General features: G+C 39.1%; 1 protein-coding gene and 1 pseudogene across 1 annotated transcript; one reads left to right on the top strand and one right to left on the bottom strand.

Annotated features, from left to right (window-relative positions):
- Positions 1-37,750: 37,750 nt before the first annotated feature.
- LOC113715438 (large ribosomal subunit protein uL23-like) lies at positions 37,751-38,465 on the bottom strand (annotated as a pseudogene).
- A 4,397-nt stretch (positions 38,466-42,862) lies between these two features.
- On the top strand, positions 42,863-65,675 carry LOC140016472 (uncharacterized). The gene is made up of 7 exons (XM_072069995.1): positions 42,863-43,525; positions 43,786-44,351; positions 44,778-45,225; positions 46,454-46,835; positions 65,121-65,302; positions 65,399-65,462; positions 65,563-65,675. Exons 1-7 carry the CDS (start codon positions 42,863-42,865, stop codon positions 65,673-65,675), a joined length of 2,418 nt encoding a protein of 805 aa, XP_071926096.1.
- Positions 65,676-72,089: the final 6,414 nt, after the last annotated feature.

Genomic DNA, 72,089 nt, shown 5'->3' with positions numbered 1-72,089 from the left:
GCTATAGTTCTATAGGTAATAATTTGATAGAAAATAGAATCATTAAGATAAGATTAGCTGTTTGTTAAAGCAATATCATTAAGATAAGATTAGTTATTTTTTAAAGTTATTTTAAAATTAGAGATAATTTTTAGAATTATTAAGTTATTTCAGCGTTGGATGAATATACACTGTCAGTGTATATTCATTGACAACTATACAAAATTTGAATTTAAAATTCAAATTTTGCACACATGTCATAAATCAAACGGTGATAGTGCATACACTGTCAGTGTATATAAAATTCATTCTAATTTTTAAACATAAAATATAATCCAAATAGGATTCAATATGGGTCAAATCCAAGTGATCCATAACTATTAATTCTATTTAATTAGATTTGCCACGTATGAGTGCGAAACAGCTCTAATTAAAATAGATACTTTCATATATATATATATATATATATTAGCATCAAATAAGGCAGTATATTAAATGTATATGCATATATAATTAGCTTTGTTTATCAATAATTAGCATGAAGAAACCAATTGGATGAAATATTTTTCAATCGTATTGATAGATACAATACGTGCATACTAATTAGCCTTGTGCATAATCAGTATCAACTAATGACCCCACAATTCACTTATGTAGCATGGTTTTCTAGAAACTAAAGAAATTGAAAAGTTTAGGAAAGGAAATAAAAAATGGCTTAAGGCACGGGTCAAATGGCTTAAGGACGGGGACAAAAATTCTAAGTACTTCCACTCGATAGTGGCGGAGAGAAGAGCAAAGTCTATCATACACCGAATTAAGAATGACCAGGGGGAGTGAATATCAGATGAAGGTCAGGTTTCTGCTATTGGGGTTGAGTTCTTCAAATCCTTACTTTCGGAGGAGCCTGCCGGCAGGTCATGGAGTATTTTGGACGTAATTCCTAAGGTTGTTTCCGATGTTCAAAATACTGATCTGGAGCGGTTTCCATCTCACGAGGAGGTAAGGGAGGTGGTGTTGAAAATGGATGGGGAGAGTGCGGGTGGGCCAGATGGATTTACAGGCACCTTTTTTACATTTGCGTGGGAGGTGGTGGGCAATGATTTGTGTGAAGCAGTGCTTAGTTTCTTTTGTGGTCATGAGTTGCTGAGAAGCGTTTCTTCGACGTGGATAATGCTGCTTCCCAAGGTAACTTCCCCGCAAGATTTTAGTCAATTTCGGCCGATAAGTCTTTGTAACTTTGTCAATAAAGTCATTTCGAAATTGTTGGCCAACCGTTTGTCGAAGGTGCTGCCGAGTATTATCTCTCCGCAACAAAGTGGGTTTGTTCAGGGAAGGCAGATTTTTGAGAATTTTTTGTTGGTCCAGGAGTTGATATCTGATATTCGGAAATCTAATAGAGGGGGCAATGTAGTGTTGAAGTTGGATATGGCCAAGGCCTACGACAGAGTCTCTTGGCCTTTTTTGTTACAGGTTTTGCGTAAGTTTGAGTTTGGAGAGAGATGGATTGATATGATTTGGAGGTTGATTTCGAATGTTTGGTTTTCGGTTTTGATTAATGGTGTCCCACAAGGTTTCTTTAAATCTAGTCGTGGGCTACGGCAGGGGGACCCTATTTCTCCAACTCTTTTTGTGATCGGTGCCGAGGTTCTCTCTTGCCTGTTAAATTCGTTGCTTTCCTCCCCGCTCTTCTCACCGTTTAGTGTATCTCAAGGATGCCCGAAGGTTACGCATCTAGCTTATGCCGATGATGTCGTTATCTTTTCTAGCGGGCTGAAGAGGTCAGTTCGTTTGGTGTTGAAAGCTCTGGAAGATTACTCTTCGGTATCAGGTCAGCAGGTGAACCATCAAAAGAGTTGTTTTTTGTCCCATAGCAACTTTCCCAGGGCGAGGAAACGTATGCTTGGAGAACTCACGGGGTTTTCCTCGAGGGAGTTTCCAGTTAAATACTTGGGTTGTCCCTTATATGTCGGGCGGAGGAAGAAAGTTTATTTTTCGGCAATTTGTGATTCCATACTGGGTAGGGTGCTATCGTGGAAGGGGAGGTTATTGTCACATGGTGGTAGGCTGGTCCTGATCAAGAGTGTGCTATCTTCTATGCCTCTTCATATTCTTGCGGCATCGACTCCTCCCAAAGCTATTTTTGGGATACTGGAGAAGACGTTTGCTAATTTCCTTTGGGGCTCCTCTGAGGGGGGGCTGCGTTTCCACTGGATCAAATGGGAACAGTTGTGTCAGCCATATGATAGGAGAGGTGCTGGTTTGAGGTCATTGAGGCATGTTTTCGACTGATCAAGAGTGTGCTATCTTCTATGCCTCTTCATATTCTTGCGGCATCGACTCCTCCCAAAGCTATTTTTGGGATGCTGGAGAAGACGTTTGCTAATTTCCTTTGGGGCTCCTCTGAGGGGCTCTGCGTTTCCACTGGATCAAATGGGAACAGTTGTGTCAGCCATATGACAGGGGAGGTGCTGGTTTGAGGTCGTTGAGGCATGTTTTCGACGCTTTCTCAATGAAACTGTGGTGGCAGTTTAGGTTGCGGAAGTCTTTATGGGCTGAGTTTTTGCATTGTAAATATTGCCCGAACTCTCACCCTTGTTTTGCTGAAGTCTTGCCGGGGAGTTCTTGGACTTCGAAGAGATTGGTATCTATTCAGGGGGTTGCTGAGAAACATATTCGCTGGATCTTGTCCAACGGTTCAACAAGCTTTTGGCATGATGATTGGTTAGGACAAGGTCCGTTATGCCGCCAAGTGGATACTTTCCAGGAATATGCAGTTTCCGAATTCGTGGAGCACGGTCGGTGGAATGAGCAGAGGCTATGCTCTGTCTTGCCCAGTTGGTGGGTGGGGCAGATCTTGAGTGTTGTACTTCCCGCTGAGGCGCACTCGGACAGAATGGTCTGGTCTCCCAGTACCTCAGGGAATTTTTCCCTATTGTCGGCCTACCAAATTGCTCGAGGGGTTGGTAACAGGTCTTGTCTGTATTCCTCGATCTGGAGTCAGGATTTGCCTAGTAACGTTTCATTTTTTATGCTGCGTCTGCTGGGAGGCAGACTGCCAGTGATGGATATTTTGCACAAGTTTGGGGTTGTCGGGCCGTCTCGGTGTTTTTGTTGCTCCTTCCCATGCCAGGAGTCTCTGGACCATATTTTCTGTACTGGGGAGGTTGCACGGCGAATCTGGGCTAACTTTGAAGTGGTGGTGGGAGGGTTTGGTGATTCCTCGACGATACGACATAAGGTGATTAGCTGGTGGTTGAAACCTACTCGAAACCCGTTTCTTCAGGTTCTCTTTCGTTTGTTGCCTTCTTTGATATGTTGGAATTTGTGGAAAATGTGGAATAAATTTGTGTTCGAAGGTCAGCTTTTGCCTGTTACTATAGTCTGTGATAGAATTTTTTGTGATCTACGAGACCTATTTCGGATTAGGTTTAAAAATTCTGTAACCTCTTGTCGAGGGTGGCCGAGTTTTTTTGAGTTTGTAGCTGGTTTGGCACGGCGTTACCATGTGCAAATTGTTCGATGGCAGTGTCTGGTGCAGTCGGTGGTGAAGCTAAACTCTGACGAATGCTCTAGGGGTAATCCTGGCAAGAGTGGAGGAGGAGGCGTCATTCGTAACTGTGCGGGAAGGTTTCTGTTAGGGTTCTCATGTTTTTTTGGGGAGCTGACGAGTCTGCAGGCGGATTTGAAGGCGCTTCTTCATGGGATTAGGTTGGCCTTGGATCGGGGGTATCGTGAGTTGCACATCGAATCAGATTCTTTGGTGCTAGTTCAGATTGTTAGGGGTACAGTGAGGTGTCCATGGCAGTTGCAAAGTGGTTTATGTGAGAGCCCGTAAATTTTCTTATTTTCTAGGCGTTACTTTATTTAATTGCACGCCTTTTTTGCATTTTCTTTATTAGAAAAATTTTCTAGATAATTTTTATGAGTAAATAGAGTTTTCAAGTTATTTTTCTAGTATAAATGAGTTCATGAGAATTTTGGAGTGTATACCGGACGTGGGACCCACTAGGGCAAAAGTTCGAAAAAATTCGGCCAATTAGATTAAGTGTTGAATACCGGGTTTCTTTTAGCAGGTGTTAAGGGATAATTAGAAGTTATCTAGATGAATTATTATTGGAGAGACAAAAGGATAGAGATGTATTAAATGAAGTGACAAGTGTCACTTGAAGATTCATTCTTACCTTTTGACCTTTTGGACCACTATTCATGCCTTTACCATTTAATTAAAATTGGCCAAAAATCTCTTCATTTCAAGCTTCACTTGGCCGAATTCTCTTGCTCAAAGAAGGAAAAAAATCTTCCAACTTCCTACTTCATAATCTTGCTCCAATCTTCAAATCCAACCGATAAAACTCCAAATCATTCCATAAAATCTCGTTGCTAAGTGGTCTTGAGGTGATTGGTGAAGTTGTTTGGGAAGCTAAAGTGGTTAATTGCTCTCTCTCTTGTTTTACCAAGGTGAGTGGTAAAGGACTCCTTTCCTCCCTCTAATAATGTTTAATTCATGCTTGGTGATAGTATGAGATGCAAGTTTATGGATTAATCTTGATTTTTGGTTGAATTGGTGAAGTTTTATAATTATTGGTGATTTTTCTGTTTTAATATGAATATGATTATGTGGGCATGTATGATGATTGGAATTGGTATGTAATGAAGCTAGGAGGTGGGAAAAGTGATTAATTACAAGCAATTTCTGTTTTGGAAGAAAATTGAAAAACTAGGGTTTCATTGTTCTTCATTCTGCCCGGTTTTGTAGCTCATAGTTAGAAGCCGAATTGGCTTTGGGTTAAAACATGAAAGTTGTAGGGAATGACATTTTAGGGGTGCCTACAAAATTTCAGGTCAATCGGAGTAGCGTAGCTTGAGAAAAATCGGAATTACCCTTGCTGCCTCGGTTTTACCCGAATTTGAGAGTTGCGTCTGTAATTGGTGAATGTGGTTGGGATTTCTTCTGATTTAGTTATTGAGGTCTTCTGATGAATTGTAGCTATGGTTCTTAGCTTTCGTATGGCTTTGGAATTACTGGATTTGGACTTAGGTAGCCTGATTTATGATGTTTGCACCAGATTGCGATTTGTGAACCTGTTTTTGGGGTTCTAGTGTAGTATCTTACATTTTTTACCTGTTTGCACTCAAAACTGGATAGAGTTGCCTTCAGGAACATTGTAGCCCTGTTTCTTAGATTCGAAACGGTGGGTCTTGTACCTTCATCCGATAATCATAGTGCCTTTAGTGCCATTACCGTAAAATGATGTCAAAAACTGTTTTTCTGGTTTTAAGCTTAACTTTCATTTCCGGACTTTTTCCTAGCCTGAATTGTACTTGTATTACTTGGAGCTTACTGAATGGCTATTGAATGAACTTATTTTGTGTGTGCCTTTGGGAGTGATTGAGGAAAACAAAGAAGCCTTGATGGCTGGAAAAGTAAAGTGAGACAAGGGGAAGTGCTGTCCAAATGTTTGTAGGAGCTTCGGTGCAGTCTCAGGGGATTTGCTATATCTTGATGTAGAAATGTCAGAATTGAGTTCCGTTTGTTGCGTTTTAAACTAGATTCATAGGGCTATAAACCGTGTGAATTTCAGATCCTGTTTCTATTTGTCCAATTTATGGTGATTTTTCAAATTTGACTGAAATCTTGTACCTGTTCTGTCCTCCACTGGATAAAGCAGCAACTTGCGACTTGAATTCGACTGACTTACGTTCTGAATCTTACAATAGTGTTTTCTGGAAAGTTATAGCCCTTTAAATGTATTTTTCAACGGTATAACTTTTATTAATTTTGGACTTACAAAACTTGAGATATGATTTTTCATATAAGGTCGCGTGGAACTGGAAAAATTCTGTTTTCCTAGTATTGATCTTGCTTTCATTATCTACTTCAAATTTGGATTTGGTCAGTCATTGTAGGAAGGGCTTTGAGGTTGTTCATGCTTTTAAAACTAATTGTTACCTTTTCACTTCGAGGTCACCTCTTTGCTTTGCATTAATGGTTCTTTTGACTAGGCATATGGCTCGTAACCGAGTCTCACTTGCGAATTCCATACTCGATCTTGGAGTCGAGTCTTAAGTGTTTGCCTTGATTGTTCTACGAGGTAACGACGAGTGAAGCCACACTTGGGAAGGAAACTTTTGAAATTATCCTTGTTTGATCAGGTGAGTGTACCACTCCCCTGAGTTATTGCTAAACTAGTTTTCTGTACTTGCAACTTGCTATTTGAATATCTTTCCTGACTGTTTATCTTGTTTGAGATGAGGGTGTACTTTATCACACTCGTTCCCTTGCCTGTACTAAACAAACTGGGATCTATTACTTGTACTTGTTTTGTACTTGAACTTGTTACTTGCACTTGTTATGCGATCGTTTGGAAGTGTGTCCACGATCGTCCTATTAAACTTGATCGTCCTGTTAAACCTGATCTCAACCTCATGGGGAGTTAATTAAATCATGCCATGCAAGGGCTTGGTCGAGAAAATTGACAATCCTTGGGTGCCTGTTTTATGGAATCTTTGAGTATTGAAACTCTTGATTCCGGTATACTCGAGTATTACCATTCCTGTTTCTATTTGGCGTTCGGGCCCGGTAAGGGGTATGAATGGTGAACGGGATTCGGCGTTAAAGCGGTGTTCTACTGGATTGGTTTTCTTTAGTTGGAAGTTGACGGAGGGTCAACGTAGTCAGATCAAGTACTGCAACGGGAAATTGGCTCCTGAGAGCCATCTGTATCCTTTCTGTCTAAATTGTTTATATATCTCCTTATTTGGTACACCTATGTGATTAATTGAGCATGAAGTTCCTTGGTTCTTGACTGTTATTATTTTTGATACCTCATTGAGCTTATAGCTCACCCCGTTTTGTTATCCTTGTTTTCCTTACAGGAAAATCTTTTGGGAACAATGATGTTTGGAAGCATGAGTTGAGCTAGATATATATTCTTTTGTATAGCTCCTCAATAGATAGAAACCTTGAATGTATTTCGATCCAACAACTCCCTTTTGATTTGTAAATTTGCAATCATGTATTTATATATATATATATAAGTGTTTAATCATGTACATGGGTTACCCTGATCGAACGTGTTCGTTCTTTATGGCTACATGGAGTTTAATGAAATTACTGCGATTTCGGACGAGTATAGTATCCAAGTGTGAAAAGAAAAAAAATCTAGCAGGGATTTCGACAATATTATGGGTTAGTAAGTTACATTTAACTTGGAGGTTTCCCAATCGTTCGTTTTCTTTGGTTTCTATCACGCGTGCTACAGAGTTGGGAGTGATTTGACCCCGTAGTCCCGGCGAGAGTTGGCCAGGCGGTCCGCCGAACCCTTTGGTTCGCCTTAGGGGGAGGTGGGGCTGTCACAATTTACAAGAGCTGATGGAAGCTAGACGGTATATTAGAGAGATTTCCCATTGTTTTCGGGAAGCAAATAGGCCTGCGGATAGATTGGCCAATGTGGGGGTGGACTCTAGGATTAATTCAACGTATGGTTCGTTCTCTGACTTGCCTCGCCTGGTGAGAGGTGATATTACTCTGGATCGGTTAGGCGTTCCGAGCCTTCGTAGGAGTAAAGTTTCGTTAGCTTGTTAGGTAGCAGTTTGCTTTTTGTTTCTTTTTCTCTCATTGCAATTGATTAATAAAGAGATTGTTTAAAAAAAAACTGTTACTCATCCGATATTACATATTCAGTACATGCATTAAGCAGGTTTATGCATGCACCTTGGAAACCCATTTGAAGTTTGCTTTACGCGTATTACATTACTTGAAAATAATTCAGGACAAGGTTTGTTTTTCCCCCTTCAGAATGATCTATTTTTTAGAGCATTTTTTGATTAAAAAAATCATACCTTAACCAACAAACTTGCCCAATCTTAGTCTTGTAAATTCAGGGGAAACAGCGGACACGAAGCTGATGGAGATGCTGCCAAAATCTAAAATTGAACAATCCCCTTCTATGGTTATCATATTAGTCAAAAGAAGTGAAAAGATTATGAAAATGAACAGGAAAATTAGTTGAATATAAATCCCTAAACTTGAGAAATTGGAGGATGCTCTTGGTACAAAAGAATAAAGACAGTGGATCAAAAACTTACCATATAAAACAAAATAAAAAAGAAAGGATGGTGGAAGAGGTAGTAATCGGCGGGTTGTGGCTGGAATTTAATTTTCTAAGAAAAAGGGAAATAGAGGAATAAAACCCATCCCATGGTTCTTAGTACTTGACGGTTTCTAGTAAATTGCAAGAGAGAAATTTTAAGGAAGAATATCAATGCCTTTTTTTTTATCAATCACATGTACTTGCATTCATTTTCAATTAATCCTATTTGATTCGTGTTCAACTCCTTGTGGGGAAGCTCTCCCAAAGTTAAAGAGTATCAATGCTTGAGTACAGGTGAAATTGAGAGAAAGGAGGAAAGTCTTTTGAGAGGAAAGTAGAAAAAATTGCTGAAATTAGGGTCTTTAGCCCTAAGGCGCTTTATTAGTGCCATTTATTAGTACCAAAATTATTAATTTTTTTTACAACATCACCAAACGAATATGTTTGGATATCTCATTATTTCAAATAATATTTCAATTGCATCATAAATACATTTTTCAACCCACATTTTTATATTCCCATGTACTTTTATATCTTACATACATCATATCACAATAAGTGTTATAGTAATTATCTCAAATAATATTTCAAATATTACTCTATCCAAACAATTGTTTCTTTTTTCTTTTTAATTACTAATTATATAATGAATGACTTTTTGATGGCATTTGTACCAAACGCATTATAAGTGACTTCTCGAAACATTTCTTCCATTTTCCTCCGTAATATAACATAGACTACTCCATCTCCTCCAAGGCCGATGATCTTTCTCGTCTAAGTCACCCTAGAAAAGACTTGATAGAATACTTTCCATTTTATACAGCAGACATTTCCTAGGCTCCATAATAGAAAAAATATATTTAGAAATTGCTAACAAGACATGCTTCATCAAGATCATTCGATCACCTGTAGATAATAACTTCTTCCAACTAGAAAATTTAGCTTGCATCTTGTCAACAAGGTGTTGAAAGTGAACTTTCTTCCTTCTATCTTTGAAGAATGTAGAGGGAAAAACCCTCCGTCCAATGCCTATAAGATGAGATAGCAGCCGCATCCTAGCAGGTGAAAAAATTAGGAAGAAATAACGTAGAAACTTTTGTCCTTATTTATATTTTGGATAGAACCTCTCTAATACAAATCTAAGAAATCCATCAAAGTTCTCAATGGTCTTTGCTGCCCCCTATATAATATCAGCTGTAAAACTTAGATGTGAGACTGAGATACATCCTCTTGGCAATGCAAATGATGAAATTTTCCTTGCAGAAAGAAGACCATTCAAACAATGACTAAAAGCTTCCGAAGCCAAAATAACCAAAAAAGCACTAAGAAGATCCCCATGTTTTAAGCCATGGCTAGCTTTAAAAAAGCCATTTGGTTTGCTATTCACTAAGATTGAAAACCAAATCAGAGATATATATAAACTAATGATGAAGGCCAAATTTGGAGAGCAATCGAGAAAGAAAATTCCAGGATATGCCATTCAAATGCCTACATCATATCTAGCTTGAGTATTGTTGTTTCTTTAGAATTTGATATGCACGATCAACTTGCAAAACAAAGGTTAAAGAAAGAGAAATAAAGTAATTTTGGTTAGGTGAGGCGTGGACTAGGTCGCTTTCTTAAGACGATTCGCTCCCATCTTGGGATTATGTCAGGTATAGAACGTTAATGGCACGTCGTCTCTGGGATACAACAGCCCCACCTTTCCTGTTACTTCTACTAAATCTACACAATTTAGAGAAGCTAAAGCTCTTCTCAACAGCTAACTAATATCCAATAGAAATGGGAAGAAGATAGTTTTTTGAGATAGCAAGAAAGAGTATCAAACTTAGTTGATAGTGGCCTCTATTTATAGGCTAAAACTTTAGGAGTATTAGAATACTAATATTAAATGGAATAAATATGTCATATCTTTAGTTACAAAATTTGAAAAAGTCTAGGTTCATTGTATAATAGTCAAATTCACTAAATAAATTCATAAAAGCTAATCATTAGATAGGTTACAAATATAAGACATAAATCTCATAAGTTACCCTTTTGAATAATTGATTTTATAATTGAAAATTCATTAAAGAATTTGTAACTCAATGTATTTGAATTCAAAATAAACATGTGGATGAATTCAAAATAATATGATATTTTTATTAAAATATCCAACAATCCCTCACTTATTTTAATAAAAATAACTCGGGCATATAGTGAGAACATCATGCCTTATGAAAGTGGCAATGCCTTTAAACTTCCACTTAGTGTTTTAGTTTTCTCGTATTAGAATCATAGTGGACTTCAGGATACATAGAAAACTTAACACACATGACATTCAAGGTGATCTTAAACAAGCTTTTCAAATCAGTCCATTATGGCCATGTACTTTACCCCAGTTTTCATGAGTGCTCTAGAGAACTAATCCAAATTCTCATAACGGCGGCCAAACCCTTACACTCATATAGGTGAGTCTGTCAAGGATGTTTCTGTGACTAAAACATCCCACCCATAAGAGCTATAGAATTCATTAAGAGATTAGTTCTCAACCTCTCATATTTGTCATAGAATTACATGCATAGCATGTGATGGCCCCACCTCTCCCTAGGGCGTACGTACCCCAGGGTTTAGCGGACTGCCTATCCAGTTTTTGCCGGGACTCACTCACACAACTTCAAGAAAATAAATTATAACTTCAAAAATAAATGAAACGCCAGTTCCCAAACTTAGGATGTACATCTATACACATGTCTATCTCAAATGTTCATACAAACCCAATTGTAACAAAAGATTCAAGTTCTAGTTGAACTTCTAATCCTAATCGAGCACTAGCGCTAGTACAAAGACAAAAGTCAAAAAGTCTTGACAAAACCAATCTGTTTCCGCCTCACGCCTATGCTTGCACCCCCTGTAAGGAAAACAAAACTAATGGGATGAGTTAAATCTCAGTGAGGTTCCAAATTTTCATGCAAAACAAGTAGCATGTTTGCCATTATAGAAAACTTGAAATCTCAAAGTGAGCGAGCACAAATTCATGAAAGTAAGCAATAACACTACAAGTAACCAATTAATCAGGGATTCAACATTTTCAAATATAAGGATATAGGTCGCTCTTGCGAGCTAACTCGGCCGCAACTTGCCAAGAAGCAGTTGACCCTCCGTCAACTTTCAAAGTAGTATAACAAGTCCAGTAGAGCACCACTTAACTCCAATCACCATCCACCAATTGATCGGATGAAATTGATGATTTATTAAAAAATTTGATTAGATTGTCCTAAAAATGAACGAATGGATTGAGTTATTGATTTATTGAAAAATGACTAAATTGTTCTAAGAGTGAATGAATTGCTCAAATAGATGAAATGGAGTTAATGATTTATTCAAAAATGAATGAATTGATAAAATAGGTTGGATGAAATTGATGAACAAATTGGTCAAATGGATTAAATGGAATTGATGATTTATTCAAAAATCGATTGAATTGTCTACCCATTGGTAGTTTCAAAAAATTCATTGCGATGTATTAGTCTATGAGTCTTCTAAAATCAAGATTTGGCCTCAATATATTTACCATCTCAACAATGACAAATTATTTGTGAATTTCTTCAACTTAATGTCCTTTATGCCAGGGATTTTTGTGAGATCCCGATTTGTCCTTAATTTTGAATAAGGATTATTAGTGCTAAATTTTGCTATAAAATTTGATTTTAAGGATGATAGTAATTCTTTACATGTGTTTTTGCTTTTAGAATCGAAAAACCTTAATTTGGAATTTTATTAAAACCCTAATTTTGCCAATGTTATAAAGGTTGTTGTTTTATTGTTTTTATTATGAAGAAAGTATGATTAAGTATGGGAGGTTAAGATGGGAAGGTGATTAGTGAAATGATTAAGTGTGACTAAGTATTTTAGACTAGATTAAGTGTATGATCTATGGAGTTAATTGAAAGCTTTTATTATAATTGTGGGCCATGGTGTAAATTTTGGAGTAAATTGGTAGGATTGTGAATTTAATTGGGCCATAGTGTGGCTTTTGGTTAAAAATAATTGCTAGACTTCCTAAAGGTTCCATGAGATTCCTAAGCTTAATTGTGATTGGCTAATCAAAAAGTTAGTTGGACTTTGACCAAGTGGCTTAGTATTAATCTTCTTAGCAAGACCAAAGCCAAGCAAACAAGGACAACATTCGGCCAGCTCTTGGAAGAAATGAAGCAAGGAAAACCGAGAGGAAATAAAAGGAGAAACAAGGAAAGAAATCTGGTTGTGTACAACTCATCCAACAAGCTTGAGAGTTAGAGCAAAAGAAAGCTAAGGAACTTGGTTCTTGAAGTGTAACCTTGTGAACCAACCTTTGGAAGGTAAAGCAGCCTTGAACTTTTGTAAAAGCTTGTAGCAATTGAGTAGAAATGTTGATTTTGTTGTTGTAAGATGCTAATAAGGGTTAATGATGATTTATATATCACTTTTGTGGGTTTTTATGGAAGATTTTGTGGTTTGAGGTAGAATTAGTTAAATTTCAGATTTTATTGGGGATTTTTCTGAATTTATATGATCATTAGTGGTTGGCCCTGAATAATGGTTTGATATGGTGTAAAATGAGTCTTTTATATGTTAGTTGTAGTTGGATGTGGAAAATTTCAGCTTTGTGCGGAAATTCCCGGTTTAGGGTTTACAATTGCCCTGTTCTGACCGGATTTATTTGGGCATGTTAGAGGCTGAATCAGGATTAGATTAAAACATGAAAGTTGTAGCTTCTTAAGTCCTTGATGTGCCTTCAAAATTTCAGGTCAAACAGATCAGTGTAGCCCGAGTTATAGCCAAAACACTTGCACCTGTTTTGTATACTGGATTGTGTTACGTTTTTGAATTTTGCTTCTGACCATGCTCTGTCCGTTTTGATAACGTGCGAAATGGGTGTTGACTCCTTCATAAGAAATGTATATCTTATTATTAGCTTCGAAATGGTATAAAGTGCATCCAAATCCGAGTTCCGTAGCTTCAGTTATGACCAGAACAAGATTGGTTGTTAGAACTGCCTTCGAATTTGGACAGTTCTGACAGGAACTTTGAACCCCTTTTTCCCTATGCTCTGTATTGATTCAGTTTTTGGTCAAAATAGAAAAGTTATAGCCTTATGTCTTAGCTTTCCAACACCTTTGGAATTTCTTGATGTGGATTTGTGAGCTGTGAGCTATGGTCCAGCAAATAAACCCTGTCCGTCACCCTAAAATGAAAATTTCTGGTACAGTTTTCCATAATTTTGACCTGCTTTCATTCAGATTTAGATTAAGGTGTCTCATAAAAATTGTAGTCTTTCTTCTTATCTTCGCAACGGTACCTCATGCACTTCGATCCGATAACTGTAGCCTGAAATTTGATCAAAACGGTTCTAGGTGCCAAATCTGCTGTTTCCGTTGCCGGCCGTTTACATTTTCGTTTGCCGTTTCCGCACATGCATGTGCCAATTTTGCCGTTCTGCATAATTTACGCACTTTAGTAGTTGTTTGTGTGATAATATGGCTCAACCTTCTGCTACAGGCAGCGATGGGCTAGACGGAGACGGTGGGGCCCACTAGCTGGCAACTTGAATTCATTTCCATACTTTCTCTCGTTATACTTGCTCTGTAGGTGAGTAATCAGGGTTTCTGTGTAACTCAATACTAATATGAGTTTACTATGAAAAATGGGCACTTAGACGAGGGTGTATTTTATCGCACTCGATCTAAAGCACATTAGTTGCTCTTGATACCTGTGAAATATGATTTTGTGATTTGTTATGGAGCATTTATTGCTTGTGAAACATTTGCGGAGCATTTATTGCTTGTGACGCAATTTGAGAGCATTTATTGCTTGAACTACGATTTTAGAGCATTTATTGCTTGAAAAATATTTTGGAGCATTTATTGCTCATGGTCTGTGATGCCCCAACTTTTAGGATCATCTTTGTTTAGTCTCAAAGAGGATATTACGGTTTCTTTAGTTTATTTTATTTTAGAACATTATTTTGTTTTAAAGAAGATACTAAAGTTATTTCTTTGGGTTTGATTTAAAACCTTGTTTTGTGTTAAAAGACTAGAAACCCTAAAAGTCTAATCAAAACCCTAGTTTCACTTGTGACTGACCGTTTTCTCAAATTTCTCATATTTTAACCGAAACCCTAAATTCAATTTATGGAATTGTAAAACCCTCACGTTTTTCTTAAAAATCCCCTTTTATTTGGAAATTATTCATTTATAATAGCCTTACTACTCAATCACCCCACAATAAGTGCAAATAAACCTAGAAAGTAGGGTTTCACTTTTCGATTTCAAGTTAGAGCGAATTAGGGTTTTCACGTTTTTTCGTAGTATGATTATTCGGTACCGAGTGAGAATCAAATTTGATAGGTAAGAGTGAGTTTTGGATGAGGAAATATTATACGATTAGAGTGATAATAATAAGTTAGTGATTAGAAGTTAAAAACCCTAGTATACTCGATTTAAGAAAAATCAGTTCACACCGACGTGTACCGTGCACTACCGATTGAACGCACCACTTGACCACCACTTTCTTACCATACAAGCTCATTAATATTTGAGCAAAATATCTCCTTATTTCCAGCTGGCTTTGACCGAAATTTAGGGCTAAAAATGCAAGGAAAGAAAAAGAAATTTTTGTTGGCTTTGGTGGTGACAAGTGTCACACCCTTATGGCTCCTTGACCAAGCCAAGTCCAACCTTCTTATCATCTTGTTGGATTCATTTTCACTCCATTTTTCTGGTGGTTGGCCGAGACAAGAGAGAGGGAAAGAGAGAGCAAGAGTTTCACCATTTCATCTTGATTTGCACCATCCAAGTGAGGAACCAAAATTCTAAACCGATTAAATTGTGAGTTGTGACTTTGGGAAGTTAGGGGAACCAAAAATTTCAAGAGGAGGTGAAGTATTACTCTTGCAAGCTTCTTTTGTTGAGGTATAAGGTCTAACCCATAGCTTTGGTTCTTTTATTGTTGATTAAGATGTTATATAATTCATGTTTTGGTTAGATTAGTTGTGATACAAGTTGTTGTGATGATTTTTAAGGTGATATATGTAAGTTAGGGTTTGATGATTTCTGCCTATACTTGCTATATGGAGGATATATGTTGTATCTAAGCTTATATAGGAGGTTGTGGTGGTGGATTGAGGCAAGAAATGAAGAAAGTTTCATTGAATCCCAAAAATGTCCAGATTTCTGGAAAATTTCAGCCTTGTTCTGTCCGGTTTTATTGCATCATGTTAGAGGCCAAATTAGACTTAGTATAAAACATGAAAGTTGTAGAGAATAATATGTTATAGGTGTCTACAAAATTTCAGTTCATTCAGAGTAACGTAGCCTGTGAAAAGACCAAAACACCCTCACTACCCTAGGATATTTCCAGTGACCCATTTTAGATAGTTCATCTAGTTGACTGCATCTGTTCACTATGATCCGTGCTGATTTAGCTATTTGCCAAAACATGAAAGTTTTAGTAATCTGTCTTATCTTTTAAACACTTCAAAGAACGCCTTAAACGGACTTTGGTAGCCTGAGATATGACCATTTAAATGTAGTACGGTTAATTAGTCGATTTGTTGGAACCTGGTTCGGTGAACTGGGAATTTGACTGCGTTACACTGGAAATTTGATTAAGTGATCTTCATGAAAGTTGTAGCCCTTCATCTTAGCTTCGAAATGGTATAATTTTCACACCAATTTGATAAGCATAGCCTCAGATGTGTCCTTTCCGCAAAACCCTATCAAATATGTCTTTTACTAAAGCTCATTTCCGCACTTGTTATTAACTTGAATTTTGTACTCGTATTGTCTTGAGCCTATTGAATGGCTATTGAGATGGATTTGTGTTGTGTGTAATTTTGGATTTGAATGAGAAAAATAATGAGGCCAAAATGGCTAGAAAATTTGGTAAACACAAAGGGCATGCTGCTCGAATTTACGCTCGAGGACTAGAGAAATATACTTGCGACTTGAGTAAGGGTTAAGAGCGATTACTACTTGAACTATCTAGAATATTTGCATCTTCTTTTATCAAGGTATATCAGTGAGGATTTGACCAAACTTGTACCCTTGAGAATTACAATCATGACTACTAGGAATACGTTTTCCTTGTACTTTCGACTCAAAAGCTATTTCCAAGTATATATCTTACAAAACTTTTCAGTTTGAAAAGCGAACAACCGTTTCACGACTATTCTCCAAGTGAATTTCTATTTCTTGATTCTTATTGAACGAAACGTTTAAGTTTCGAATCTTAGTCATGTTTCAAAGTTCTCAAACTGAGTTTTATCGCAGATTTGGACTCCGAACCCGGAGTACAACCTGAAAGTGACCAGTAAAGGTACTATATCTTTTGGTGAGTGTTTTCAAATACCGAAGTGAACTTGATACTTGTATTTGATACGTGACCAATATGATTACATGTTATATACGTGAATTGTTAGGGCGAGAATGTACTTTATCGCACTTGCCCTTACGTGATATATACTTGTTTATTGTTGCAATTGATTTGATATACTTGTTTATGAGGTGCGCACTTCCTGGAATTCCAGAAACTCTGTGGCGAGTTACTCAAATCGAGCCGGCAAAGGCTTGGTCGACTGGGCAACGAACCCTGGGTCTCTTGTTTTGTCGAGTGGAGTGATATCTCCTCGACTAATCGGTATACTCGAGTATTGCCACCCGTGTTTATTGAGGATTTTGGGCCCAGTAGGGGGTGTGAATGGTGGACGGAGAGTAGTGTAAGTGGTGCTTTACTAGATTGGTTACTTACTTGAAGGTTGACGGGGTGTCAACTATTCCTTGATCAAGATTTGGTGATGCACTGGGAATTTGGCTCCTGAGAGCTTTCCGTATCCTTATACTTTGGAACGGCTATTGCTTATTGGATTAATGTTTCTTCTGGAAAACTTTCACACTCGCTCACTTTGAAATTTACTACTTGAAGTGTTATTGTTCACTCTTATGAACTTTTGATGCCCATTAACTTGCTACGTTGATATTCGTACTTTTAAAATGGTCAATTTGTTATTTGGAACCTCACTGGGCTTTTAGCTCATTCCACGCCATTTGTTTTCCTTACAGGGGGTACGAGCGAGGTATGAGACATGTACAGACTAGCGTAGTCTAGTTGTTTTGAGTTTTGTTTTTGTACTCACACTAGTACCCAACTAGGGTTGAATGTACTCGAAATGTAAACAGTTTGAAGTTTTTTTTTTTTTTGTGTGTAGAAACTTTGTATCTGGATTTGAGCATCAATGTATATATTAAGTTGAAGTGGATATGTTATTCAATTTCTATGGATGCACGTTATTTTGCTTGAGTTATGAGTGAGTCCTGGCGAGAGTTGGGCAGGCGGTCCGTCGAACCCTTTGGTTCGCCTTAGGGAAAGGTGGGGCTTTCACATGGTCTCTCTATGTGGGATCCTTTAAGAGAAGCGAGCTGCGTGGTTCAGGTTCTCAAGGGTCAACCAGTGATCAAGCTCGACAAATGAGGTGGCTTGGGAGCCACCCGTATCCTTACCATGTGGTGTAACTTTTCTGCTTTTGCTTTGCTCTCATTGTGCAAATGTTGACATGTAAAAAAATTACATTTTTACCCCTGGTTAGTCACTAAGCTTCTAGCTTACCCCTTTTCTTTTGTTTTCCTTAGCAGGGCCGACGCGGGGAAATTTTGGCACCATCACTAGTATAGTTAGGTTTCGTTTGTAATCTCCGAATAGTAAAAATATTTTTCCCTATTATAGTGATCCGTGTAAGGACTTTGATTATAATCATAAGGATGTAATGGTATGAATAGTTACTTTTGGGGATGTAAATAGAACTCTTTTGTCGATGTATATAATGTGAATAGTACTTTTTTGCCGTGTGAATAGCTTTTATTTGCTTTTGCCTCTGTGTCCCGGCGAGAGTTGGGCAGGCGGTCCACCGAACCCTTTGGTACGCCTTAGGAGGAGGTGGGGCTGTCACAGTTAGTATCAGAGCTTAGGCTTTCGATTTTTGTAGTGCATCCGAGGTTTCAACGTTTAGGATACCGGACTGTGGGGTACTTGGCTATTAAGATAAATATTGAATGCTAGGATTTTGATATTGGACTTTTGTAATTTTCCATAAGGCAAAGTGGGGATTGAGTTGATTGCACTTGGAGATGGCCAGTTCTAGTGTGAATCAACTTGGTTCTTACTTAATATTGCAGTTAGCTATTTGGACCTATTCTTTAGGTTTGCACCCTAGGGCCGCCGGGGCGGTGCTGGTGGATTAGGTGGGCCCCACAGGGGAGTTGCGTTAGGGCTGTTGACTTGAATTACTTTATTGTCCTGTTGATTTGTTTTGAAATCGATGTGTTCAGTGTTTTGGTACTAACTGCATTTTGGCTAATTTGTGCATATCTTTGGCGTAAACCTGTATATGCATGTTCAAAAATTTTGATCATTTAGTGTGTTTTATATGGTAAAGTTTTCAAAACAAATGGAAGCCGGTGGCCGAGGTGGAGGTAGGGGACGAGGCCGAGGCCGAGGAAAAGGTAGGGGACGGAGACCAGAACCTAAAAGGGTAGAAAATGAAAATGCGAACCACCAAGCTGATAACCAAGTAGCTACAGCCATACAATGGATGGCAGATTTGCCGGCACGCATGGTGGACCAACAAGGTCAGGGTCATGGGAATAATGCCAGAAACCCTAGAAATAATCCGGGCAATCACGAGGGAGTGGACCGTGCCTTAGAACGGTTCCAAAAATTTGCACCCCTGAAATTCATAGGTGGACCTAGCCCTGACTTAGCTGAGGGATGGATGGACCGCATGATGGATATATTCGCTGCGCTCGGGTATCCAGAGGAACAGCAAGTATCTTTTGCTGTCTTCCAATTTGAGAGATCAGCCCGAGTATAGTGGAATGTAATAAAGGCTAAGTGGGAACGAGAGCAGACCTCCTGGACTTGGGTCAATTTCACCCGTGAGTTTAACGAGAAGTATTTGCCACCGATTGTTCAAGAAATACAGGAAGATGACTTTATCCGCCTGCGTCAAGGGCCGTTAAGTGTGGCAGAGTACGAGACACAATTTACCAAGCTCTCCCATTTTGCTCCAGAGTTAGTACTAACAGATCGAAAGAGAATTCGTCGGTTTGTCCAAGGGTTAAACGTCGAAATACAAGAGGCACTGGCGGCTGCCCAGTTGGATACATTCAGCCAGACCCTGGAAAAGGCACAGCGAATAAAGACGGCAAGGAGTCAGGTGAAAGCTTTCCGTGACAAGAAGAGAACACCATCTGACACCTATACCTAGACTGGTGGGCAAAGCTCGGGAGGCGAGCCACCTAGTAAGAGGAGTAAGGAAGCCGATGGTACACGACCAGTGGGGACTCCGAATCAAGGTAAAATAAGGGAAGATCAGGCAGGAAAAGGGCCCCAAAGTGGTGTCTCACATGGGGAATCGATGTTCGGAACCAGAAGAGTATGTGATGTCTGTGGGGCCACTAACCATACGGAAGATACCTATTGGAAGAAAGAGAAAAATCGGTGATGTTTCCGATGTGGTAGCAATAAACACCTAGTTGCTTAGTGCCCTCAGAAGTCGAGGGGAGGAAATAAATCAGGGACGAAGGGAACCATTTCTAGGCCGATCAGTGACACCAAAGGTACGAATTTCAAGGACGAAATTCTTCTAAGAGGGGGAGGTTGTGAGATCCCGATTAGTCCTTAATTTTGAATAAGGATTATTAGTGCTAAATTTTGCTATAAAATTTGATTTTAAGAATGATGGTAATTCTTTACATGTGATTTTGCTTAATCCAAAAACCTTAATTTGGAATTTTATTAAAACCCTAATTTTGCCAATGTTATAAAGGTTGTTGTTTTATTATTTTTATTATGGAGAAAGTATGATTAAGTATGGGAGGTTAAGATAGGAAGGTGATTAGTAAAATGATTAAGTGTGACTAAGTATTTTAGACTAGATTAAGTGTATGATCTATGGAGTTAATTAAAAGCTTTTATTATAATTGTGGGCCATGGTGTAAATTTTGGAGTAAATTGGTAGGATTGTGAATTTAATTGGGCCACAGTGTGGCTTTTGGTTAAAAATAATTGCTAGACTTCCTAAAGGTTCCATGAGATTCCTAAGATTAATTGTGATTGGCTAATCAAAAATTTAGTTGGACTTTGACCAAGTGGCTTAGTATTAATCTTCTTAGCAACCAAAGCCAAGCAAACAAGGAAAACATTCGACCAGCTCTTGGAAGAAAAGAAGCAAGGAAAACCGAGAGGAAATAAGAGGAGAAACAAGGAAAGAAATCTGGTTGTGTACAACTCATCCAACAAGCTTGAGAGTTAGAGCAAAAGAAAGCTAAGGAACTTGGTTCTTGAAGTGCAACCTTCTGAACCAACCTTTGGAAGGTAAAGCAGCCTTGAACTTTTGTAAAAGTTTGTAGAAATTGAGTAGAAATGTTGATTTTGTTGTTGTAAGATGCTAATAAGGGTTAATGATGATTTATATATCACTTTTGTGGGTTTTTATGGAAGATTTTGTGGTTTGAGGTAGAATTAGTTAAATTTCAGATTTTATTGGGGATTTTTCTGAATTTATATGATCATTAGTGGTTGGCCCTAAATAATGGTTTGATATGGTGTAAAATGAGTCTTTTATATGTTAGTTGTAGTTGGATGCAGAAAATTTCAGCTTTGTGCGGAAATTCCCGGTTTAGGGTTTACAATCGCCCTGTTCTGACTGGATTTATTTGGGCATGTTAGAGGCTGAATCAGGCTTAGGTTAAAACATGAAAGTTGTAGCTTCTTAAGTCCTTGATGTGCCTACAAAATTTCAGGTTAAACAAATCCGTGCAGCCAGAGTTATAGCCAAAAAACTTGCACCTATTTTGTACACTGGATTGTGTTATGTTTTTGAATTTTGCTTCTAACCATGCTCTGTCCGTTTTGATAACATGTGAAATGGGTGTTGATACCTTCATAAGAAATGTATATCTTGGTCTTAGCTTCAAAACGGTATAAAGTGCATCCAAATCCGAGTTCCGTAGCTTCAGTTATGACCAGAACAAGATCAGTTGTCAGAACTGCCGTCGAATTTGGACAGTTCTGACAGGAAATTTGAACCCCTTTTTCCCTATGCTCTGTACTGATTCAGTTTTTGGTCAAAATACAAAAGTTATACCCTTATGTCTTAGATTTCCAACACATTTGGAATTTCTTGATTTGGATTTGTGAGCTGTGAGCTATGGTCCAGCAAACAAACCCTGTCTGTCACCCTAAAATGCAAATTTCTGGTACAGTTTTCCATAATTTCAAACTGCTTCCATTCAGATCTAGATTAAGGTGTCTTCATGAAAATTGTAGCCTTTCTTCTTAGCTTCGCAACGGTACCTCATGTACTTCGATCTGATAACTGTAGCCTGAAATTTGATCAAAACGGTTCTAGGTGCCAAATCTGCTGTTTCCGTTGCCAGCCGTTTACATTTTCGTTTGCCGTTTCCGCACATCCATGTGCCAATTTTGCCGTTCTGCATAATTTACGCACTTTAGTAGTTGTTTGTGTGATAATACGGCTCAACTTTCTGCTACAGGCGGCGACGGGCTAAACGGAACCGGTGGGGCCCACTAGCTGGCAACTTGAATTCATTTCCGTACTTTCTCTCGTTATACTTGCTCTTTAGGTGAGTAATCGGGGTTTCTGTGTAATTCAATACTAATATGAGTTTACTATGAAAAATGGGCACTTAAGCGAGGGTGTACTTTATCGCACTCGATCTAAAACACATTAGTTGCTCTTGATACCTGTGAAATATGATTTTGTGATTTGTTAAGGAGCATTTATTGCTTGTGAAACATTTGCGGAGCATTTATTGCTTGTGACGCAATTTGAGAGCATTTATTGCTTGAACTACGATTTTAGAGCATTTATTGCTTGAAAAATATTTTGGAGCATTTATTGCTCGTGACTTGAGCTGAGGCTCATGGTCTCTCCATGTGGGATCCTTTAAGAGAAGCGAGCTGTGTGGCTCAGGTTCTCAAGGGTCAACCAGTGATCAAACTCAACAAATGAGTTGGCTTGGGAGCCACCCGTATTCTTACCATGTGGTGTAACTTTTCTATTTTTTCTTTGCTCTCATTGTGCAAATGTTGACATGTAAAAAAATTACATTTTTACCCCTGGTTAGTCACTAAGCTTCTAGCTTACCCCTTTTCTTTTGTTCTCCTTAGCAAGGCTGACGCGGGGAAATTTTGGCACCATCACTAGTATAGTCAGGTTTCGTTTGTAATTTCCGAATAGTAAAAATATTTTTCCCTATTATAGTGATCCGTGTAAGGACTCTTCTTAGGGTCCACTCTTTGGTTTTGATTATAATCATAAGGATGTAATGGTATGAATAGTTACTTTTGGGGATGTAAATAGAACTCTTTTGCCGATGTATATAATGTGAATAGTACTTTTTTCCTGTGTGAATAGCTTTTATTTGCTTTTGCCTCTGAGTCCCGGCGAGAGCTGGACAGGCGGTACGTCGAACCCTTTGGTACGCCTTAGGGGGAGGTGGGGCTGTCACAATTTTTACCGATTCTGATAAAATAGCTAAAAGATGATTATTAGATGCTCATATTCTAATGTGCAAAAGTTGCTCTATTAACATGGGAAAGATCAGATCCTACCTTACCTTGTGCACTACCCCTTTGAATGGTACAAGAAATATAAATGTGCAAGTCTCATTGGATTACATATCCGAGACATAAGGTGGTTTATTCCTATCGTGGGATCCTCTACATGGCATTCCCTCTAAAGTTTATGCATGATGCCAATTTATTAAAACAATTAAATATGCAATTTGAAATGAAAAATATGACCTAAGGGACCCCTTGTATGCCAGGGTAGGCCTAAAATGATGTGCTGTTATTACCCTACGAATGCAATACATCGAAATTTTAAACGTGCAATAACCTATCTAAGATGGTAGGTTTTAAAAGAGTATCATGCTAGAACTCTTATTTCTAAGGCTTATGAATGCAATAGAATAAGAAACAAAGAAAGGTTAGTTCAATTGATATATGACACATAACACATTGGAGCAAACAAAAATAATATGAAAAATAGAAAGCAATTAAAGGAAGAAGGGTGTAATCCGTCCCCTCCTGCCTAATGTTCCTAATTGGGATAAGGTTGAGTCTATCCTAGGTAATTTCTCGTATGGATGCATGAGGTTTGACTTACTAATGCATCTAGATTCGATAAGGTTTCAAGCTCCCAAACCTTCAGACCAAGAGGCGAATGGTCATCAATCCCAAGGCCTTCGATCGGTGCCTTGAGTGATCCCTTAGGCATTGTTAAAGGCGCAGATGTGACAACCCCACCGCACCCAGAGGCGTACCAAATGGCTTAGCGGACCGTCTGCCTAGCTCGCGTCAGGACTCGAAAACACAAAGCAATAAAAGCTATATGAACTGAAAGAGTACTATTCACAATATATACATAAGCAAAAGAGTTTTAGTTACGCCCTCAAAAGTAGATATCCAGGTCACTACTTCACCTTATGATAATAAACAAAATCAGAAAGTAGACCCGAAGAAGGGTCCTTACACGGATCACTATAACAAGAAGAACCATCTTAATTGTCTGGCTATTACAAACTAAACCTAGCTATAAGCGTAGTAAGTAAACAGGGTAAAAGCGTATATGGCACATCAAGACGAACAATTACATCACAAAGATGCCAAGTCAATGGCAAAAGAAATAACAGTACAAGTTAAGGATACAGGTTGGTTCCAAAGCCAAGTCATTTGTCACGTATGACCTCCTGTCGACACTCCGTCGACCACAAATAAGGGTCCATAAAACTCCACTTGTACTCCCACCGTACCCCTTATCACCCTCACTGGCCAGTCAACTGCACAAAATGGCTCGAGCAATCAAAACGAAATCGAACTGGATTCACCAACTTGGTGACCTCAAGACTAGGTTGGACTGACTTCGACCAAACCCTGACCGGCTCGAATAGTCCCTCTAGGTCTTGAGATCGGGCCCCAACCTCATCATATTTCACAATTCACAAAAGTCACCCCGAGCTACAAGCTCAAGGGGTTTAGTCCCACAACAATTCATATACACATGTCATGTACAAATACATGTGCAAATTAGGGTTTAGGTCGAGTGTGATAAAGTATACTCTCGCCTAAGTACCCTCTCATCCACACCAAATCACATAAGCAATTTAGACATAGAAACGGCCCGAATACTTACGTAAAGAACAAGTATAGCAAAAGTGCAAAAATCACGTCGCGTGCAACAACTAGTAGGTCCCACTGGCTCCTCCTAGCCCGCCGCCGTCTGTAATAGAAGATTGTACCACATTATTCCACAAATAGCTACTAAAATAAATGAATCAAGCAAAATGGCAAAATGGCAAAACGGACAAACGTACGCACGGAAACGGCAAACGGAGACGGAAACGGAAACGGTAGACTTGCCACCCCAAACCGTTTTGACCATAAGTTAGTCTATGAATGTCAGATTAAGGTGTATGAGACACCATTTCGAAGCTAAGAGAACGAGTCACAACTTTCATGGACATCAAGAGCTAAAATAGGCCTCTTGATCATCAAAATAGGCAGAAACAATAGCCAACAGAAACTGTCTTAGGCAATTCAGACAGTTTAGAGTGTTTGGATCGTTTTGTCTGCTACCCAGATCCAAACGCTCTGAAATTTAGCAGTTAGACAGATTACTCAAAGCTCTACAACGTTCATGAAGGTCCTGTAACCCAGAGCGCAACGGAACTAGGGAAAAAATGCACGAAGCAGTCCTAGCAGTTTATGTTCAAGTTGTCGGACAGGTCCTGTTTGAATGACCATAACTTAGGACTCGTAGATCTGAATCAAGAAATTCCAAAGGCATTGGAAAGCTCAGTTATAAGGCTATGACTTTTGTGTTCTGGCCAAAAGCTGAATCAGCACGGATCCCAATGAAAATGGAACCAAAGAAGCAGGATCACACTGTCCTGTTTTTCTGGTTTAGTATATTTTCGTGGCGCAAACGCGTGGTCCAAATGCAAGCATCACATACAAGTTTTCTAACCATTTCCACACCAATAAAACACACATCAACCACCTCCTAATTGTTGTACAAGAAACCCGAAAGTCCTTCCTCACCTTAACCTCAAAACCTAGCAAACATTAACCATATTCTATACTCTAATCTTAGAAGCCCTAACTAACTTTGTCTATCCATACACTAATCCAACCCTAACCACCTAAGCCCTAGCTAGGCCAAACTAACTTCTCTTAAACTAGGGTTTCATGACCAAATTGGACTTTGCAAAGGACCAACCATACAAGTGAGATTAATACACCAAAATTTCCATTGGCAAGCCAAATAACCAACCAAACCACTAAGGAATCATGAAGCAAGAAACCCTAATTCCTCCTAGCTTTGGCCGAAATTCATGCAACAAAATACCACCAAAATAAATCATTAAACTACTCTACAATCACCATGTATACCATAAGAGTTCACAACCACAACAAGAACATCACTTTCATGGCTTCAAGACTCAATCACCAAAATTTAACTTTCAAGTGAGATGTTTTACCTCCAACCAAGCTTTGCAAGTGATGGAATCCCAACAATCAAGTGCCAATGTTGCTTCCCTAAGCTCCAAGATCAAGATGGATGGCTAGAAGTGGATGAACTTGGAAGAAATTTCTCTCCTCTCTTGCCGAATGCTCTCGGCCCTCTCTCTCTCAACTCCCTTTGATGTTTGTTTGCTTTATGTCTTATGTTTATCTTGTATTTCCCTATGATACAATATAAGTCAAAGCCATAAGAGATATTTTCCACCTCAACCAATCACACAAAAGCTTGCATTTTGCTTCTTAGCCCTTACAACTGCACTTTGTCTTTCTTACTCTCTTGCCCACAAACATATGGAAGTCTTTCAATTAACTCCATAGGATACATACTTAATTTAGTCTAACACACCTAATCACACGTAATTGCTTCACTAATCACCCTCCTATCTTAACCACCCATTCGTAATCATACCTTATCCGACATAAAAGCAACTAAACAACAACCTTTTTGGCATTGGCAAAATTACGGGTTTTAATCCCAACATAGGGTTTCTAATCTATTAAAACACTAGAGGTTTTAGAAATAACCCAAATTAGGGTTTTCTAATTATTTAGAACAAACTAACAGTTAAAGGATTACCACCAATCCTAAAACCAAATTTTTGCAGCAAAGAAAAAAAAAGACGCTAATGCTTTTTAATTCACATAATATCAAAATTAAGAACTAACCGGGGTCTCACAGCAGAGCACACCATCCGCCTACCTAAGAAAATTGATCCTAATCCTACAAGGAAATGTGGGAGGCGCCCACGAAAAACAAAGAAAAAAATAGGGTAAAAGTAATGCATGCACGTATGAGGTGCTTTCTTTTGAGGGGAGGGATTATAATACCATCAAATGCGGTTGAAGGTTTTAGGGTAGCTACCCTCCCCAAGATGCAAGCGCGATATATAAACATAAGGAAATAAAAGAAAATAAACAGATAACTCATCACATATATGGATATTGAGACAATTGCGTGTGTGAATATGCAAAAAACCCTAAAATGGAAAAAAAATGCAATCTAAAATCTCCAAATGTGATATATAAGAAGGTTAGAAAAAGAAAAAGATTGACTAAATCAAATGCTCGAATCCTCTAAAGTCCCCAATAGAGTCGCCAAACTGTCGCGCCGCATTTTTAAAGAAAAATAAAATAAAATTACAGGTTTTAAAAGGAATTTTGATCAATTTTAAGTAAAAATGAGTTTTTGATTTGTAGAGAATAAATAAAGAAAATGGGACTTAAAAATGCAACGATTTTGGCAGAAAAATAATAGTTTAAAAAGGATTTTTAATGAAAAATAGGAGTCACCACTTGGTATTGAGTTAAGGTGTACCAAGTCACCTAAAATGAATTTTTAAAGAAAAAGTGGAGAAAACCCTTTTTAAACGACTCCAAATCTACGAAAATCAAGAGAAAAGGGTTCAGAAGTCACATTTGAAGAAAGGGAAGACAAGGATAAAGTCCAAAGCACCCTTTCAACCTAGCCAAGGTTAGTTGTGTGATTTAGTCAAAAAAATTTCTTATTTTAATCTTAAAATTTATTACATTTGGATGTCACTATATGAATGCAAAACCTAAACCTAGGAGGATATCGGGAGGTCGGAATATCTCTTCAAAACTTAATTAGTGCAAATCACATTAATTGTGATGCCCAAGAGTGACTTTTTGAAGAGGCCACGAATATAGAAAAATATGATACTCGAAGAAAAGAAAAGAAAATAATAATTATACAAATATACATGATCTAAAGGAATGCATCATAACGAGTGCGGGGGGCTAAGATTCGTGCCAAGATTTCTCTTTTTATAGAGGGAATACGAGCGTACTAAGGCTAAAAAAATCATACTCGTCCATATCCCATATTCGAGGGGTTATTTCCTTAGTTTAATCAAGCAAATGTACTAATTTACTCCGAATTTTCCTTAAATGAGATGCAAATCTAAATGTTATGTTTTATACATAGGTAAATATCATGCAAAAGTGACAAGGATCCTAAAAAGTGGGAAAATATGCATGAAATGCAGTGATTTGTCACACAAACATGATCTAACGTGTGGATGGTCCCTCAGCGTTTAGCGTTGGACTAGCCCATGCCTATAAGTTCTCACTAGCATTGGACTAGTGAGAAATTGAAAAAGTGGGCACAACTAGCGTTGAACTAGTGTGGAATCAGAGAAAGTGCCACAACTAGCGTTGGATTAGTGTGGTGACGTCATTCATTTATTATAATCAAATAAATCATATAAAGCAAATACACACATAAATCACATAAAACACATAGCACATAAGCATGATATCTAGATGCAAGACCCTAAGAAAGAGAGTAACAAGTAAACACACAAGCATGCAAAACACACAAATTAAATAAAAATGAATAAAGACCTAATTATTACACTTGGGGGACCCTAACTAAAATTTAAAAGGAGAAAGAATGAAATAAAATAAAATAAAATAAAACCTAACTATTACAATTTGGCATTTAAATGCCTCTCAAATAACAAAAATTAAATTAAAATAAATATATAAAATTAAAATAAATATAGTGAATAAAGAAATAAATGAAATAAAAAAAACATTCAGCATGCAATTACACACATAAAATCACATAGTAGCACATAAGATCAAGTAAAATCAAAATAAATGAGTAAAGTGTACCTTCCTTGAATTGGTGACCTAATGAAATGAAATTTTTCTTATTTACCCTCTAAAACAAAGAAAAGGGTCAAGGCATCACTTTTAATTAACAAATAATCACAAGAAATGGAAATAAACAAGAAATTGAATCAAACAAAACATTCAAATGAAAGTAAACAACTGATATTCAACAAATTAAAACAAGCAAGGACCCAATTGAAAGAATTAGAGAATTTGAGGGGTCAAATCATTATTATTACAAATATTAAGGGTCTAAATTAAAATAAAAGAAAATTAAGGGCGTAAGGATGAAGCATACCAAAACCAAATGCTAAATTTCACAAAAAGAATGAAAACTCGTTTGCTATAATTAAACAACAAAATTACCGAAAGTTTTACTAAAATCCAAATCAAAACTATAAATCTATCAAAAATTATTAAACTTTCAATTTCTCTCCCAAGACTTATGAATAATCTGTCCAAAAACACATTAAGACATATCAAAGAAAAATAACATGTTAAAGGGGCAAAATTGATTAATTTTTCCTATTTTGTGGGCCATAGTAGCATAAGGGGAAACTTTAGGGGTAAAAATGTAATTTTTCTGAAAATTCCATGCAAGCTTACGAAGAAGCTTTCTTCTTCACTGCTGGTTTCTGGGTTTCTGCAAACGCAGTTCTCAAACGCAGTTTCAAATCTCAACCAACACAATTTGAACCCAAGCAACAGGATCACCAACTATTCTTCTCACTCTTCAACATAAAACCCTTGGATTTACACAAGAAAAAATTCTGAATAAAGAGCATGCAAAGCTTGAAACTGTCTTGTTCCCACAACTTAAAAGAAAGCTTCTGCAAGCTCTGAAGTTTTGAGTTTTCAGCAACCTCAAACGGTAAGTACATACTAAGCCATTGTCCAACACAAAAGACAGTAAAAATGAAAAGAATCAACTCCAAAATTCCTTGGTTTCTTTCCCCCTCCCCAACTGGTGAACGCACAGGTTCTGGCCAGCTTTGAACTGGCCAGGATTCCTCTTGAACTCGCACAGAAAATGCATGAGATTTGTTCTTTTGGTTCAAGATTGTCTTTTGGTTCTTGAACTGATTCATTAATTTGCACAGTAGCAAAACACAAAATTTACAGCAAGCAACCCAATCAACTTTCTTACAAACAACAGAAATTACAGCTCCACATGAATGCATAACAATCAGAAAGAGATAAGAAATTTTCATACATTCCTGTGCGAAGGGGAGAAGCAAGCAGGCAGGTCAACAACTCTCATTTTCATACATTCGCTAGCAACAATTAAAAGTAAGAAAGGAGAAAGAAAGCCTTACAGTGCTTTTCCGGTGAAGTTTGATGGCAACGGTGGCAGCTGCTTCCTGCGAGTGACGGCAGCTCCTCCTCCTCCTCTGTTCCTTGATTTTCTGGTCTCTGGTTCCTCTTTTCTCTTAGTTTTTTCCCTGCCCAAGCTCTTTTTCCTCCACAGCCTTTTTTTCTTGTTTCTTGTTCCTTGTTTTTTCCAGATTTTTCCGTCTCTCGTTCCCCCATCTCCCTCTGTATTCTCCCCCTACCTCTCTTGTCTCTCCCTCTCTTCCTCTTCTTGTTTTTCTCTTTTTTTTTTCTCTTCTTTTTTTCCTTTTTCTTTTCCTTCTCTGATCTCTCTTTGATTTTTCCTTTATTGTCTACTGCCTCTCTATTTTACCCTTAGACTCTCCCAGATCCTCTCTTCCTTTCCTTCCCTACTTTTCTTTCTTTTCCCGAAACCCTTTTTTCGTTCTTCCTTTCCTGGTTTTCCTCCTCGTTTTCTTCCTTTCTCTCTGCAATCTCCCTCCCTTCCTTGCTTCTAGATTCTCTCCTTCTTTTTCTCTCTTTCTCTTTCTTTGCTTCCTGCCTAAAACCCCATTCCTTTCTTCCCTTGTTCTGTAGCTTTTTCCTTTGTTTCCTTTTTCTTTTTCCTTTTTCCAGTTTCCTTCTTCTTCCTCCATCTCTCTTTCTTTCTTTGCTGTTGTTTCCCCTCCCTCAGACTCTCCTCAGGTTTTCCATGCTTTCTTTCTCTCCCCCAGCCCCGAAACTCTTCCCCCTCTCCTCTTAGTCTCCTTTCCTTGCTTCCTTTCTTGCTCCTTTTTCTGTTCAGCCCATAACCTTTCTTTTTCCTTACTTGGTTTCTCTCTTGATTCCCGTAGCTTCCCTTGTTTTCCTTTTTTCTTTTGTTTGTTTTTTTTCTAGACTTCCAAGTGTCCTAACCACCTATCCTCTAGATGTTGTGGTGTCAAAAGAAAAATAGACACTTGTCTCATTTGTATGCACTCCACCTAACTATTGTGTATGGCCTCCACCTATCTTCTTTTTATTTATTTAGTTTTTGTTTTTCAAAATCAATTTAAGCAAACAAAAATATTAATTCCTAATTGAAATTGCATTGCAAAAATTTTCATTTATTTTAAAGAAATTGAATCTTAAAGGATTAAAAACAAATTTTTTGAATTTTTGTGAAAATTTTCCTTTTCAAAAATTTAATGCAAAAATATTTTAAAAGAAAAATTATGAACCTAATTTATAAAACCAAGCAAAAATAAACACTAACTATCATTTTGCAAACTTAATCAACTAAAATAAAATAAACACAAGAATAAATAATAATAATAATAATAATAAAGCGAAAATTGAATTAAATAAAATTAAAATTTTGGTGCTTACAACTTGCCTCTCTTTATCTGAGTTTCAAAGAAATTCGAGACAAAAACGTAGACACCAAATACTCACCTGTAGTTATTCTGCCATAAACTGAAACATGTAAACATAAAAAAGGTCAGCGGGATAAGATCCGATTCTGCCGTAGCATTGGTCAGTGGGATAAGACCCGAGCCTGCCATAACATCGGCCAATGGGAGAATACCCGAGCCTGCCATACCATCGGTCAGTGGGATAATACCCGAGCCTTCCAGACCATTGGTCAGTGGGATAATACCCAAACCTGCCATATCATTGGTCAGTGAGATAATACTCGAGCCTGCCATTTCAGTGGTCAAGAATGGGGGTAGAAGGGTGAGCGGTGGACGCTGAGACTCGCCAACAAGAAATTAAATTTGATTTGTCAAGAAGGGGGTAGAAGGGTGCGTGGTGGACGCTGAGACTCACCAACATGGAATTAAATTTGATTGCGCGGTGGACGCTGAGACTCACGTCAAGAAGGGGGGATAGAAGGGTGCACGGTGGGCGCTGAGACTCACGAACATGGAATTAAATTTGATTTGTCAACAAGGGGGGTAGATGGGTGTGTGGTGGACGTTGAGACTCGCCAACAGGAAATTAAATTGCGAACTCACTTAGAGAATCTTTTCCAAAAAATATGCCCCAGTTTCAACCAATTATTGTGCAACCGATCATTTGCTTTGTATTATGGCATTGTTACTCCTCCTTGTGACGACTCGTAAAATTCTTTATATTTTTCTTAAAATTTCCTTTAATTTGGAGTTTATTACTTTACAATAATTTTAATACACATTCACTTCCCCAATAGCTACAAATAATCATAGAAACAAGGGTTTCCTTTTTACTTTCATTGTTATGATAAATTAGGGTTTTTATGCATTTTCATAGTGTGACTATTCGGTACGGAGTGTGTATCAAATTTGGTGATTAAGAGTGAGTTTTAGATGATATGAAGTGTGTGATTAGAAGTGATAATAATAAGTTAGTGAATTATAAGTTAAAATCCTAGTATATGCGATTTAAGGAAAATCGGCTTGAACCGACGGGTATCGTTCACTACCGATTGAACACACCACTTGACCACTACTTTCTTACCATAAAATATCATTGATATTGGTGCAAAATATCAGCCCGTTATCAGCTCACTATGGCCGAAATTTTGGACCAATAAAACCAAGGAAAAGAAGAAAAATTCAAGATGAAATCTTGTGGTGACAAGTGGAAGCAATCCAATCATCTTTGACCAAATGCAAGACTAAGCTTCTTAACCTTTCTTGGCCTTCATTCTTCTTCATTTTTCCAGCATGGTGGCCGAACCATGAGGGAGGAAAACAAGAGAAGAAAGCTTCAATTCCATCTTGAGTTTTAGCCTAGTTTGAAAGAAAATCAAGAAACTAAATCGATTAACTTCTCAATTAGGAGCTTTGGAAGTTTGGGGAGCTAAATTTTTCAAGGAGAGGTGAAGGATATCTCTTGCAAGCCTTTTATTGAGGTATTATGGCTGTTCATCTTCCTCCTTTCCCTTGGTCTTGTTTAAGTTATGGAGCAACTTATATTCTTGCTTTGTGATGCCTAATCTAAGTGATTTAGATGATTGTAGTGGTGAATTTTGAGTCAGGGTTTTGAATGGTTCACTTGTAATTCTTATTTTTTGGATGGTATATGGTGTATATAATCTTGTATAGGAGGTTGTGGTAGTGGTTTGAACTAGAAATGTGAAGTGTACCCTTTGAATTCACCAAATTCCAGATTGGGGTATTCATGTGACCCTGTTCTGACCGGTTCTGTTTGACCATGATGGGGGCCGACTTAGGCTCAGTACAAAATATGAAAGTTGTAGGGAATAATGTTTTATAGTTGCCTGTAAAATTTCAGCTCAATCCGAGCACTGTAGTATGTGAAAAGACAAAAATACCCCTGACTGCCATAGATAGAGCTCTGTAGACAGTTTTGACATTTCACCAATCTGACCGCGTTTTTTCACCCTGATCCGTACTGAATTTGTGACGGACCCACCTCCCCCTAAGGCGAACCAAAGGATTTAGCAGACCGCCAGCCTCGCTCTCGCCAGGACCACTACAAGAAAAAAGGTCATTAGTGACAACATTTCTTTGTGACGACAAAAAGTCGTCACAAAATGAGGTTTTTTAGTCACGACTTTGAAGGTTGTCACAATTGACTCAAAGCAACTGAGTTTTCAGTGACAACCTTTAATTGTCATCACAAAACTACTTCGCGCCATGGGACTTGGAAGGCGCGAGTTTTGCGATAGTGACGACTTGATAAAAGTTGTCAGTAATTCTACCACTTTCTTTGACAACTTTTCATTGTTGTCACTGTTTATGTTTATTGACGACCAATTTTTCTCAGTAAAACTATAGTGTAGTTAGTGACAACATAAGTATCATCACTAACTTGAACATCTCTAATGCATTTATTTAATTGTGAGCCTCAATATTAATTTAATTTTTTAAAAAATTTGATGATTTATTAAACTAGTCTTAGTTACTTAAATATTAATTTAATTTTTTTAAAATTTGATAATTTATTAAACTAGTCATAGTTACTCAATAAGTTTTTAACTGAAAAAAATTAATGAAAGTTTTTAGTTAGAACAACTATATAAACTATTACAATTAGAACTCAAGGCCTCTAAATTCAAATACCTTAATTTTGGGTACTGTAAATGCCTCCTTGACATCTAATTGGTCGAATGTTGAAACTCATTAAGTACAAATTCATTTTGATGAAAAACGGAATTAGTTGTGTTATATAAGTTAGTTAATGAAATCAGGACTACTAATTACTGCAATTCCTTCAAATTTAATGTTGATTTGCTAAAAGTCAAAACGAATACATAATTTTCTTACAAATCAATACGTATACTATATTTTCGTGCAAGTTTACATTCATGATTCTTCAATATGAAACATCTAAAAAAATATAGTACTATTAGACAAAACTAACAAAATTTTCTAGAAACTGATAGAAAGTTCTTAACACATAATTAAGATTTTTCTTTCTTCATGTTTAAAAATAATGAATTATTTCTTAAAATAATATGAAAGTAGATTCCCGATCTAGTATACTTAATTGAAATGTTTAATTTATTACAAAGAAAATAACCTTTCTTTGAGAATCTAAATAAAAAGATAAAACTAAAAATTGGATCAAATTTTTCGTTCAAAATGAAAAAGAAACAGCGGGAATTGAAAATTGGTGGAGGCATTCTTTAAAAAGAAAATTTCAAAATGAAAGAGTACAAGTCTACCACTTTTGGGCTAAGTCTGATACACTTCTAATTCTCACATTTTCACTCGCTGGCCTTCTCACTGTCTCTCTCGGTCTCTCTCTCACTTCGACCCCTCTCAATTTCTTTCTCACTAATGCTCGAGCATTCCTCCTTATTGGGCTACTGATTTTGATATGTTTCCTCAGAGCATGTGCTGTAAAAAGGCAAGTTTCACTCTTCTTGCTTAGTAATCAATTTCCCCCAATTTTTATTGACCCGCTTTTGTGTTCCCAACATTCAATTTTTGGGTAAATTCTCTTCTTCTCTATCATTTGTCTAGTTTCCCCAAAGTTTCTTACCCTAATTAGCAATCACCATCATTTGCAATCACCTTTTCTACCCTACTTAAATGATCAATTGTTTCAATTTCTCCCCAAATTTTATTGCCCTAATTTTTTTTTTAAAAAAATTTCTGCCCAGGACAAGGAGGGCATCCCCCGGACCAGCAGCACCTCATCTTCACTGGCAAGCAGCTCGAGGACAACCGCACCCTAGTTGACTACAACATCCAGAAGGAGTCAGCCCTCCACCTCGTCGTCCACCTCGACTGTGGCGCCAAGAAGCGCAAGAAGAACACCTGCACCAAGCCGGCGGTAACTGAGGGAAATTCTCCCCCCTTTTTTATAAACTTTATTGTTACTAGTCTAATTAAACATTAGCAGCATGTTCTTATTTTGAAGATTTTGTTCTTTATTGGGTTTGATGTATTATTCTCTGACACCGTTGGATTTTGCTTTCTAAAAAAATTTAGATTGTATGTTTCTTTAAGATTTTATCAAATTCTTGGTTATTCTATTTTCAAGCGCTTGGTTTATTTTATTTTTTGGTTTTAATTTCACATTAAACTGCAAAGCGTCCCCTTTTCAGCAATTCCTGGTATGTGTTCAAAGCGTCCCCTTTTCAGTTTTACTTAAAGCGTCTACAAATCATCATTGTGGTGTTGTTTGTAGAGCTAAATGCATTACAATTAAGGTAGTATTGTGGTGTTGTTTGTAGAGCTAAGTGCATTACAATTAAGGTAGTAAGAGTAAATTCTACAGATTTGAATGCTTTTCAAAAGCAACATTTTTTTCACTTCAAAATTCAACTCGTTTAGATCCATGCACTTAGTCTGGTTCAAAAGCAGCCTTGAATGTTTCTTGAATTGAGGTGATTGAAATATGTCTGTCAAGACTTCAAGCTCTTTCCTAATGTTTTCCTGTTGGAAGTGCTCTATCTTTGTGTAAATGTGCACACTCACAAATCGACTCTCATTTCCTTTGTTTCCATTTATTTATTTTTTTAGAAACCTGGACAAGTTGCTCCAAATCATTGCATTTGTACTTTGCCTTAAAAGCTGTATATTAGCTATGGATGTAGTCCTACAAGTTGAGATACTGTAGACTTTTTTTTTCTACTAACTTATAAATTCATTCTAGAGCACAAACCTCTAAGGTTGCATCTCAAGTCTAAGGTGTTGCATCTAGTGACTGAGAAATCTGGTGATAGAGTTCTAAGGCTGCATCTCAAGTCTACTTAAGGACTTGTACTAGTATCACTTTGGAAGAGCTTGATAAGAGGACCAAAACTCATCAATTAGTTTTGATGTGAAAAAAGATCTTCCTCCGTAAAAATTCATGAACTAGGAATGTTATTAGAACAGCTTGGACAGCTTCTTATGGTATGTTTTGAGAGTCCATGATTCTCCAGAATATACTTGTTAGCCTTACTTGTGCTGAATTTCACATGTTTCACTATTTTTTAAGGGCAAAGGTGCTTTGGCCAAAATGTTTTGCTTGCAAATGTGTTGACCGCATTTACTTCTCTGCCTAGTATGTTCCTTTTGTTAAGTTTACAAGGGAGAGGTCAAACCTCTTAAACAGAAACAAAACATAGGGTCGCAGCCCCTAAAATATTTGCACCACGCAATTCACTAAGTTCTTGTGGCAGTTCTGTTATAATCTGCATCCCACATTCTTTGTTGACACTACTTTTAGCTAGCTAGTCTGCACACTTACTTCTTTCTCCAAACATGTTGTAGCCAGGATTCCCGATCCCTGCTTAAAACATTCCTGATCTGACATATTAGATTGTATAGTGGTGAGTCCTGTCCTGCTCCTTGTATTAGTTCCAAAGCTGCCTTGCAATTCGTGTCCAAAATCACTCTTCTTTCTCCAGAGTTCCAAGCCATTTTTATCCTTTTGAGTACTCCCCACAGCTCTGCTAAGTGCTATCATATTATCTATTAGCCCAATATTCACTATAAAACCTGCTTTCCATCTCCCCCAGCTATCTATATGTCCCTTTTCAAATTAATATGGCTTTGCCTCTTCTACTTGGAATAATGCTAAATGGAGAAGTGTACATCTTGCCACAGTTAATTGCTAATCATTGATAGTTTCATGTCTTACATGGTAGTTTGTTCTCCATATAGCATTATTTTATACTGTATAATCACAAACTTTTTACTGAATGTAGGTTGGATTTTCTGTTAACGGAGTAATAATACTAACTTTTATGTGGGTTTTGAAGGCATTCCTTGAGGTAATACCTTTTCTTTTCACATGAATGGTTCCTATTTTTGGTGCCATTCTTGAAGTAAATTTCACTGTGAATGTTTTGCAATGTCCCGCCACTTGCCTAACTCACTAGTTTGATTGGAATACAATATTAAGGGGTGCTGGTTTTCTATGGAATTAATACCTTTTCTTTTCACATGAATGGTTCCTATTTTTGGTGCCATTCTTGAAGTAAATTTCACTGTGAATGTTTTGCAATGTCCCGCCACTTGCCTAACTCACTAGTTTGATTGGAATACAATATCAAGGGGTGCTGGTTTTCTATGGAATTAATACACCATGACAAACAGCAAAAGTAATTTCAGAGATCTATAACAAGAAAGTTGTTATTTGCTTTTAAATGGCAAAGAAACATTCTAGTTATGTTGGTACACATTGCTGCTACTTGACACCTTATATCATGATCGACATTACTTTGGTTATCATTCTTGACACCTTGTATCCTCTGTGGTGCATTAGTTTGGATTGTTTTGGTTTATTTTAGTTTAGTTTATTTGAATGTTTTAGCTAAGCAAGTGAACTGAAGTTGCTTTTCCTTTAGTGTTGTGCTTATCGTCTTATCTACTGGTTATATTGTTCATAGCAGTACTTATATCAGTACTTGTTATAGTAGTGCTTGTTGCCTTATCAACTTGTTATATTATTCCTTTGAGGCTGAAGTTTAATAGCAGTACTTATTTCTTGAGCTAATTTGGTGCATTAGTTTGGGGCTGATTTTGATTTTCTTTGGGGCTGATTTTGAATGTCCAGCTTTAATTATTGAGGTTCTTATTGGATTGCAAATTTTAGCTAAGCAACCGAACTACAAGAGATATAGTGAAATTGGGAAATGGCAAGGTTTAGTGAAATTTTGTCTGATGTTAAAAATTCCCCCTTGTGTTGAAATTTGGTTTTTTTTTTTCACAACAAAACAGCCTAGCAAATTGTCACACTTAAAAAACAGTATCTTTGATCGGAACAAAACAATGACTAAATTCGTTTATATTATTCCAACCTTGTTTGCCACATCCAAAGCATCGCAGTTTGGAGTCAACCGAACATATGCTTTCTTTGTTACATCAGGCCTTATCAAAGTGTTCACTTTCTTGGTCTGCATGTCATACATCTTCTTCACTGCATCTTTGATTTTCTTCTTATCAGCACGGATGTCAACTATGAATACCATGGTATTGTTATCTTCAATCTTTTTCATGGCAGATTCAGTAGTCAAAGGATATTTGAGAATTTGATAATGGTCCAACTTATTCCTAAGAGAAGCACTGATGCGTGGGTACTTCGGGTTCCCGTCCTTTTTCAATGTCTTAGGACAATGGAAGGTAACTTTGGTCCGGATCTTCTTGGATTTCTTCTTAAAAGTTGTCCCAGATTTGACAAATTTGGCAACCTTGGCTGCCTGAGCCTTTGTATCAAGCTTTTTTTGTGGTGTCAGCTTTAGGAGCCATTGCTGGAAACTGCATTACAAATCTTTTACCTGAGGGGAGGAGCCGAGTGTTGAGGGGAGGAGCTGAGTGTTGATGAAGCGGCTCTGTGTTGAAATTTGGGACTTGGATTTGTTTTGTAAAGCTACCTCGAGTTATATGTGAAATTTAGGCCAAATACCACTTATCAAACTATCTATAGGGTGTTGTTGAACTTCATTATGATATTTGAATGCTTATATGATATTTTGACATTTCGTAATGCAATGGATGAATTCATTTGCTAATTATAAATCATTGTCATTTTTTTCCATTTATAGATATAATTGTTGTAGGAAAATTTTCAATTTTCATGGTGATAAAGAGTTATCATTGAATCAGAATTTTCCATTAATAACAATCTGCGGTCATAGAATTAAAAAGTGTTTAGTGGCAACAAAAGTCGTCAGTAATTAGTCTATATCAATGACAATTACATATCACTTTTAGTGACGACATTTATTTATATATCATTGACAAGATACTATGTCATCACTAAAATTACAATAATTATTGACGATATCAGTTGTCACAAAACAGTTCCATTCACTGACGACTTTTATTGTCGTCACTATATACTTTTACCGACAGGCCTTCAGTGACGACTCTGTCACAACTACAAAGTTGTCAATAAAAGTTATCAGTGACGACTTTTTATTTTTTTGTGACAAAAATGGCTTGTCACTGAAGACCAAATTTCTTGTAGTGGACTACGGAGTCGAATCTCACAAACCCTAAAGTACGCGCGAGAACCCAACGAAAACGAACAATTGGAGACCACCGAAAGTTAAAACAAAGCTTACCAAACAATACGGAAGTACGGGACGTCGATTAAACACTTATACATATATTTACATCGAAATCTTGAACAAATGAACCAAAATACAAGCCAAAGTATTCACGCTACACAAAATTACAATTAGGGTTTCAGTTACAGAGGAGCATAAACAAGAGAAGTCCTACAACTAGCTCAACTCTTTTTTTTCAAAAATCCCTTGGTTTCAAAACATGGAACCCTATCAGGAAAACAAAAATAACGAGAAAGAGGTGAGCTTACGCCCAATGAGGTACCAGACATATAGCAGTAAAACCATAGCATTTCACGCTTAACAAATCAAGTATATATGCCAGATATAAAGTAAAGTAGTTAGACACAATGATTCAAATAGAAAGGATACAGGTGGCTCTCAGGAGCTAGATTCCCATTTGCAGTACTTGATCCGAACCCGTTGACTCTCCGTCGACGTATTTAGAACCAACATGTCCGTAGACCCCGCTTTACGCTAAAATTCCGTTCACCAAACATACCCTTACCGGGCCCGAACACCTCAACAGAAACAGAAGTGGTAATAGTCGAGTATACCGGAATCAAGAGTCTCAATACCCAAAGATTCTAAGAACAGACTACCGTGGTTCGTTATCTAATCGACCAGACCCTTGCCGGCTCAACTCGAATAATTTAGCCACAGGATTTGAGCTCAAAGGTCACAAAAAGGTCGTTGGATACAAGCTTCCAAACGACGTCAGAACAGATATAGATACAGATAATAGATTCAAATTCGCACAATAAATTGGCATATGAACAGACAAGAGAACGAGTGTGATAAAGTACACCCTCGTCTCAAACAAATAAATAGATAGTTCAGTCATTCATATCACAGATTGCATGTACAGAAACCAAGTTGAACAACAAGTGAGGGGAGTGGTACACTCACTGGTTAAAGCAAGAATACTTCAAAAGTTTTACCCAAAGTGACTTTAATCGCCAAGAAACCCTAAAATAATCAAGATGAAACAATTATAGTTCACACATCCACAAACCCGATAAATGGAATGCATAAATAAGGCTCGACTACATGATGCGGATACGGGTGCGCAACAACTTCAACCTTGGGTCAAGGACCCTTTGATCAACATTGGTGGTCCGATGACAAAATCAAGAACCAAGAAGGTGAAGGAAGTTTTACGAGCCTTGATCATTCACCATACAAGCAAGGAGCAAGCTATGTTTGAAAATTTGATGGACCATGACGTTACTTTGTTCACTTGTACGTTTGAAGTGAAGGAATGATCTCATACTTGTTAGTTTAGTTGGTAGTTGTTTTAAGACTGTCTAGTTTAGTAGTTGTTAGACGTTGAGTATTTTATTACTTATTGGGCCTTATCGGAAAGTCTTAAAGAGCTGGCTCTTTAAGCTCTTTATGCGGACCGAATTTCTTTCAGGTTTATGTGAGCCGGATTTTGCCCTAGTTTTAGCCTATAAAAAAGGCACCTCTTGTATGAGCAAAGACACAGAATATTACAACCAGAAATCGTGAGAAATTTTCCTTTCAAGTTCTTAATCGAACTTACTCTTGAATTCTTGAGTTCATTGCTTAGGATTCAAATCTGACTTTATCGATTAGTTTGTTCCTTAATCGTAGTGTCTCTTCATCCATCTTTATTTGCTTAAGGTTGCTGATTGCCTTTGTGTGTCAGAGGTCTTGAGTTCATGAGAACAAACGAGCTCAATTTCCATTGGGAGAAAAGGTCTAACTCTGATAATTACAAGGTTGAGAGGGTCTAGAAGGGTCTTCCCCTAGGGTTGCCTTATCAGTTGGTAATCAGAGCATCAGGTTAATTCTCTTTCAATTGAAGTTGTTCATATCTTATTAGTTTGTGTCTTTTGTCAAAAAAAAAAAACTATAGCGATTACTGTTCATCGTTACTGTTCCGAAATACTGTTCATCGTACTGTAGCGTACTGTTCACGTTACTGTTCATCCGAGTAAAAAAAAAACTGTTTGGGTATTGTCTTTTTGTGTTTTCTGTCCAACTTTTGTTCTTGAGTCTGTTATACTTTTGTTCGGGTTGTTAGGGTTTAAAGACAAAAAAAAAAGAGTCACGTACCTTATATTGTTTTTAGTGTCCAAGTTGCTAGAGTATTGCTGGAATCTTTCTTTTGAATATTGCTGAAATTCTGTTTTGCCTATTTCTTGAGTATTGGTTGTTGTTCTTGCAAACCCTAAACACCACAACGTAATTTGGGGAAGTTCTTGAGCTTCTTGAACAAATTCTTGAAGTTCTTGGACCACCAAGTCTTGTTTTGAAGGTTATTGAACAATAAATCAAGAACTAGGGTCTTCTTGAAATTTACATAATCTTTCATCCGTTCTTCTTAAACTTGTTGGTGTGATCTGAATTTGTGCTCCTTGAAGAGCCGGAGAAAAAAAGAAAAAAAAAGGAAGAAGAGAAGGCATTGGCTCTCATACAAAGGAAATCAAGTTTCCAAAAAAAAAAAAAAAATCGTGAGTTTCCAATTCTTGGTGGGTTCCCAAATCTTGATTAGTCTCCAAATCTTGGTTGATTTCCCAAAATTTGAGTTTCCTAATCTTGATTGGTTTTCCAACTCTTGAGTTCCAATCTTGATTGAATTCCAAAGACCCCAAACGACCTAACCAGCCCCAAACACACCCAATTCCGTTTTCAAAACTAAACCAAACACCTTAGCCCAAACCGCCTTGGGAGTTCTTGAGTTTCTAAAATCGGTTGAGCTAGTTTTGCGATCCGATTTGATTGAAATTTGAGGACTGGTTCATACATTATTTGAGCACCCCAAAAGCACCATCCATACTCCAAAATACTGACCAGAAACTCAGCAAAGCAACAGCTCAAAAAAAAAAAAAACCAGTTCCAGCTTCAGGTAGAGTTTTTGTTTTCTAGGATTCGTAAAAATTCTGCTTTGTGTCTTATTACTTCTAGGGTAATTAAATCTGGAATTTTGAGAGTTGAGTTGTTTTAAGAACTTCAAAAAGGAAAATTGAGAGTGAGTGTGTTTTCTTGAGTGATACACGAGTGCTTTGCAAGGTAGACTAGGATACATTTGTTTTGCAACTTTGACAATATGTCTCAAGAGGGGAACATGGCCGAGCCGTCTGAGACCGACGTGTCACTCAAATTGGTGCTCTAAACTCTCCAAAAACAAGCGGGGAGGCTTGAATTTGTGGTGACACAACTATCCAATAGGGTGGCTGCCATTGAGATGCGAGGTACTGGAGATATTCCCAATAGGGCTTCAAGTACTCAGAGTGTTGAGCATGATGCAGATGATGAGGGGTATCATTCTAACACCTCATTCCGATCAAGGAAAAGCCACGGGGAAGCGAGGGAAGGTCGAGACCGACCTAGGAGAACCGATGACAATCTTGGTTCCATCAAGACTAAGATGCCTACCTTTCATGGAAAAAATGATCCTGAAACTTATTTAGATTGGGTTAGGAGAGTTGAGCAGGTGTTTGAAGTCCACAATTACTCTGAAGAGAAAAAAGTGAAACTTGCGGCTATTGAATTTGAAGATTATGCATCCATTTGGTGGGAGCAAGTATGTGCCACAAGGAGGAGAAATAGGGAACAACCAATTGACACTTGGGCTGAAATGAAGCAAGTGATAAGGAAACGATTTGTACCCTTCCATTACACCACGGACTTGTACAATCGGCTCCAACGACTCACCCAAGGGTCCAGTTCGGTTGATGAGTACCACAAACAAATGGAGGTAGCAATGATAAGGGCCAATATACAAGATGATTCGGAAGCAACCATGGCAAGATTCCTTAATGGATTAAATCCTGAAATTAGGAAGAAGGTTGAGCTTCAAGACCACTTTGAGCTACAACAAATGGTGTCTTATGCAGAGAAGGTGAAAAAGCAAGCCTTACCTATAAAGACACCTAGTGGCCGAACCACTACATCCTCTTCCATACCTTGGAGAAGAGATCAATTGCCAACATCCAATGCTTGGCCGAGGCAAGGCAATAAAGAAAGGGAAAACAGGCGAATGGAGCAACCGTTCCATCCGAGTGCAACTCCTTCTAAACCAACCCCGCGGCCGACTCTTCCAAGGGCAAATACGTCTACCAACCAACCAAAGGAATGTTTCAAATGCAAGGGAATTGGCCACCTCATGGCTCAATGCCCTAACCGAAGTATCATGTACATGAATGAAGAGGGAATGTGGCAAAGCGAAGGAGAGGAAGAATATGCGGACATGCCACCACTTGAAGAAGAAGGGAAGGATGATGACCTGGTTGAAATAGAAGAGGACCCCGTAGCTCGAACTATGGTGACTATGAGAGTGCTAAATGCACAAGCTCAAGAAGATGATCTCCAACGGACCAACATTTTTCATACGAGATGCAAAATTGGAGATGAGGTATGTCTCATGATCATTGATAGTGGCTCTTGTACTAATTGCGTAGCTGCTGATTTTGTTGAGCAAAAACACCTTCCATGGACTTACCACCCTAAACCCTATAGACTATCTTGGTTAAATGATGGGGGGAAGTCAAGGTGATCAAACAAACTTTAATCGCTTTTTCTATTGATCGATACAAGGACCAAGTTTTATGTGATATAATTCCTATGCAAGCTAGTCATGTCTTGTTAGGGCGTCCTTGGGAGTATGATCGGCAGGCTGATCATATTGGACTCACTAATAAGTATAAGTTCATTATGGACAACCTCAAGATCACTCTTTCACCCTTGACACCTACACAAGTGTATGAAGAACAATTATATCTAAGAAAAGAGCGAGAGAAAAGGCAACTGAGAGGGGCAAAGAAAAAGCCGAATGTGCCTGAGGATGAGGAAAAAAAGAAAGTAGAGGCCGAGTTGAGTGAAAGAGAAAATTCGAGTGGGAAAAGACTCAGTGAGGCTGAGAGCTTGAAAGCGAAGAAAATGAGCTTTTATGCAAGTGGGCGTGAGATAGATAGGGTCTTGAATGCACAAAGTCTTCTTATAGTACTTATGTACCGGGAAGCCGATTATTCTTCTTTTTACACACTTGGCATAACCGATTCTTTTTCTAGTGCAATCTACTCTCTTTTGCAGGAATTCAAGGATGTGTTTCCGGAGGAACTACCGAAAGGATTACCTCCAATTCGAGGTATTGAACATCAAATCGACTTTGTTCCTGGAGCAATTCTACCAAATCGACCAGCTTATAGAGCAAATCCGGAGGAAACAATGGAAATCCAAAGGCAAGTCGATTCCCTCCTTAAAAAAGACCAAGTTCGTGAATCTCTTAGTCATTGTGCGGTTCCAGTCATTTTAGTACCTAAGAAAGAAGGGACTTGGAGAATGTGTACAGATTGTCGTGCAATTAATAAAATTACTGTTAAGTATCGTCATCCCATTCTTAGGTTAGATGATATGTTAGAAGAATTGCATAGGGCAATCATTTTCACTAAAATTGACTTGAGATCTGGTTACCATCAAATAAGGATAAAGGAAGGAGACGAATGGAAAACTGCTTTCAAAACAAAGTATGGTCTTTATGAGTGGCTTGTGATGCCTTTCGGCTTAACAAACGCTCCAAGTACTTTCTTGAGATTAATGAACCATGTTTTAAGCCATTTTCTTGGGAAGTTTGTTGTTATTTATTTTGATGATATATTGATATTTAGCAAGTCTTTAGATGAACATGTTGAGCATTTGCGACTTGTTTTAAGTGCTTTGCGTGAAAATAGGTTGTTTCCTAACACGAAAAAATGTGTCTTTTGCACTCCTGAAGTTAATTTTCTTGGATATATTGTTGGTACAAATGGCATAAGTGTTGATCCCGCCAAGGTACAAGCCATCTTAGAGTGGCCGACTCCAACCAATGTGTCTCAGGTAAGGTCTTTTCATGGTCTTGCAAGTTTCTATAGGAGATTTGTTAAAGACTTTAGTACTATTGCAGCACCTTTGAATGAGATAATTAAAAAGAATGTGGGGTTTCAATGGGGAAAAGAGCAAGAAGAGTCATTTCTTAAGCTTAAGAAGTTGTTAACTTCGGCACCTATTCTTGCTTTGCCTAATTTTGATGTGACGTTTGAAATTGAATGTGATGCTAGTGGGATCGGCATAGGGGCTGTTTTACATCAAAATAATAGACCCTTGGCATATTTCAGTGAAAAGTTGAGTGGGGGAGCTCTTAATTACCCTACTTATGATAAAGAATTGTATGCTGTTGTGCGTGCTCTTGAAGTGTGGCAGCATTATCTTATGCCTAAGGAATTTGTGATACATACTGATCATGAATCAATTAAATTTCTTAAGGGTCAGGGAAAGTTGCATAAAAGACATGCGAAGTGGATTGCATTTATTGATTCCTTTCCGTACATCATTAAGTATAAGAAGGGGAAAGATAATGTCGTTGCGGATGCATTGTCTAGGAGGTATACTTTGATCACTAACATGAGCACTAAGTTACTTGGTTTTGAGCACATTAAAAACATGTATGCACATGGTGGCGATTTTTCTAATGTGTTTCAAGCTTGTGAACATGCTGCATTTCAAAAGTACTATAGGCATGAAGGTTTCTTGTTCAAAGAAAATTGCCTGTGTATTCCCAATTGTTCGCTTAGGGAATTACTTGTTAGAGAAGCCCATGGTGGAGGATTGATGGGACATTTCGGCATTGATAAAACTCTTGACATCTTGCATGAACACTTCTATTGGCCTAAACTGAGGCGTGACGTTGCTAACATTTGTGATAAGTGTTTAAAGTGTAAGCAGGCCAAGTCAAGGAGTAACCCTCATGGATTATACACTCCTCTACCCGTACCTCATGCTCCTTGGATAGACTTATCCATGGATTTTGTGCTTGGCTTACCAAGATCTTTCAGAGGTATAGAAAGTATCTTTGTTGTAGTGGATAGATTTTCTAAAATGGCTCACTTTATCCCTTGTAGGAAAACAAGTGATGCGCGCCATGTTGCTAATTTATTCGTCAAGGACATGGTTAGATTGCATGGGGTACCGCGTACTATTGTAAGTGATAGGGATGTGAAATTCTTAAGCTACTTTTGGAAATCACTTTGGGGAAAGTTGGGAACGAAGTTGTTATTTTCTACTTCTAGTCATCCTCAAACGGATGGTCAAACCGAGGTAACCAATCGAACCCTTGGTGCTTTACTTCGAGCCATTGTTCAAAAAAACTTGAAAAAGTGGGAAGAATGTTTGCCTATCGCTGAGTTTGCATATAACCGAACCACTCATTCTACTACTAATCATTCTCCTTTTGAAATTATTTATGGGTTTCAGCCGCTAACTCCTCTAGATTTATCACCTATTCCTGTTGATAAGTGTTTAAGCGCAGATGGTGTCAAAAAGGCAGAGGCTGTTCGGACCTTGCATGAGAGAATTCGAACTCAAATTGAGAAGAAAAAATACGCAATATGCACAACATGCGAATAAGGGAAGAAAGCATGTTGTATTCGAACCTGGTGATTGGGTTTGGGTGCACATGAGGAAGGAAAGGTTTCCAGCATCTCGACGGACCAAGTTACATCCAAGAGGCGACGGACCTTTTCGAGTACTAGAGAGGATCAACGACAATGCATACAAATTGGAACTTCCAAGTGAGTATGGCATAAGCGCATCTTTTAATGTGTCTGATCTATCCTCTTTTGACTTTGATACAGAGTTTGAAGATTCGAGGACGAATCCTTTCGAGAAGGGAGGGAATGATGCGGATACGGGTGCGCAACAACTTCAACCTTGGGTCAAGGACCCTTTGATCAACATTGGTGGTCCGGTGACAAGATCAAGAACCAAGAAGATGAAGGAAGTTTTACGAGCCTTGATCATTCACCATACAAGCAAGGAGCAAGCTAGGTTTGAAGATTTGATGGACCATGACGTTACTTTGTTCACTTGTACGTTTGAAGTGAAGGAATGATCTCATACTTGTTAGTTTAGTTGGTAGTTGTTTTAAGACTGTCTAGTTTAGTAGTTGTTAGGCGTTGAGTATTTTATTCCTTATTGGGCCTTATCGAAAAGTCTTAAAGAGCTGGCTCTTTAACCTCTTTATGCGGACCGAATTTCTTTCAGGTTTATGTGGGCCGGATTTTGCCCTAGTTTTAGCCTATAAAAAAGGCACCTCTTGTATGAGCAAAGACACAGAATATTACAACCAGAAATCGTGAGGAATTTTCCTTTCAAGTTCTTAATCGAACTTACTCTTGAATTCTTGAGTTCATTGCTTAGGATTCAAATCTGACTTTATCGATTAGTTTGTTCCCTAATCGTGGTGTCTCTTCATCCATCTTTATTTGCTTAAGGTTGCTGATTGCCTTTGTGTGTCAGAGGTCTTGAGTTCATGAGAACAAACGAGTTCAATTTCCATTGGGAGAAAATGTCCAACTCTGATAATTACAAGGTTGGGAGGGTCTAAGAGGGTCTTCCCCTAGGATTGCCTTATCACTACATGTCGTACGCCTTTCCAGGTTAAGTACCAGTACAAAAGAATAAAAATATGACTTTTGAATAAAAAGATAACAGTTGGTCTTAGGGTTACAAACAACTCCCAAAACCCATTATTTTTACCAAGATCAACTCAACTTGAAAGAATCGCGTAGCCCTAAAATTTTGGGCAGCATACCCTCTGTATTTACCTATTTTCCAGCCATTTATGGCTTCATCATTTTCCTCAATCAATCCCAAAATCACACACAGAAAAATCTCATTTCAATAGTCGTTCAATAGGCTCAAAGTGGTACATGTACAAATTCAAGTTAGGACAATGTCCGGAAATGAAGTTTAGGTTGGAAAACAAAAGACAGATTTGACATTGTTTAGCGGAACGAACACAAATGAAGCTACACTTATCGGATTGAGGTGAAATTTATACCGTTTTCGAAGCTAATACAAAGGTCTACAACTCTGATGAAGACTACTCAGTCCAGTTCATAGTGTAGCTAGGTCAAAATTGCAATATACTAAACCAGAATCGCACAAACAGGTTAGCTAACCGCATTATGGTAAAATGACCATAACTCAGGCTACCAAAGTCCAATTGAGGTGTATCTTATGGAGTTTCGAACCCAAGACATATACCTACATTTCTTATGAAGACCTCCAAGGCCAAATCATGCATTTTCATGGTCAAAAATGGAAAACTCCACGAAAACAGAAATCTGGACGCAAAACAGGGCTCATCGGCAGTCAAGGGTATTTCAGTCATTTCACATGCTACAGTGCTCCGATTGAGTTGACAATTTTCAGATAGTTAGTTAACGCAATTATCAACAATTTTCATGTTTTGGGCAAGAGCTGATTCGGCCTCCATCGTAGCCTAACAAATTCGGTCAGAACAGGGTAGGATAAAACCCTAAGTTGGAATTTTCGTATCAAACCAAAAATTTTACACAACCAATCATATCTAACATATACCAACTCCATTTTACACTATAATCGACCACCAATCCATGACTAACCAACACTAAACATATGAAATCAGAAAATCATGCATAAAATCAGAAATTCATCAATCTCTTCCAAAAGTCATGAAATCTTCCATAAAATCACCACCTTAACTATCACAAGTCACTAATTTAACACTAACATGAACAAAGAAAGAACCTCTTGGTCACTTATCTTGTAAACTCAAGAAAGGAAGTAACTTAACACCTTATCCTTCCAAACCACTCCACCAATTACTTCAATACTACCTAACTAAGAGTTTTTATGGAGAGATTTGAAATTTAATCGGTTAGATTGTGAGATTGAGCTAGATTGGATGAAGAAAGTTGGAGGTTTTTTTTTCTTTTCTTTTCCTTAAGAATGTCGGCCAAGATGATGAAGAAAAATGGTGAATTTTGATCAATTTTGGTTATTTAGTAAAGGTGATAAATAGTGGTCAAAGTCTATGTCTAATAGAAAGGTAACACCTAGCACCTTTTAGGTTTTTCACTTATTCTTTTGTCTCTCCAACATTAACCATTTAGGTAACCCCTAATTATCTCTTAACACCTAATAATTAAATTCCCTTATGCAAAACTTATCCTAATTGGCTGAATTTCTCTCACTTAACGCACTAGTGGGTCCCACGTCCAATATACACTCCTAATTTCTCATTAACTAACTTATACTAGAAAAATGATTACAAAACGATATTTACTTATAAAATCTCTGGAGAAATTGAAATAGTGAGGTATAATGAAGGAAAAATGCAGGTGAGAAAATAAAATGAATAATATAAGATTAGGAAAATTTACGGGTTCTCACACTCTCTCCCCCTTAAAGAAATTTCGTTCTCGAAATTTTCTTCTCTACGGGATCTATCAAAATCTAAGGTAACCAACGGATCGTACCTTTTATGTCCTCAAACGAGTCAGGAGCCTGATGATGTTTCAAAGAGTACACCTGAGTCGGTACCTTCGATCCAGTCTCTTTCCCTTTCGATTGGCCAGGGTTAGTTTTAGTTGGTTGCTGGGTCCTTTTCCCCTCGCGCAGTCGAGTTGGACAGTTAGCAATCCGATGGTCAGCGTTTCCACAGCACAGGCATTTTCCCTCTTTCTTCCAACAATTTGCCTCTGTGTGATTTGGCCCACTGCAATATCCACAGGGGCCACGAGTAGCAGAGACCGATCCTTCCTGTGAGGCCCCACTTGATATCTCTGGTAGTCGTACTCTCCCGTTTCCCTTTCCAATCTTAGGGGGTGTACTTTTATCCTCTTTCTCTGAGCTACTTCCAGAAAATCCCCTTTTCTTAGTTTGAAAGTTTCTCACCTGTAACCTCGCTTTTTCAACCCCCTGGGTTTTTTCCACAGCATCACTAAAGACGTTAAGTTGGGCTACAGCCAGGTCCTTCTGAATTTCAACATTTAGTTCTTGGACAAAACGCCTTATCCGCCTTTGCTCGGTGGCAATCAGTTCGGGCGCAAACTTAGATAACCGAGTAAATTGACTCTCATACTCAGCTACTGTCTGGGTTCCTTAACGAAATCGAATAAATTCATCTTCCTTCTTTTCTTGGACTAAAGGAGGCAAAAACTTGGCGTTGAATTCCCTCATGAAGTTTGCCCATGTTCTCGAGGTTTGTTCTCTTTCCCATTTCAGTCTAACGATATTCCACCAAGATCGGGCTGCTCCCTCCAGTTGGAAGACAGCGAAGGTCACTTGTCTCTCCTCGGTATAATGTAACGCATCAAAAATATCGATCATTTTCTCCAGCCACCTCTCAGCCATGTCAGGATCAGGGCCTGAGGGAAATTTTGGTGGGGAGAACTTATGAAATCTTTGAAAGGCTTTATCCTCGCCCTTTATATGGTTACCAGGGTTTCCAGGGTAAGGATTAGGATTTTGGCCCTGGTGTTCCACTACATGGGCTAGCAATTCAATCATGCGCTGGATAGCAGCGGCTACTTGAGCACTGGAGTCAATCCTAGGTTCAAGATTTGGTTCAGGTATCGGTTCTCGGTTACCCCTTTCATTCGAGGGTTGCTTACGTCCGCGCCCACGATCTCGTCCACTACGAGTACCTTCCATTTGGTCTAACCAATCTAGAGTCGAATCGAAAATATAGCATTAAAAATATCCAGAGTCGAATCGAAAATATAGCATTAAAAATAATTATAGGTATAAGCAAGTATCAAGAAGTACACACAGATCAAAAGCATATATACATAACACAACTGTACTGAACAAGTCACACAGTAGCAGCCAGTTAGATATAAACAAAAGATACCCATGAAGCTAGCAGGGTTATCCAAAACTACTATAGACGAACTAGGTCAAAAGCATAAAAGCAACTAACGAGAACTATTACCCCTCTAGACCTCCATCCATAATCTACGAAAATACCATAATTTATATCTTAATCCAGGTTGATCATGCTTAATGACACCCAAACAAATCACACGAAGTTCCATAGAATCACATTTCTAATTTGCCCAAGTTCTTTCTAACCTAGGCTCTCATCTCTTTCATATCCAGGTACAAGAATCCCAATTAAGATAATTCACTACTCGAGCCGGCTGGTCCCAAGCGTAAATCATCCATAGTAAAGATTCCTACCCAACATACATACCTATCTTCCTCAAGTCCCATGATAATGATCTTTACACTTATGTCATGCACGGTTCATAGCTTGTGTTCATACGAGCACTTAGACATATTCATGAAATCAGGACCATAACACCACTTGGCCCAAACTCACTCCGCGCAGAGATCACGCGAACCTGGCTCTGATACCAACTGTGACGGCCCCACCTCCCCCTAAGGCGAACCAAAGGGTTTAGTGGACCGCCTGCACCGATCTCGCCAGGACTACGGAGTCGAACCTCACAAACCCTATAGTACGCGTGAGAACCCAACGAAAACAAACAATTGGAGGCCACCGAAAGTTAAAACAGAGCTTACCAAACCATACGGAAGTACGAGACGTCGATTAAACACTTATACATATATTTACATTGAAGTCTTGAACAAATGAACCAAAATACAAGCCAAAGTATTCACGCTACACAAAATTACAATTAGGGTTTCAGTTACAGAGAAGCATAAACAAGAGAAGTCCTACAACTAGCTCAACTCTTTTTTTCCAAAAATCTTAGTTTCAAAACATGGAACCCTGTAAGGAAAATAAAAATAACGAGAATGGGGTGAGTTTACGCCCAATGAGGTACCAGACATATAGCAGTAAAACCATAGCATTTCACGCTTAACAAATCAAGTATATATGCCAGATATAAAGTAAAGTAGTTAGACACAATGATTCAAATAGAAAGGATACAGGTGGCTCTCAGGAGCTAGATTCCCATTTGCAGTACTTGATCCGAACCCGTTGACTCTCCGTCGACGTATTTAGAACCAACATGTCCGTAGACCCCGCTTTACGCTAAAATTCCGTTCACCAAACATACCCTTACCGGGCCCGAACACCTCAACAGAAACAGAAGTGGTAATAGTCGAGTATACCGGAATCAAGAGTCTCAATACCCAAAGATTCTAAGAACAGACTACCGTGGTTCGTTATCTAATCGACCAGACCCTTGCCGGCTCAACTCGAATAATTTAGCCACAGGATTTGAGCTCAAAGGTCACAGAAAGGTCGTTGGATACAAGCTTCCAAACGACGTCAGAACAGATATAGATACAGATAATAGATTCAAATTCGCACAATAAATTGGCATATGAACAGACAAGAGAACGAGTGTGATAAAGTACACCCTCGTCTCAAACAAATAAATAGATAGTTCAGTCATTCATATCACAGATTGCATGTACAGAAACCAAGTTGAACAACAAGTGAGGGGAGTGGTACTGATGTGAGACGGATCTAGACGAACACCAAGTTGGGATGATTTGCGGAACTTTGACCCTTCTAGAATCACGAGCCACGAACTAAGGAGATTCCTTAACCCACGACTAGCCACTTTAGTGAACCAAAAGTATAGATGTGACAGCCCCACTTTCCCCTAAGGCGAACCAAAGGGGTTAGCGGACTGCCTGCCCAGCTCTCGCCAGAACTACGAATCAGATTAGAGCTATCCGCTTCAATCCGGAACTTACAAACTCGCGTAAACAAATCAAAATAGTAAAACAACCCAAGATAAAATGAAACGAAATCCGGAGCCGGCCATGAATAGTAACCGACCCCTCAGAACCCAACCGAAATAGCTAACAAACATTTACATCTGAACTTTAGCGTTTACAAATCAAAATGACATACAAAAGCTTTCAAAAGTTAATACATATACACGGTTTGCCAAATCAAAAGAGAAAACGGACCAAAAGTACATTTAGGGTTTTAATACATGAAATATACAAAAGATATGTTCAATTAGCTCAATTTGGCAGCCATTTGTCAAGTCCAGACCAAAAGTGTTTATTTTCCTGTAAGGAAAACAAAAGGGAACAGAAAGGGGTGAGCTTGCGCTCAATGAGGTACCAAACATATAGCAGAAAAATCATGGCATTTCACATTTAACAAATCAGATACACATGCCAGATGTAGAGCAAAGGAACCAATGATTCAAATCAGAAGGATACGGGTGGCTCTCAGGAGCCAAATTTCCAGCGCAGTACTTGATCCAAACCGGTTGACTCTCCGTCAACGTATATAGAACCAAACGTCCGTAGACCCCTCTTTACACCGAATTCCGTCCACCAAACACCCCTTTACCGGGCCCGCTCACCGTAACCGAACAGAAATGGTAATACTCGAGTATACCTGGAATCAAGGGTCTCAATACCCAAAATCCCCGAACAGACTACCGTGGTTCGTTATCTAATCGTCCAGGCCCTTGCCGGCCCGACTCGAATAACTTAGCCACAGGATTGAGCTCATAGGTCATAGAAATCCGAACAGATGCAGACACAGATAACAGATTCAGATACAGATACAGAATAGCAGATTCAGATAGCAGATTCAGACGGCAGATTCAGATAGGCACTCAAAATTGGCATATGAACAGATAGAAGAACGAGTGTGATAAAGTACACCCTCGCCTCCATTTTATAAAAACAGTATTTGGCTTCACTAGTCATAAATCAAGTATTCAGATATTCAGATATTTCACATAAAGGGTAGCAGGCAGTGGTACACTCACCGATTCAACTTCAAAAGTTTCACTTCAGATTGGCCTTAATCGCCAAGAAACCCTAAAATAATCAAAATAAACCAATTGAAGGTTTCATATCTAAAATCAAATAAACGGAATGCACAAGTGAGACATACTAATGCAAGGGTGCAAAAACATGATTTTCTTGAAAACAAAAAGATAACATCAAGACCTAGGCGCAGACAACCCAAAAGCCCTTCATTTCCATCAAAAGGCAAATCCAACTTAAAGAACCAAACGGCCTAGAAAATCGGGCAGCACTTCCCCTAAATTTCTTACTTTTCCAGCCATTAAGGCTTCATTATTTCCTCAAATCAGTCCCAACACCTCACACAAAAGTCATCTCATTCCCAAAAGCCGTTCACTAGGCTCAAAGTAGTACAAGTACAAAAGTTAGCTAGAAAATGACCGGAATAAGAGTAAGCCTTAAAACCATGCCAACCAATAGGGTTTCATAAAGCCATGCCAATCACAACCCCAATAGGGTTTCATATACATATATAAGCATAATAGCAAACCAGAAATTAGAAAATGGCCTTAGTCTTGGCCCCAAATAGAAAACTGTTTTGCCCTTATTATGCGGTAATGGTGTAAAATTCTCTACGGTTATCGGATGGGGGTGCAAGATGCACCGTTTCGAAGCTATGAAACAGAGCTACAATAATGTAGAAGGCCACTCAATCCAGTTCCTAACACAACTAGGTCAAATATGCCAAATACTAACCCAGAATTCCCAAAACAGGTTTGCAAAACACAGAAAACTGTAATCGGTATATCTTCGTCCATACAAGTCCAAATGCCGAAATTCCAAAGGCATAAGTTAGCTAAGACATCCAGTTACATTTCATCAGAAGACACCAACTTCAAAATCCAAACCAATTCCAGTCAAAATAGACAATTACTATCGCAGTTCGCACATTCTGTTCACCCAGAACAGCAACACTAAAAACGGCATAACTCACTCTACACTACTCCAAATGCCCTGAAATTTTGCAGGCACTTCAAACTCATCAATACCTACAACTTTCATGTTTTGAGCAAAGTCCAATTCGGCCTCTATCTATGACCTAAAATTTCGGACAGAATGTTCAACCAAGAACCCTAATTTTCCAGAAATTCTTCCAAATTCAAAATTGATTGCATTTTCCTATCATATGCACCTACTAGAGCCAAAGCCCCTTATTACCAACCATCAAAAACAACCACACCATCAAGATCATATGAAACCAGAAAATTCCTCAAAAAATAAAAAAACTCAACCAAATCACTTCAAACCAAGAAATAATCCACAATTTCTAGCACAATAGCCACCATTAGGCATAAAATAAGCATCATTAGATATAAGGAAGTAGTAAAACATCACTTACCTAAGAACAAGAGATGTAGAGAGGTTGGCCACCTTAGAGGTTCAAACAAACTTCACTACAACACTTACTAGCACTAGAAGAAAGGTTTTTATGGAGTAGAATCTACTCTAGGCTTTTGTTTGTGGGAGATTGAAGCAAATGGAGCTTGAAAGTTGATGAAATTCTTCCTTCTTGAGCTTGAGAGAGGGCCGGCCATAAGAGGTAAGAAAATGGCAATTTTTGTGCATTTTTTTGATATTTAATCCTTTGGTCAAAAAAGTCAAGAAAGTGAATAGTAATTCTTAAAGTCCAACCAATGAGAAAGTGACACTTGTCACTCTCATTAATGCATTCCTATCCTTCTTTTCTCTCTCACATCAATCATTTCACACACTCTACTTATCTCTTAGCACCCGATAAATTTTACACAGTATCCGAAACTTAACCGTATTGGCCGAATTTTTCCGAACTTTTCGCACTAGTGGGTCCCACGTCCAATATATATTCTTAATTTTCTAAAAACTCACCAATGCTAGAAAAATCATCTAAAAATTATAATTGCTCATAAAATCCACCCAGATAATATTTCCAAGCCAGAAATGCAAAAATTATGCAATTAAGGGAACTAAAACCCTAGGAAAATAATTAGGGTTTTTACGGGTTCTCACAATAGATAGAAGAACGCCACAATCAAGGAGACTACTTGATTGATAAGTTCAATGAACAACTTGAGATCAATTCTCAAGTATTCAAAGGAAATTCTCTTGAGACAAGAGAGAGTGAATAAACTCACGTATATTTTATAAAATCTGAAAACTGTCCCCTAATGAATGAAAACCTAGGCTATATATAGCCTTACAAGACAAAACCCTAACTCGGCTAGGCTAGGCTTTTGGCCCGATTCCACTACTCAAATCCACTATCTAATGGTCAGCTTATAATTGATCCAATGAAGGCTTTAAGCTGGCCCAACATAACCCAATAAAAGCTAATTAACCAACTTAAGTTATAGTGAGCCTAGACTCTATAAATCGGATCCAACTCAACATGAGGTCTTGGACCGAATTTATTCCTAGCAAATAAAATAGAAATCTAGAAAATAAACTACTAACTATTACTAAAAGATTCAATCTCTTGCAGCCCAAAACATGGCCCATAAGCGGCCCATATTTCGTATCATTCCCCTCCTCTTGAAAAAGATTTGTCCTCAAATCGTGTTTGGAAATGAATAGTACTACAAGAATTGGTAGTATGAAACTTCAAATCTCCACATATTGGCTCTCTTAGAATGAATGATACTTGCATACGTCATGATTATTGTAATTCGGTGCACATGTCTCTTGGTCAGCTTGAAAATGCTCACAATCTGCCATGGGAAACTCAAGGCTTGACTCCAACCACTCCAAAGCTCTCTAATCAGTCCTGTGTCATGAATGGTCAACTTTGGACCTACACAATAAATCACACGATTAGCATTTGTAGGTATAAAATCACTTGATAGCTTTCCATTCACATGCACAAGATAAGGATCTTCATAGTGATGCTCAATCAGGTTAGAAAAGTCCCGGACATGATTTTGCAAAGTTACAAAATTCATTGCAAGTTGTTGTTGGTATGGCCTATCTTGCACAAATGGAGTAAGATCGAGATAGGCAGCTTCTGAACCTTCAAATTGAAGAATAAAATCAGGTTGTAAGGAATCAGAATTTGGACCAATGAGGAAAGGATTGTCACCAACAAAATAAGAAGGAAATTTATAACAAGTTTCAAGTGTAGAAACTCCCTTTGAAACTTCATTATTCCTCCCAACAAGCAAGTCAGGCTCATGGTTGAAGTTGAACATCAATGGATGACAAAGGGATACAACACCTAAGATGCAAAATCCATGAAAAGTTTGATATTCACCAATGGATTTAGGCATAGAACATGCCAAGATCAATTCAATTTTTCCTTGCTTAACCTGCATAAAAGTAGAAACACTAAACAAAGTAGAGTTAAGATCGTTAGGAAAAACATATGATCTCACATCCTTTCTCGCAATCAACTTACTCTTAGAATTTTTTATCTCTTTCTCATGCTCAGTAGCTGACTTTTTCCCCTCATTATTCTCAACCTCTTTCTCCTTTTCAACTCCCTCGAATTTTACCTTTTCAGTCACAATTCTCTCCTCCAGCTCTTTCTTCATACTATAACGCTCATGCTCACTCTTCATGTATGCTAGATCAATACAAAGTTGCTTAGAGTTAAGCGACACAAGCCTGGTACGACGACCATTAAATGTGAAGGAATACTTATTAGTATATCCATCATATTTGACTTCTCGATTAAACATCCACCATTGGCCCAACAGCACATGCGTCACTTGAATGGGAACCACATCACACAACACCTCATCCACGTATTGACCAATACGAAAAGGAACAAGTGTGTGCTTAGTAATCCAAATATCACCACTATCACTTTGCAACTTGTAAGGTCGAAGATGATCAATGGTTGGAAGATTCAATTTCTCAACCAAGACAGTACTTGCGAGATTAACTTCACAACCCTTATCAATTGCTAAGCTGCAAACTTTATCCTTGATATGGCAACGTGTATAAAACCAATCATTTTTTTTGATGATTTCCAATTGCTCAGTTATCTCACGCAATGCCACAGTATTTACTCCTTTAGGCACAAGATGGTGAAGCTCCAGTTGAGCATTCGTTTGTCTCATACTTTTATTACCTGCAAAACTCAACAAAAATTAGTAGAACAGTCCTCACTCGCTCCCTTACGTGTTTCACTCCTCTCGTGTTTTCACTCAAATGCTTATGTCACTCTAATGCTCTCACCAATTCACTCCTCAAGCCAATTGATTGTTTCCTTTGAAGAAATCAGAAATTGCTCAAGGAAATTCAATCAAACTTTAATCAAGTAGCTCCCAATTGTAGCAAAGGAACAAGGAACAAAAGTAGAAACGGAAAGCTCAAGTAATGAATTCGACAAGTAATGGAACGAGGAAGAATTGATGTAAAAAATGTCCAAGTACAATGATGGAGTTTCCCAAGTGTTTACTTAATTTCCTAATTGATTTTAGGAATCAAGTTAGGTGTAGAACCTCTTTGGAAATCTCCCTAAAGTCGGCTAGGACTTCCTTAAAATTTTCCAGATTTGGTAGCTTCCTAACCCCAAAAATTTTCCAGAATTCCCTTTTCTTAAATCCCTCTCATAGTCGGCTAGAACTTCCTGAAAAATTTTCCAGATTTGGTAACTTCCTAACCTCTAAAATTTTCCAGAATTTTGCTTCTAAAAACCTTCCATAAAACTCGGCTATACTCCCCTTCAAAGAACAAGCAATTCGGCCCTCCCCTCTTTGCTCCACACAAGGACAGTTTTGACGCTTGGTGCTAAACAATGGCTTCACAAGATGACACAAGCAACGTCACCCAAGAATACCCCAAGCGGCCTGCTCAAGAAACTCCCAAGAGGTTTACTCCTAAGCCAAGAAAGCCCCGTATGGATGCAAGGACGTACAAGAAACTGTTTATACGTAGGGAGGTGCAAATCTTCAAGAATCAAGATGGTCAAGATCCTCAAAAAACTCAACGGGTGATACAAGTGATCAAGGCTCAAGGTGTGCAAGATTTTCAAGAGGAGGTTGGTCAAAACTTTTGAGTAGTCTTTTCTTGATGTAATTTTCTGGTTTGTTGGAACAAGTGCAACAAGACAGAATTTGGCAAATAAAAGTGCGGCTTCCTTCTTTGTTGTTTGCTACCCGAATGCCTTTTCTCTTTTCCTTTTTCTGTTTGTTTTTTTTTTTTTTTTTTTTTGACTCTAAGAACACACAATTACTCGGCTATTTTTTTTTTTTTGGTAGAATTCCAGAATTTAATGTCAATCCAATGTTCTCCTTCAATCCTCCAATAATTATCAAGACATGTATCAAAGTTTCAAGACTTCAAGATTAGTTTCAAGAAACTCAAGAAACCCTAGATTATGGTAGTCCCTCTCCAAGATTCCAACCCCAAACAAGTTCAACCACAAAATCAGTTTAGGAAATTAATTAAAACAACTTGGTGGAATAAACTAAAGTTTGGACAGATTTGGCAAGAAACTTGCGCCCAAGGAAACCCTAGTGGTTGGATTTATTTTTTTTTATTTTTTTTTTTTACTCTAAACCAACACAAAACTTCAAGAACAATATAACAAGACACCAAAATAAGAAAAGAAACACAAGTTATGAACAAAAGTTTTTTTTTTTCGGGATGAACAGTGTCGCTACAGTAGCGGTGAACAGTATCGCTGCAGTGCGGCACGGTGAACAGTATCGCTACAGTAGCGATGAACAGTACGATGCTACAGTACCTTTTTTTTTTTTTTTTTGTAATAACAATCGGACTTGACACAAAGGAAGACACGACCAGAATTGCAAAATAAAATTGACTAGAAAGCTTACGAACAAACTCAACGGGATATACTTGATGTCGTCGACTAGCTCTGAATACCAACTGATGTGAGACGGATCTAGACGAACACCAAGTTGGGATGATTTGCGGAACTTTGACCCTTCTAGAATCACGAGCCACGAACTAAGGAGATTCCTTAACCCACGACTAGCCACTTTAGTGAACCAAAAGTATAGATAGAAGAACGCCACAATCAAGGAGACTACTTGATTGATAAGTTCAATGAACAACTTGAGATCAATTCTCAAGTATTCAAAGGAAATTCTCTTGAGACAAGAGAGAGTGAATAAACTCACGTATATTTTATAAAATCTGAAAACTGTCCCCTAATGAATGAAAACCTAGGCTATATATAGCCTTACAAGACAAAACCCTAACTCGGCTAGGCTAGGCTTTTGGCCCGATTCCACTACTCAAATCCACTATCTAATGGTCAGCTTATAATTGATCCAATGAAGGCTTTAAGCTGGCCCAACATAACCCAATAAAAGCTAATTAACCAACTTAAGTTATAGTTAGCCTAGACTCTATAAATCGGATCCAACTCAACATGAGGTCTTGGACCGAATTTATTCCTAGCAAATAAAATAGAAATCTAGAAAATAAACTACTAACTATTACTAAAAGATTCAATCTCTTGCAGCCCAAAACATGGCCCATAAGCGGCCCATATTTCGTATCAGGTACACTCACCGGTTAAAGCAAGAATACTTCAAAAGTTTTATCCAAAGTGACTTTAATCGCCAAGAAACCCTAAAATAATCAAGATGAAACAATTATAGTTTGCACATCCACAAACTCGATAAATGGAATGCATAAATAAGGCTCGACTACATGTCGTACGCCTTTCCAGGTTAAGTACTAGTACAAAAGAATAAAAATATGACTTTTGAATAAAAAGATAACAGTTGGTCCTAGGGTTACAAACAACTCCCAAAACCCATCATTTTTACCAAGATCAACTCAACTTGAAAGAATCGCATAACCCTAAAATTTTGGGCAGCATGCCCTCTGTATTTACCTATTTTCCAGCCATTTATGGCTTCATCGTTTTCCTCAATCAATCCCAAAATCACACACAAAATAATCTCATTTCAATAGCTGTTCAATAGGCTCAAAGTGGTACAAGTACAAATTCAAGCTAGGACAATGTCCGGAAATGAAGTTTAGGTTGGAAAACAAAAGACAGATTTGACGTTGTTTAGCAGAACGAACACAACTGAAGCTACACTTATCGGATTGAGGTGAAATTTATACCGTTTCGAAGCTAAGACAAATACCTACAACTCTAATGAAGATCACTCAGTCCAGTTCATAGTGTAGCTAGGTCAAAATTGCAATATACTAAACCAGAATCGCACAAACAGGATAGCTAACCGCATTATGGTAAAACGACCATAACTCAGGATACCAAAGTCCAATTGATGTGTATCTTATGGCGTTTCGAACCCAAGACATATACCTACATTTCTTATGAAGACCTCCAAGGCCAAATCATGCATTTTCATGGTCAAAAATGGAAAACTCCACGAAAACAGAAATCTGGATGCGAAACAGGGCTTATGGGCAGTCAAGGGTATTTTGGTTATTTCATATGTTACAGTGCTCCGATTAAGCTGAAAATTTACAGGCAGCTAGTTAACTCAATAGTAGACTAAGAAAAGTTAATTGAGAGGTTAGAGGTGAGTGAGCTCAAAAATTTCGCCTTATTGCGCGTGAATCGGAAGTTCGCGTATTTCTCATCGAACTGACTAAGTGGAGGTTTGAGAAATAATACTAGACTCCTAAGTGTGAATAATTATAGTGTTAAAGGAATTACATTTGAAGATTTGTGCATGAATGTATTAAACCCGAGAGAAAACGGTGGTACGAAACCCCCCGCGCTACCACTAGTGAGAGTTGACTTTTTGCACACAACTTAAAATAGCTTTTTTTCATTCTTTCTCCCCAAGTTTCACTACACAACCACTCCCTCACCATCTCTCATTCTCGGCCAGCCAAGGGTAAAGGGGGAAAGAAAATTTTCATTCTTTGGCTCCAAGTTTGTTAGCTATTCATCATTCAAGCTTTCCTCACAAGCTAAACACAACCAAACCCTCTCTCTCTTCTCTCCATAGCTGGCCGAAACTTCAAAGGAAAAGAAAAGGAAGAGAGCTATTCTCATCTTGCTCCATTTTGCTTCCATTCACTTGAGAAATCTTCACTCAAGTCACACACCACTTGGAATTCGATTCTAGCTTGGAGGAAGACATCAACTTGTGGATTTTTAGTGCAAAAATTTCTGGTTTCATCTAAAGATAAGGAGGATACCATCAACTCTTGCTTTCTTGTTCCATTTCTTGGCCTTGAAGATTGTAGCTTCCTTATTGTTGTAGTTGGTTGGTTTTGGTTGGTTGAAGTGGGCTCTATGAACTCCCACCTTGGTTATGTGAGGGCTGCCATGATGTTTATGTGTGTGTTAGTGTGTTTGTGATGAGTTTTAATGAAAGAAACTAGAAGAGGAAAAAGAAAGAGAGAAACTGTGAGAGGACAAGCTGGCCGAATCTGTCCTGTTTTTACCTTGCCTATATTTCGAATTTTTTATACTCAAATGACTGTGAAACTGATGTATATATGTGTTATATTGTGTGTAGAAAGTTTCTACCAAAAAGCATTTGAATTGGTTGAGCAAAATTTGAGATTTCGAAAATTGAAGAAACCTGGAAAACGTGTTCAGGCAGTCTGAATAGTACCACTTCGATCAAACATAACTCTTTGTACAAAAGGCAAAATAGAGTGCCGTTTATGGCATTTGAAACAGACATTTGTAGCTTTCCAACAGTATAAAATTCACTTTCTAGTTCGAAATGAGTGAGCCGTAGTGAATCGGCAAAATTTGCTGTCCTGTTCTGATGGTCTATCCGAGAGAAAGATAGAAGCTACATTTTGTGGCTCTATTTTCTCTCACTTATGAAATGATTTTGAGAATGATTTGTTCTGATGAAATGTATCTTTATGATTGTAGTTTCCAATGCCACCAACCACTCTCAATTCCAACTTGTATTGAGGGAAATATGGTTAAATTTCCAAACAGTGGCAAAGCTAGAAAACACTTCCTTTTGCTGGCCGACTGGTTTAGTTGTTTGTGAAATGTTTTATTTTGAAATTTTGATGTCAACCAACTATCAGTTGCTTATGAAATGTTTCTTGGACTTGGTTTCACAAATGAATCAAAATGGGACTGATTTCATGGTGCAATGTGTTTGAAAAGGAAAAGAAAGCAAGAAGACAGTTTTGCTTTGGGAATTTCTTGAATTGTGGTAGTTTTGTTAACTACCTTCCCGTACGAGTTTTTATGTGAAATTTGATAGAGGAGTAGCCCTCATATGGAAGTTTAGTTGTACCAAATTTGGTGTTATTCTAAAACCATTTCGATACCCAAATGATGTGCCAAAGTTGTTCTTCAAATCTGGAAACTTATCGAACAGTCTTCAATTTTGGCCAACTTTGAGCTACTATATCTTGGCGCTCAAAACTCCAAATTCAGTTCCGTTTGTTGTGATTGAAATCATGATTGGAATTCTTATTTTTTACAAATTTTAGAGGCTAGTTCATTTTCTGTGAAGTTTTCCAAATTTCCAAAATTTGCCGAAGAACATGACCAAAACAGCCTTGCTTGTTCAAATCAGCCAATTTGAGCTGAAATTTGAATGTCTTCTGTTTAGAATCTTGGAAAAGTATTTTCTAGAAACTTTTAGTACTTTGAACCAAGATTCCAACGGTTCAAATTTTTCCAATTTTCGACCTACTGAGTGCAAGTTCTGATTTTTCTAAATTCGACGTGCAAAACTGAAATTTTCCGACTCAATGGGAAATGAGTTTTTGGAAACTCTTCTCTATCCTTTAATATTCATTGACCGTTTTAAACTTGATTTCATGAAAGAACTCAATTTTCTTTATGTTATTAAATCCCACTTTTGAGTCTCAATTTACGAGTAATTAACGCTCTCTTCCATGACATTTTCTTAATATATTGTATAAGTGTACAATCTTCCTTGTTAACAAGGGGTTTATAAGTAATAGCGTGTGATAATCAATTATTATTTGCTCAGGCACTCAAGGAGACCGTCAAGAGGATCTCGAAATAAACGCCAAAATGGTTGTTTGAGCACTTACTCCCTATTTTGATTGGTGAGTGTCAAGTGCATGAATTTGTTGCTAAGTGCTTGACTTGCTTCTTATCCGTTATATGAATTTGGAATTTTAGAAATCAGTGTGTACTTTACCGCACTCGTTCTCTTTCAAATGAAATTATATGTGAATTTTGCTATGTGAATCCATATTCATCTTGTGCGAAGTGATGTGGATGTGATTCGTACATGTGATTCGTATATGTGATTCATAATTTGGAATCGTCGATTGGAGTGCTGCCCATCGACTTATATTCGTATTTGTATTCGTATTCATATTCGGGGGACGCCCAAACTCATTGGCTAACTTTGCGAATCGAGCCAGCGCGAGCTTGGTCGATAAGCTTAGCAAACCATGAGATATTCATAAAGCATGATCTATTGGAGAGATCTTGCTTGGTATACTCACGTAGTATTGCCATGATATACTCGAGTAATATCAAAATTTTGATGAGTGGGCCCGGTAAGGGGGTGTAAAGGTGACGGGATTCGAAGAAAGTGGTGTATCTACAGGATTTGATACTTATGTGGTTGATGGAGTGTGAACATGGAATTTGATCAAGACATTGACTCGACTACGTGGAATTTAGCTCCTGAGAGCTACAGTATCCTTGAATTGTTTCTGTTTACTTTTCCTACTTGAAATGTTAAATACTCGAACTTTACAGTTTTTACTTATTGTGTAATTGTGGTTGCTATTTGGACTACGTGCTTGCATGTGTGTTTCTTGACCTCACGAGCCTTCGCTCACCCCGTTAATTTTGTTTTCCTTAACAGGACCAGATGGGAAGATTTTAGAGAAAAGTCTACTAGATTACTCGTTCAATTAGTACCTTGGTTGTAATTGTTTAGTCGACTTATAATGGTTGTATTTTTGGACTTGATGCACTTGTGATTGGGATTTTGAATGTTTTTGTCTAGACAACTTTTGGAGGTTGTATATTTTGGGAATGAGATGTACTTTTGGTATCTTGTGATGTAAGACTTGAATGTTTATTAAGGAAGTGAACTTTCTTTATATCTTTAACTTTTAGTGTTGATAGTTACCCCTTAAGTTTGAATTGAATTTGTATCAAGTCCTGACGAGAGTTAGGCAGGCGTCTCGCCGATATCCTTTGGTTCGACTTAGGGAGAAGTTACGATGTCACAGTTGGTATCAGAGCCCAGGTTTCAGATCTTTGTAGTGTATCTTAGACTACAAGTTTAGAATACCGAACCGTGGGATTTACTTGAACATTAACCTATTGTATTCCAGTGGTTAAAGAGAATTGGTACTCGAGAGTTTCTTGAACGGTATTGGTGGAAATGAGACTAGGTTTAGAGATCTATTTGGGAGATGTATTAGAGACTTTGCTCCTGAGAATAGGGATTAAATGACTTAGTTATACTTTAAGTGATATTTGAGTGAATTAGTGACTTTAAGTTTCTAACCTAGAATTTGTGGTTCTTTTGTAGAGATCAAAAATGGTAATGGAGGTCACGCTGCTAATGGTAATGGGCATGCTAATGGACACGTGGTGTCTCTTAGGTCTATTCGATATAGAGTGCATGAAGGAGAATCTCGTATCCGATACTCGCCTTCTTCGAGGATTCCCCGTTGTCCCTGTAGGACGACGTACATCTGCCCTAATGAACTGGTATTATCCCCTGATGATAAGCATCGACAATTGGTGAATACCAACAGAACCTTATTTCAGGAGGTTGAGGAACTGAGCTTTATGGTGAATACTTAGGGTGATCGGATTTCAGAGTTAGAGGGGACTGTAATGAAAGAGAGGACTAGAGCTGAGGCCACTGGTGTTGAGTTTCAGAGGACAAGGGGCTCGACTGGCTAGGGTAGTCGGGGAGGTCCGAAATTGGGCTGTCGGGATTTTTGCCAGCATCACCATATTGATAGAGAAGGCGATATGGGCTGTCGAGAGCCCGGATCATGAGGGCACTCCTGAGGAGGAACCTTTTGAGGAGGATCCGGAGGAAGATGTTCAGGGTAGTAGTTTGGATGCGAACTAGACTAGGATGTTGACTTTTGACTTTTGTGACTAGAATTAGTCGGGGTGACCCTTGTAAAGCTCTTGGCGTCTATTGCATGACTAATTGCACTTTTGTGGCATCTGTGTGCTATATTTTGTAAATGCCCCATGACTTGCTGATCTTGTATGGATCTTTAATTGTTAATATATGCTAATTATCGTTATTTCGAATATTTTTTGCATTGATTTGTATTTTAAGTATTTTCTCACATGATTAATTTTATTCTTGCATTTGGGCATAACTAAGATTATGGATGGACGAAGGAGAGGTAGAGGTCGGGGGCGTGGGGCTAAGCAAACCCAACCTCTAAGGGACGATCAAGGATCAGCAAATAGGCCGACCCAAGGACAAGGACAAGGACATGTAGAGGGTGATCAGGTGGCTACTGCTATTAATCAGATGACCGATATCCTAGTGTCATGGACTGCCTAATTTCTTATAAGCACTCGCACCGTGCGGCACTAGCAAACGTCCAAGACTTTAGCTATGAACAGTAGGCTAGTTCAGCTTTTGCTCCTATGCGCGGTAAATGTGCGAAAGCGTAGAGAAAGAAAACAAGTAGGAAAATATTGGAGGCTAAGAGGAAAGCTTGTATTGCACTTGAAAGCTCTTACAAGAGTGTTTCCAAGGTTGTTTACAAATGAGAGGGCTTGGCCTATTTATAGGCAAGCCAAGAATGCAATACAACGTTCTAGAGAGTTCTCCCTACATTTAGTCTCTAGAACTTTCTATAGATAGCTAGACTCTTATGTACAATCTCTAGGCCTACACTAAAGTACTCCGGAATCTTCCACAACTCTCTACACACCTCTAGTAACATCTAGTATAGCCTCCACGCTTTTGGCAAGCCCTCGGGCTTGTCAAGCAGTTGGGGGAAGAGGGTGTGGGTCTACTAACAGTTCAAGTTTTTCTATTAGGACATCTTTATAATAGTGCATGTTGGCTACCTGTCGGGCACGGTCGCGCGTGGTCGGCATGCGGACCGTGTCATTCTCCCCCACTCGAGCGAGGCATCGTCCCCGATGCCTAACTATCCTCATACTCCCGTATGAGGTCTTCGAATTGCTACAACTTAGCGATGGGCTCCCAACTTATTTCGGCCTCGGGTAGCCCACGCCAGCGTACCAAGTACTCCTTCGTTGGTGTGCGATTCCTATGACGGACGAGACGATCAGCCAAGATCTTTTCCGCCATCTTGTCGTACTCGTCTCTCATACCTGCGGGTACTCTCGTAGACACACTCCTTGATGGATCCTGTGGGTCTTAGTAGAATGGTTTGAGCAAACTTACGTGAAAGACTGGGTGGAGTTGGGATAGAGTTTCGGGTAGCTCCACCTTGTAAGCTACGTTGCCCACTTTCTTAAGTACCGTAAACGGTCCTTTGTACCTCCGTATAAAACCCTTATGCACTCCGCGTATACGTCCATGTTGGTAGAGCTTCACCCACACTTGTTCCCCCTCCTTGAACTCGCGGAATCGTCTCTTGCGATCAACCCACTTCTTCATGCGGTGCTGGGACTTCTCCAAGTAAAGCTTGGCAGTTTCCACGCGTTCTTGCCAATCCTTGGCAAATTGGTAGGCGGGAGGGCTAGCACCCTTATAGCCACCAAGAATATCCTTCGGGGTCGTCGGTTGGAACCCAAGTACGATCTCGAACGGACTCTTGCCAGTGCTCTCGTTCTTTTGCAAGTTGAAGCAGAATTGGGCAACGTCTAGCAACCTTGCCCAATCTTGCTGGTTCACCGTCACATAGTGCTGAAGATACACTTCTAGCACACAATTGACCCGTTCTATTTGCCCATCCGTCTGTGGATGCAACGTCGTAGACATGCTAAGTCCCGAGCCAAGCAAACGAAACAACTCCTGCCAAAACCGTCCCGTGAATCTTGAGTCTCTATCGCTCACAATTGTTGCCGGCAAGCCCCAATACTTGACGATATGGCTCATGAAGAGCTTGGCCCTCACTTCTGCAGTGCATTCCTTCAGGGCAGGGATGAATGTAGCATACTTAGATAAACGATCCACGACCACGAGTATGCTCATGCATCCCTCGGACTTAGGCAATCCCACGATGAAATCCATGGAGACGCTTTCCCACACGCGTCCAGGTATCGGTAACGGTTATAGTAGTCCAGCGGGCGACTGGTTCTCCACCTTGTCTTGCTAGCACACAAGACAAGTCCGCACGCAGTCATCCACATCGTCCTTCAAGCTTGGCCAATAGTAGCTTTCGCGCACGAGCGACTGCGTGCGGTGAGTCCCGGGATGGCTAGCATAGTGATTGTCGTGACACTCCTTAAGAACGTTACGCCTTAAGTGCCCCCAGTCGGGCACATAAATGCGCTGGTCCTTGACATAGAGGACCCCATCCTCCACCCAAAATCCCTTGGTTTTGCCTCCTTCAGCTAACTCCATGAGCGCTTGTGCCCCTTCATCGTGCAACAATCTTTCCTTGATACGCCCCATGAGTAGCCCTTCGATTGTGTAAACAGGTGCGACGGTGCTTGTGCGGATTAATGCGTCGGCCACGACGTTCATCTTACCTGGGCTGAACTCCAAGTCATACTTGAACTCCGCTATGTAGTCCAGCCATCTTGATTTCTTGCTAGAGAGCTTCTTTTGCGTCTGATGGTAGCTCACCGCCCTATTGTCCGTCTTGATCTTAAACGGTGTGACGGCCTTTAGGTAATGGTCCCGCACTCGCAAGCCATGTACGACCGCTAACATTTCTTTCTCATGTGTTGGCCACCGTTTCTCCACATCGTTTAGCTTATGGCTCTCATAAGCAATTGGGTGGCCCTCCTGCATAAGCACCTCACCAACAGCTAAGTCGGATGCGTCGGTGTGCATCTCGAATGGCTTGGAGAAATCGGGTAGTGCCAAGACAGGCTCCTTCGTCACCGCCTCCTTCAATGCCTCGAACGCAGTTTGGCACTCCGTTGTCCACGTCCAAGCCTTGCCCTTGCGCAGCAAATCCGTAAAAGGGGCCGTAATGGCCGAATGCCCCGCAATGAACCTGCGGTAATAGTTGACCAACCCAAGGAACGACCGCAATCCGTAGGTGACTTCGGTGCCTGCCATTCAACAATGGTCTCGATCTTGTGGGGATCCATCCGAATCCTTCCGTTCCCCACAATGTGCCTCAAGAAGGAGATCTCGTGTAGCCCAAACTCGCACTTCTCCTTCTTCACGTATAGCTTGTTGGCCCTTAGTGCTATGAACACTTGCCTCAAGTATTCAATGTGCTCCTCCATGCTATTACTATAGATGACAATATCGTCGAGGTAGACCACGATGAACTTGTCCAAGAATTTCTTGAGCACCTCTTGCATTAACGTGCAAAATGAAGCCGGTGCATTTGTCAGCCCAAACGGCATCACATTGAACTCATATGACCCGTACCTTGTGGTGATGGCCGTTTTGGGCTCGTCCCCAGCCTTGATCCTCACTTGATAGTAGCCCTTGCGCAAGTCCAGCTTTGACATGACCTTTGCTGGCTGTAGGCGGTCGAACAAGTCCGCAATAAGCGGCACGGGGTACTTGTTCTTAACCGTCATCTTATTTAGCGCACGATAGTCGTTGTACATACGCAAGGTGCCGTCCTTCTTGCGTTGAAAAAGCACGGGCGCACCAAAGGGACTCTTGGAGGGTGTTATGGCATCGGACTCCACAAGCTCCCCAAGTTGCTTCCGTAACTCTTCAAGCTCCTCAAGGGACATGCGATATGGTGAACGGGAGACTGGCTTTGCGCCTTCGACCAACTCTATGGCGTGGTCCACTACACGCCTAAGGAGGAAGCTCCTTTGGAAGGTCCTCGGGCATGACGTCCATGAATTCTTCTAGGACCTTCTCTATTTCGGGCAGGATAGGCACCACTTCTTTAGACTCGCATGTCGGCGGGTCCTCTTCGTTAAGGATGGCCGCGAATGTTGGCTCACCCTTCCGCAAGCCCTTCTCCAATTGACGAGGGCTTAGCTCCTTCTCACGGCATACACTCACTACGCATGGTTATCCTCCTTGCGTAATGAGGATGGTGTCCTCATGCGGCACCATAATGGGTTTCAAGTAATCAAGGAAACGCATGCCAAAGAAAACTTCATAGTCGTTTATTGGGGCAACAGAGAAAGTGGCCTTACCTACCCATTGGCTAATGCTCACGGGTACCTCCTTGGTTTCACCCACGAGCGACGTCCACTCCCCGTTTACGCCCTTGAAATGACCCGATGCTGGTGCCAACGCAAGCTCCATCTTGCATGCGGCTGCTAAGCTCACATAGTTGACATCCGCTCCCGTGTCGATCAGTGCCTTGGCTTGATGCCCATTGATAGTGGCGTCCACATACATGCGTCCTCGGTCTAGACCGTCGGCCACAGCGTGCACAGCCTCCAGCATCCGCGTGCATGCAACCCTCTGTTCTTCAGCCTCTTGTGTGACGGCCGTTAGGCTACCTTGATTGGAACACTCATGGGCATAGTGCTCCTTGCTCTTGCATATGAAACACCCCTCAAAGTTCTTACCCGGCTTGCGATCGCTGTTCATGTTCTTGCTCTTGTAAGACTTGCTCGCGTCGGTCTCTCCCGTGCGTTGGGCAAACCGTGGCTTGTCTCCCCCACTCTTTCCGTTGCTAGGCTTTTTGCCCTTGTCTTTGTCTTTGGCCGGTTCCTTCCGTTAGAACTCAATTAGACGTTGGGCAGCCTTCATCGCTTGGGAGACATTTTGTGGGTCCTTGTCTTCCACCCATTGCTTCGCCCAAGGTCGCAGACCATCTAAGAACGCAAATAGCGCGTCTTCGGGTGCCATGTTGGGAATCTCCAGCAACAAGTTAGAAAACTCATCAATGTACTCCTTCATGTGCCTGTCCTTGTGTTGGAGACGACGAATCCTAGCCCTTGCTTCGTGCTCCGCATTAGCCGACTCAAATTCCGCCTTGAGCTCGACTTTGAAAGCATTCCACGTAGCAATGGTGTCGCCCCCACGGCGTCCCTCGTCACACTTCCATCTCCACCATATAAGTGTGGAATCTTTCAAGTATAGTGGAGCGGTCCGCAGTTGTGCATCATCTCCCATGATGCTCAGGGCCTCGAAGTACCATTCGAGCCTGTAGAGAAAGTTCTCAATCTCGCGTGCCTTTTTCGCTCCTCCGTAAGCTTCAGGACGAGGAACGTCTATCCTTGGTGCGGTCATGGTTGCACCAATTGTCCTTTGAGCCCGCAAAGCGTCCACCTCAGCCTTGAACTTCGCAAGCTCTTCACGTACGGCTGAGGGTTCCCCCACAGACGCCCTAGCACCCTGTGCTAGTTGTGCCTTGCATGTCTCCAACTCACCCTTGAGTTGAACGACTTCCTCTCACAAGGTGTCGACCAAGTCCCTAATAGCATCACCGCCTTTCATGAACTAATCCACGGCCTCGTTGAGCGCAACCTGCATGCTCTCACGCAGCTCATCTCCATCGAGTTGCTCCATGCATTGGTCTAGCTCGTCCCACCGGTCGTGGTGATCCACAACGGTTAGTTCCGTGTTAACCGCGACTCCAAGGCTGCTATTGGATCTCGCACAACGGACTTGTCGCACTTTCCCTTGGCACGGGTAGGGGCGGCTCTCTCCGGCTCCCTCGCGACGTGTTCCTCTTGCGGCTCCTTAGTGACGTCCACAGCTGTTCCTGCCATCGATTCCACGCAGATTTGGTATCAAGCTCTGATACCACCAGTCACGGACTGCCTAATTTCCTATGAGCACTCGCACCGTGCGGCACTAGCAAACGTCCAAGACTTTAGCTATGAACAGTTGGCTAGTTCAGCCTTTGCTCCTATGCGCGGTAAATGTGCGGAAGCGTAGAGAAAGAAAACAAGTAGGAAAATGTTGGAGGCTAAGAGGAAAGCTTGTATTGCACTTGAAAACTCTTACAAGAGTGTTTCCAAGGTTGTTTACAAATGAGAGGGTTTGGCCTATTTATAGGCAAGCCAAGAATGCTATACAATGTTCTAGAGAGTTCTCCCTACACTTAATCTCTAAAACTTTCTATAGATAGCTAGACTCTTATGTACAATCTCTAGACCTACACTAGAGTACTCCGGAATCTTCCACAACTCTCTACACACCTCTAGTAACATCTAGTATAGCCTCCACGCTTCTGGTAAGCCCTCAGGCTTGTCAAGCAGTTGGGGGAAAAGGATGTGGGTCTACTAACAGTTCAAGTTTTTCTATTAGGACATCTTTATAATAGTGCATGTTGGCTGCCTGTCGGGTACGGCCGAGCGTGGTCGGCATGCGGACCGTGTCACTAGAACGATTAGCAGAACGACAGGGTCAAGGTCAAATTAACCAACTCGGGGCCCAGAATAGAGGGGATGATAGAGACTTGGAGAGCTTCTTGAAATTTGCTCCGCCTAAATT

Source organism: Coffea arabica, chromosome 11c (assembly GCF_036785885.1).
Source record: "Coffea arabica cultivar ET-39 chromosome 11c, Coffea Arabica ET-39 HiFi, whole genome shotgun sequence".
NCBI lineage: Eukaryota > Viridiplantae > Streptophyta > Magnoliopsida > Gentianales > Rubiaceae > Coffea > Coffea arabica.
This window is presented reverse-complemented; position numbering and strand designations above follow the sequence as displayed.

Bases quoted from the DNA above. Each gene is read 5' to 3' on its own strand.
- LOC140016472 (XM_072069995.1), top strand. From the start codon at position 42,863: ATGGAGGTAGCAATGATAAGGGCCAATATACAAGATGATTCGGAAGCA. The intron at 43,526-43,785 runs GTATGTCTCATG...TATGATCGGCAG, and splicing joins GATGCAAAATTGGAGATGAG to GCTGATCATATTGGACTCAC. The intron at 44,352-44,777 runs GCAAGTCGATTC...ATTGATATTTAG, and splicing joins GAAACAATGGAAATCCAAAG to CAAGTCTTTAGATGAACATG.